This window comes from Medicago truncatula, chromosome 3, assembly GCF_003473485.1.
Source record: "Medicago truncatula cultivar Jemalong A17 chromosome 3, MtrunA17r5.0-ANR, whole genome shotgun sequence".
Lineage (NCBI taxonomy): Eukaryota > Viridiplantae > Streptophyta > Magnoliopsida > Fabales > Fabaceae > Medicago > Medicago truncatula.
The window spans coordinates 15,694,875-15,755,822 of record NC_053044.1 but is presented as its reverse complement, the minus strand read 5'-3'; the positions used below and the strand labels follow the sequence as shown (position 1 = coordinate 15,755,822).

The following is a 60,948-nucleotide window of genomic DNA, read 5'->3' as shown; positions in this document are numbered from 1 at the left end:
ATCATATCCAAAGCATCGCAAAGAATCTCGAAACCACGAATGAACGCCCAGCTGTTAGGATGAATCTGAGTAGGGGCGACATTAAGCAAGCGTAGAACGTCCATCTCGAACAGGGTAAAAGGGATTTTTACCCCGAATTCCTCCAATGCGGCACCGTACATGTGAAAAACTTCCTTTACTCCCTTGGGGCGCATAGTACACACTTTCTCGCCGGCAGGGCATGGCGCCAAGACGATATCTTTTTCTCTTTTAGTGGACGAAACCAAAAGCTTACTCCTAAAGAAGTTTACCTTTGCCTGATCGTTATACGTAGACTCATACCGTTGCACGTCATCTGAAAAACATTCGGTGTCGGATTCCTGACAGGCACGCTGGACGCTCTTTCCACAAACCATATTCGAAGAGGAGATATCAACGATTTCTTTTCCAAAACTATCTCCTGGGGTTGAATATATTAAAACACAATCAATATCATCAGATTCGCTACAGTCACTCTCGCTAGATATATCGGAGAAATTCATATGACTAAAGTAAGTAGAATCATACACTTCCCAATCGATTAAACCATTTTTTCGAGCGGCATGCTTCAAACATTGTAATCTCAGTTTTTGCCTATCTAAAGGATCTGAAGGAGATAGTTCTCTTCCCTTCTCATCACACTCCCTAACTACTACCATGGGTATACAAAAAAAAATGGTAAAAGAAGAAAGGAACGAGCAAGTTACCTGAGTTTTGCAAGCGAACAGTCGAAAGGCGGAAAAAGAGTTTTTTCTTCGCGAGAAAACGGAAAAGAAGAAATGAAATGGGAAGGGAAGAGGTTTCTGTCTCTTTTACAGGAAAAAAAAAAACTCTGATTTCTCGGGAAAAGCGCAGGTACAATAGATCGTAGACACATGTGAGGCATCGAGCGAGATAATGACACGCCACCGGAACAACAAAGGTCGCGACATGTGAACCGTTAGATGAAAAAGGCATCATAAATAGAAAACGTCTCGTCCAAAGCCAAAGATTCACAAGGGCTCTTTAGCTTTAAAAGCACCACGCCTTGTACCAAGACTTGTGCTTGGGGGCTGTGGACCGTCACAATATTCCTAAAGACTTAAAGACCTTTAAAGGGGCTTCTTAGACCTCTCAAGAAGGCCTTAGCACCCTTGAAAAGAGCCATAAGGCCCAAAGGCGCGCTCTACCCACAGCACTGCCATAATAATCTCTAAAATCTTCTAGAAACCGCCATAAATACGTAAATACCCCTATTACTTGGAGAATAAGCAACCAAAACCCAAGTCCATAGAAGGCTATAAATACCACCCTCGAGAACACTCTCAAGGATCGAATGATCAGTCTAAACCCTAGTATATGATTCTTAGCCCTAAAATCTCTTATTGTATTTTTTGCAAGTACAGTTATGAATGTTTTCTTTTTAGTATACTTTTTGACTTTTGAGTTTAAACAGTTTTAACATGTTACAACTAAATGCAGCCGCAAATGAGTATGCAAGTGGTCATTAATATAATATTAGAATAAACTGTACTTTTGAAATCCCACATAAATAGGATCTTATCCCACCACTTTTTTTCAACAAACATCATTACTTCTAAGGGTACAACTTTGAAATTTAGCTTTGTTAGAATGAGTTGCAATTGGAAATGAACCCGTGTAAATGCAGATGTGGACATCAAAATGCAGATGAACACTGGGGTTATTAAGCTTTCTCTTGTAACTACTAACGTAAAAAGTGCCTGATATTCATTACATGATTAGAGACCCTTCTTCAAATTTGATCTATAATTCTACAATAATTAATTTCTCCTTTTTATTTAGTTAGTACCAAATCTTATATGGTGCTTGTCTCAATTCATTTTTAATTTTGAATATTGAATTACATGTTTATGTTTGTTTGTTAGCAATGGATCTGGTTATGATTTTGGGGAGCTAGAAGAAGCAATAGGCAAGGAGATAAGTGTAGAAATGATGAGAAAAAAAGCATGTAAGTTTTCCTTTCCTATCTAATACCTTTTATCTGTTGTAAGATAATAACATAACCAATTCTTGTCATAAACTATTTATCCTTAAGATAATAGCATAACCAAGTACCTTTTTATCAATCAAACATATCCTTGAACTATCTACCATAAAAGTGGATGAGATTCTGAGTAGTTGATAGAGACTCTGAATTAATAACATAACCAATTCTTGTCATAAAAAATTTATAACCATTGTTGAATTAATATTTTTTTCAATTGGAGACTCTGAAATTCTGATCATACACAATTGAAGGAATTAAGTGATGATATAAAATATTTATATATGATGATTTACTGATCATACACAATTGATTTTATTGTAAAATTAATATATGATATGTGCTTGATCTTCTTAGTGTTAATATTGGCTTTCTTGTTGTTGTAGCTTTGACAGAAATCTTGCCCAACCTAAATCTCCTTAAGCTTCTTTTTACACCACTTCTTCCTTTCATACATGATTAGAGCAATTGATTTCATGCATGGATGATAACAAATCATGTTTAATATTTCTATTTTCATTGGTCTTCAATATCTAGGTACATATTTTGAACCAAATAAAAACTTACAAATCTAAGGTTTAAGGTTTACTGAAATACTTCAAATTGAATTATTGTTGTTTTAATAAATTGTGTTCAACTTTGAGGACAATGAACTATGACAACTAATGATTTATTTTCTTTGATTCAAGGTACCAAGCCATGCAATCAGACCAAACTACAAATAGAAATTGTGCAATGCAGTTTCCAGAAAAGCATAATCATCAAGAAGAGATAGCTGACAGATTGAATGTAAGGACTTATTAACCTATATTTGTTGCCTCATGGCAATTTCCACACAGTTTGGCATCGTTACTTACAGTGCAATGAGAAGTCAAATGTAAAAAAGAACATTAAAATTGACTGCTAGATACATGTAAGTTTTCATTTTCTATCTAATAGTACAATGAGAAGTATTATACCTGTGTAGTGAAAAATAAAATGTAAAAAGAACATTAGAAATCATTGCTAGTTCATTTAAATGAAATTGAAAATAACTTGTCTATCTTGCTTGTACAATAAAAAGGGGAAAACATAAATATAAAGATAAATTATATGTTGTATGTCACTATTTTTTATTTTCATTCTTTTGCTAAATCTCAGCATGGATCAATTGTAGGTGAAATAAAGAAGCTTGTTGATGAACCAATTTTATTCTCTGAAAATGGTGGGGATTGAGAAGGAAGTGAAGAAAGAAAGAAAGAAATGGGAGCTGTGGATTTGGCAGTGATCAAAGCAAAACTACTTTTATTTATAGAAAATGTTGAAGTGAAGAAAAGAAGCTTGGAAAAGGGGATTGTGTCTCGCACAATCTATTTAATTTTTTATTTTAAAATTGAAAAGTGGTTTTCTAAGTAGTTGCCTTTTTGACTTTTAGCCCTCTTGTGTTGTTTATAAAATGATGAAATCCTTTAGTTTTAGGCTTTTTCTGATTGCAATCCCATGTTTCTAAAATGATAAAAGAACCAAATACTACTTGATTATGCACATAAAACAAAAATAAATGACTCTTGTACTTCTCAATCACACAAAAAGTGGATCATGTCGTGCCATTTTTTCCACAAAATGTTGGAATTTTAACCTTATCCACCGTAGTATAACTGAAAGAGTGCCCAGTGCCCATATCACAACCCTTCAAAGAATTTTGGACCCAAAAAAATTAAGAAAATTCCTTGCAATCCCAGGTTTTTGGCTCCACATATTTTGGCTTTTACCATGTGAGGGAGCTGCAAACTTTGACAAAGAGGTGACACTTTAAAAAAAAAAATCAAAACTCTAAGAAAATTGCATTTCAAAATCCTGCAATGTGAGAGGCCACGTTGATGGCCTAAAACCGCTGCATAGTAGAATATTGAAGCCTTCGCTTGAGAAGATTATAGATAAAGTGTTTCTAGAAGGATGACACGATCTGGACTTGGGAAAATCTTGTTGAGATACCTCTTGTGAGAAAACACCAACCTCTAACCTCTCATCCCATCCGACCTTCTGCGGAAGGATGGTTCCATCGGCATTATGAACTTTTTTGAAAAAGATATTTAGGTGATCTCCATTTTTTAACTTTTGTTGTAAAAAAAACCGGCCTTGTCGATATCTTCTTATGAACATTAATAAAATTTCCTTTTACTATCCACGTTTTCGTTGTGACTTTCCCTTCTTTTTGAACTAACCACGAAACAACTAGAAGACTCGTTTAAGGGTGCATATGGTTTCGGTGAAATTGTTAAACTACTCGACCCAACCAACCCAATCCATAAATAGCGGGTTGGGTTGGATAGTCATATAAGCTTGGCATTTATTTTAGTTAACCTACATCCCTCGGGTTGGGTTGTAGTTTCAATAATTTGAAATTCCTTCAACCTAACCCAAACCATACAATAGAGATTTAATTAAAAATAAAATAAAAAGTTCTTTTTACGATAAGATATGCTTTAATTTTAATCTCTTTTCTCATTTCCCAAATTCTTATTTCCTGCTACAACCAACCTGTTCATAAACCTAATAAGGACTTGTGTAGATGTCTCTTGTTTCATCATGGACTTGGCTCATTTGGTTGAAGTCAAATCTTGTAATATACACCAAACATGAAATAAATTAACGTTTTTATCAATTATCGTATCACTAAAATTGCAACCACAAAAAATATTTCCACTGGAGTGCTCCATACGGTCGAAGAAAACATCCCCTAGCTAAAATTACGAGATTTCTTAATACTTAATTATTGTGTTACAATAATTCTCCTCCATTTAAAAAAAGTTTTTTTTTTTTGTAGACGTCTCATATATTATGCATTGTCATTTCCAAGTGAGTTAAGTTCACGGAGACAGACGTCTCTTATTTGATGTCACATATATATGTTCCAATGTCATTTTTCTTCATGGACTTGACTCATTTGGCTAAAGTCAAGTCTTGTAATATACACCAAATATTTCTATGGATGCTAATGAGTTAATGTTTTTTATCAATTATGCTAATGAATAATGTTATTTCCACTGGAGTGCTCCATACGGTTGAAGAAGGCATCCCTTAGCTACTACAAAACAAGAGCACGCCAAGACTCAATTCACGTTTACTTGGTTTTCTAGGCAAAATACCTTTCATTGGCTCAAATTATTTTCTTAATTTCTTTTAAATTAAAGGTAACTCTTCATTCAAAATAAGAAGAATTGCTTATATTTTTTATTTTTAAAAATAAGAAGAATGTGATATGTTTGATATTATCAACTGCAAATATATATGGTACGCGTATGATACTTGTCTGAGTTTGTCTCATTATTATTTGTGTATTTGAGTTTTTTTAGTAAGCAAAACACTTTTTGATTTTTTTTTAAACTTTTATTGTGCCTTTTTTGTTGTGATTTTAACTCGTATTGTTTATGCAATAAAACTCATATTTTTTTTACTAAAAAGTGAAAAATCTACTAATTTATTCTTTTATTTTTTTTAACAGAATACTATTTATTCCTTAAAAGTCTAAAATTTAAATCAAGTCATTGTTTTAAGAAAATAAATTGTATGTGTACTTTAATCTTATTAGAGACTAATTTGATTGACAATTAATATTTTTTTTAAGGACTTTGACAATTAATATTATTAAAGACCAAATTAATATGTTTCATATTTTAAGGGCAAAATAGCTCTAATATTTTTTTCTCGAAGACTCGGTTCAATATTTACTCCAAATTGTAAAATGTCTAATTTTCAAAAATTTAACTCAGCTGGTAGGGACATTGCATATTATATACAGGGGTCGGAGTTCAAACATCGGACACGGCATTTGTTGATGTTAATTAGAAAGTTGAATTTCTAGCCAATAAACTACTTGACAAAAAAAATTATCGCTATGTTATTACTTTCATGATTTAATCCGTCAATTTTTGTCTAAATTAATTATAACTAGACCATTGACCCGTGCGTAGTAATAATGGACAAAGAAATATGAAATAATATAACAATGCAATGACATAGTTCATTTTATAGTGAATTGTCTACTCTGCGAATATAACATAATATAATATTAAAATAGCATAAAAGGTTCGTGACTTTGCAAATATTTTCAAAATGACCATATGTCAAAAAAATGATATTACACAACGAAATAGTACACACATTATGGAAAACTTCTTTATAAACCACATTCGACGAAATAATTTTTTATCTATGTTCGTGACACTCTAACTTTTACTCCCAACTTGTGATTGAGAAATCCCAAAGTAATAACCATGTTGAGAAATTTAAGAGTATGAACATCACCTGCTTAAGAAATTCGGGAGTATGAACCTCATCCACATTTTATAACTTATATAGTATTTTAATATTACTTAACGTTAGTATGATTTGAATTAAAAAAACCTTTAAAAAAAATAAAAGAGTCCTTAATTTGCAAGATAGCTTGGAGCATTATAATGAAATTAAAATAAACTTTTGATCAGTCGCACGGATTTATTAGAACACAAAAGAACTTAATAGAGATGCACTGTTAATATTAAAATCATCCTAATATGTCTTTCAAGACATTTACAAAAATAAAATGATATTTTTATATGATTACCGTTTCTAGAATAAAATAAATTTCTGAAATTGAAATAGTATATGATAAGTTTACTCATTCAAACTTATATTCAAAAGTAATGTTGAAGCTAAAAGTTTAAATTAAATAAGGTTAATTAAATAGGGTTAATATAGTAAAATTAAACAAAAAAGTTAGGTTAAATCTAGAATAAAATTTTGCGTTCGGGTTAACTTTAAGAAAATAAGAGATTAATGTCGTAAATAGTGCTACATATGATTTAAAATTCTCGGTCATCTCTTGTAAAAGATGATGCTTAACTCAAAGGTTATCCAAACATGTAACCCTAAATATGCACGTTGAGGTTTCTACAAATATTAAATATTGATAGGAAAAAATTAATTTTCAACTTTTAAAATAATAAATTGACATAACTTTCAATACATCATTTTTATTTTTGGTATATTAACATGTTAAGGTTTCAATATGTTAACAAATGATTGTTCAAAAAAAAAAATATGTTAGCAAATGCGTGTTTTCATTTTCTTCGATCCCTATTCATCTTTTTTGTTTGGGTTACGATGATACTGATATGAAGTTTTAACTACTGTTTAATAGTGACTAATCTTTGTCGGAGAACCTGTAAGGTATATAAGGCGGGCCAAAAAATTTCGATACATATGAGACAAAAATCGAATCTCTAACCACGAGGTTAATGTCCTTTACCACTTAGATGAATCAATGATTGGTTGACCCTACCTATCCTAATTATGCACCACTTAATTATACACCAAATGTTTGTATGGATACTAATGAATTAATGTTATCGTCAATTAGTATAATGGACTCAAAATACTCCATTACTAAACCACAAAAAATCAATCTTCTAACTGGAGTGCCTCATTCGGTTGAAGATAAGCACCGGCACTTACTACTAAACAAGTCCATCTTATATCAATGCTATAGTTTGGGGGTTATGTTTTCAATATAAATAACTAAATAGAGGGAAATCAATTGGTACATCCAAATTCATAAAGGAAAAAGGAAAGAATACTGAGAAGAGAGTATTAAGTGTAAGTTTCTCTAAATGGGATCCTTTTTTATTCTATTGCCTTATTTTACCTTTCACTTTTTCTTATTGTTGCTTACTCATTTTACTTCCTATACTTTCTCATTGTGCAACCAACATGACACCTCTGCCTTGTTACAATTCAAAAACTCTTTTTCTGTCAACACTTCTTCGAAACCAAATAATCCGGAGTATAGCTGGGAGCCTAGTATGTACTTTGGGTGTTTCTCTTTTTCTTTCAAGACAGAATCTTGGAAAAAGAGTACAGATTGTTGCGAGTGGGATGGTGTCACGTGCGACACCATATCAGGTCACGTGATTGAACTAGACCTTAGTTGCAACAATTTGAATGGTGAATTACATCCTAATAGCACTATCTTCCAGCTTAGACACCTTCAACAACTCAACCTAGCTTTTAATGATATTTTTGGGTCTTCAATGCCTCTTGGTATTGGCGATTTAGTGAAACTCATGCATCTAAATATATCCAATTGTTACCTTAGTGGTAATATTCCTTCCACAATCTCTCATTTGTCAAAATTAGTATCACTTGATCTTAGCATTAACTGGTTCTTGGAAATTAATCCATTTACATGGAATAAACTCATTCATAATGCTACTAATTTAAGGGATCTTTATCTGAATGGAGTGAACATGTCTTCCATCAGAGAGAGCTCTTTGTCAATGCTAAAGAATTTGTCATCCTCTTTGGTTTCTCTTAGTCTAGCAAACACCGGGTTGCAAGGAAATTTGTCAAGTGACATACTCTCTTTGCCAAATCTTCAAAAACTAGATTTGGTAGGTAATGATGGTCTTAGTGGTCAACTTCCAAAATCCAACTGGAGTACTCCTCTAAGGTACTTGTACCTCCATTACTCTGCTTTCTCAGGTGAAATTCCTTATTCCATAGGTCAATTGAAGTCTCTTACTCATTTAGTCCTTTCAGATTGCAATTTAGATGGGATGGTTCCTCTATCTTTGTGGAACCTCACTCAACTAACACATTTGGACCTTTCACAAAATAACTTAAGCTGGAGCATCCCAGATGTTTGTGGAAATTTAATCAAATTGGAATATTTATACCTTTTCTCTAACAACCTAGCAGGCCAAGTTCCATCATCACTTTTTAATCTACCTCAGCTTTCTTTTTTATGTTTATCATCTAACAAACTAGTTGGGCCGATTGCAATTGAAATCACAAAACGTTCAAAATTGAGCTATGTGGATTTAAGTTATAACATGTTAAATGGAACAATTCCACATTGGTGTTATTCTTTGCCTTCGTTGTTAGAGTTATCCCTCAGCGACAACCACCTCACAGGGTTCATTGGTGAGTTTTCAACTTATTCTTTGCAATCTTTGGATCTCTCAAATAACAACCTACAAGGTCATTTTCCAAATTCAATATTTGAACTCCAAAATCTTACCGACTTATATTTGTCATCCACAAACTTGAGTGGTGTTGTGGATTTTCACCAATTTTCAAAATTAAAAAAACTAAATTCCCTCGATCTTTCACACAATAGTTTTATTTCTATCAACATTGATAGCAGTGCTAACTCCATCTTACCCAACCTTGTTAACTTAGATTTATCTTCTGCAATGCAAGTTCCCTTTATATGCTCAATTTGGCTCACAACAATTTGACAGGTATGATTCCACAATGCCTGGGGACATTTCCTCTTCTCTCTATTTTGGATATGCAAATGAACAACCTCTATGGAATCATTCCTAGAACCTTTTCAAAAGGAAATGCATTTGAGACTATAAAGTTGAATGGAAACCAATTGAAAGGACCACTACCACAGTCATTGGCTCACTGTTCAAATCTTGAAGTATTAGACCTTGGTGACAACAGCATAGAGGATACATTTCCCAATTGGCTAGAAACTCTACAAGAGTTACAAGTGCTAAGTTTACGATCAAATCATCTTCACGGAGCAATCACCTGTTCTAGCATCAAGCATTCATTTCCTAAGTTGAGAATTTTTGATGTCTCTAACAACAATTTTAGTGGCACCTTGCCAACATCATGCATCAAGAACTTTCAAGGAATGATGAACGTGAATGACAGCCAAATTGGTTTGCAATACATGGGTAAAGCCAGCTACTATAATTACTATAATGATTCTGTGGTGGTCGTAATGAAAGGTCTTTCTATGGATCTTACAAGGATATTGTGCTATATATTGGAAGTTGTTGATAAAATAAGAAATTTATAGTGATCAATTGCTTTTTTGTTACTATCAAGACTTTGTTGTTGAATAAATGATCTAGTGTATGTGGCATACTGCAAAATCAAAGACCACCCCCAAAAACTACATAACATACATTATTTGCACAAAAAATAACACACCCATCAGACTTCACGGTAGAGCACCATTTGACATGAAACCAAGCACCAAGACGCAACCATAAAATAGCAACTCTGCTATAGAGAAAGCAATTCAGCAATGTCATGCTCAAAACAGCAGCCACAAAACCAAGAGTTTGAACCAAGCTATCAAAGAATCAGACCTAGCAGCCATTGAAAAAAAAAAGTATTAGCATTCAAAATGTCCCTGCAAAATATCAATACCCCATAAACCAAAAAGACAGAACCACATTTATACAGCAAAGATCAGCCTCCCCTCCATGCATGCTTCTGCTTTGGCTAACGAATCTGCTATTTAGTTTCCTTTTCTGTGTGTATGTACAAATGACATCTTTTTTAGCACCATCTTTAGGTTACTTACCTTAGTAGAATAAAAGTGGAGATTCCACGGACAATCTTATTTGTTCTGAATCCACACAAGTCTATTTTTGGTGTCCGATTCTGCTATAATCTCATCATCTTTTAACCAGATTTTCTTAAATGATGCGTGGACACAATTGCTAAAAACTCCTCCTCATTGGAATCCCGAACACCTTGTCTTAAATATAAGAAAAAATCAAAATACATTTTTGTCTTAATTTGGACCGTTTTTTTAATGGTGAAATTTATTCCTTGTCTTAATTTGTTATGTCTAAAGTATGCTGCAGTTGTGTAGAATTGTACTCGCTATAAATATACTTATGTGTATATTTATTCTTGTTTACCAGCTTGTTGCAGATACTTGTGTACCTCTCATAAATTGAGTCATAATATGTCAAACCTTTTTAAGAAGGACGGTTGCATATGATCGATAAAGAATATCACATATTTATGAATATGACAATGAACAGATTGGTTGGTGGGGAGTTTGATAATTCCAACATTAAGTTTAGGAGATCAAATTGCAAGTGCACATGCAGTAAAAAGAAGGATTACTTGAAGAGTAAAAGGCCGATGGACCATGGCAATGAAGGAATACTTGCACAGGAAATAAACAAAATGTAGAGAGATTTTAAGAGACATTCTGAGGCAAGCTCAAGCAATTGAAATAATGTGGTTGTGTCATTGTCGATAACCAAGTCCTAGGACTCTGAGAGCTCAAGAAACATGCTTTTTAGGTGATGAAGACCTATAGAAGGAGGAAAAGAATAGAGCTCCTAACGTTCAAATCCTTGTGTCCAAACACGGATTGTGGTCGACACAATGGTGGTGTGCCAAATGCCTTCCTTCTACTTTTTGTGCGCGTGCGAATTTGTCTTTGAGAATTGATGTTGGGGAGCCCCAATTGCCACCATTATTGATTGATGATTGAGGCACTACAGACCTTAAACTTAAGGGAATTATGAAACCCTTCAAAAGTTGGATTGTCAAAGTTGAACAAGCATGGAACTAAGAAGAATCAGGGCGAAATTGCAAATAACAAGTTGTTTATCGTTGCTGTATCATTGCCGTTTGATTGAAATACATCACATATGATGGTTGAAAACTACTTTTGCACCAACCACCACATACTAGGCTAAACCATCTATATTACACAATTGTAAGATAAGCAAACTCTACGATAAAATGTCTTTAAACAACTCTCCACAAATGAAAAGAAAATGTAGCCGATCAATATGCATTATAATCCAATAATTTGGTGGCAAGAAGAATAATAAAAAAATCAAAACAAAACAAAAAAACTTCTTACCTACCTATACATCATGACTCTTTCAAGGTCAAGTCAACTAGCTTTTTGCTACTCCGGTATTTTGAACCAAATGAACAATGCATGAACAAAACAAAAATTCCTTTCAGAATGGGAAAAACCCTTTCCCTCACTCATTTGAGATAAGAAAACCTTAACAGCCTATACAAATTCTGACAGATATTTAGTGACTGAAGTTGGAAGATGAGATCCCCATATGCTTTTTTGGAGGGGAGAGGGTAACAAAGCCATGTCAATGAACATCACTACTTCTTCAAGTATGTGAGATATGGATCTTGAGCAATGGTCAATACATCTGGTCTCTCAGCCTGGTTATATGTTAGACACCGCCGTATAAACTCCTGACAAATTTGTACATGCAGTAGAGATAATTGTCAGGTTTCAGTGCTATTTGTAGGCAGTAAGTACAGGTATTTTGGATTTGGTTCCTCTAAACTGTGAGGAGTATTCAGAGAAAACAGTGCGGAATTATAATTATTGATTGGAAATCAACAGTGAAACTTTAACTACTTCATAGTTCGTTTCCTTCTTTAACAGTTGAGATTATGACTACTTTATAGTTTGTTACTTAGAGAATAATACAATGCCTAAGAAATATTATTATGGTTCTGCTGAATGCTTGATGATAATTAGAAGGATAAATTTTTAAATGAAAATATCTTGCAATACCAATACTTTCTCATTGCTGCAAATTACTTTCAACTATCAAACCATTAACATTTTAATGGCATTGTGATACCGAGGAGAGAATTTGCACATTCAGATAAATTGTCGAGGCTAATTGCGACTGCACATAGAATAAAGTCGAATTTTCATGCAATAAGATAACCTAAAACAGGCAAAGATTGTGTACACTGAATAATAGAATAATATAAATAAATGAAAGATGGACAAAGAACAATTAGCTATGGGCAGTACTTATCATAAAAGGTCTCAACCTACCTTTGCCTCATTAGAAACAGTAGGTCTTGCGGGAAATTCAACCTTGCGTGCCTTAATAATTGTGTCTTCACGAAGTATTCTCTCTTGTGTTTGGTCATGTCCGAAAGGACGTCTGCCGAAGAGCATTTGATAAAACAAAATACCATAGCAGACCAGACATCAACCTGTTTTCCACAAGTCAGAAATGTAATGTGAATATCATGTAAGATAATTATCCAACACTTGTTGTTTGCACAATACCGACATCACGAAACTTATGTTAAAACGAAATATCCATTGACCAAAATGACTGACAAATTGAGATTCATAACACAAAAAAATGATCCATGCATTCACGACTTAAAAAAAAGTAATGACCTTGGATGATATAAGAGGCGTCTTGCTGAGCTCAAAGCATTCAGGAGGCAAATACCTGCAAATCAAAAATGAAAGAAAGGCAAAAAGAGGTTTATTAAAGCAAATGTTGAAAGAAGTTTAAAACCAACAAGTTTGGAACACTTCAAAATTTGAAATCCTACAACAATGATCTTCATCACTTACCAATACGTTCCAGCCCCCTGCGATGTAAGTTCCATACCCTGGGATCCCACATCATTCTCCACTATCTTGCTAAGACCAAAATCAGTCACTTTGGCAATACCAAGCTCATCAAACAAAACATTTCCAGGCTTTAAATCATAATGGATAATCTTCAGTGCTCTTTTATTCATGTAAATAAGGCCTTGGAAAATCTGAACTAAAATTACTCGAGCCTCCTTCTCAGGCAATATAGGCGTTGCTTTAAGAACAGCATCAAGATCTTTCCCTGGTAGAACAGAGGAGGATCAAATGAAGGAGCAGTAGACAAAACAAGAAATCAAATATACAATATTTATAAGCCTGTTTGGATAAACAACTTCATCAAGCACTTATAGATGTGTTTATCATTTAAGTGCTAATGTAAAAGTTATTTCTATAATAAAATCAAATCAAAAAGTTTTCATATAAGCTATAAGTTGTTTTCATAAGTTATTCTGGAGAGCTTATGGAAATAAGCTGAAAACAGCCTATTAAAATGTCATACGTTGTTTTCATAAGCTCTCTCAAACAGTCTCACAAGTGCAAGTTCAAATAACTCAATCCAAACAGACCCATACTGTATCACAAAAGTCAACAAAATAATTATCTTCATAAAACAGATGAGGTGTATATACCGCTGCAGTACTCTAGAACAGTGCAGAATGTATTTGGATCAATCTCAAAGATGTCCCATAAACGAACAATATGACGATGGATCAAGGTCTTGTGAATATTATACTCCCGAATTGCATGCCTTATGTAACTTTGCTTCTTCTCTTCACTCCATTGAGCATTTAAACCATGAAGCTTGCATGCAACATATCTATGCTCCACCAAGTCAAAAGCCTGCTGGAAATTTTTTACTTCAAATCGCTGCAAAAAGGTATTTATTTACATTTGCCAATAAAAGGCAAAGGAACTCTCTAGGATTCTGGTTTTAGTAATTCAACCTTGTATAATAATATTCGCTAAATTAATATAAATACAATAAAATGATTAATATTGTACAGTAAAGTTTAGACCTTATACACCTCGCTGAATCCTCCCTTTCCAAGAAGGTTTGGAAGGGCGTAACGATGGTTTAGAATCTAAAAATTGTTAAACCGTGAACCATCTTCATCCCGAATGCGTTTCATTTCACGAATTAGTCTTCCCTTCTCTAGTTCGTAGCGGTCCCTCTCTCGCAAAACAATTTCTTCTTCCTGAAAATTGTTCAGTCGTTAGAAGTATAAAGAGGAAATAGAATAATCGGAGAAGTAGCAACTTACCCATTTAATGCTGGCTAGTCGAGACTTATAGATTTCCTCGTGAATGAGAATATCTTCCAGCAATCAAGCCTATGCATCTATTCCATCACCCTTATCTTCAGGCATGGAAAAGAGCCAAGAAAAACAAATTCAAACCATTAGAAAGTGAGCAGAATAATGTGATACGAGATATTTATTGTATCGATTAGCCATCTTAAGGAGCGTATTCATGATTTATAATAATATCATATAAATAAGTAAATAACGAAGGCTATTAAAAGTCGATGCAAACAAATTACATAGTGTTCTGGTTTATTATGATCCAAGGTATATGTTAGTTATAATGACAATTGGTACAAACTATGAATGAAGGAAAAGGACAGTCACTCATTCAGTCCACTTAACCCCTCTTCCCCAAGTTCAACAAGACAAGTGTTAACAGAAAAAAGGAAACTGAGTGGTACCAGATTGTTTTTTCTTGAATAACTTGCGCTGGCGCTCAATTGCCTCCTTTGTTTCTAGTAGTCGTTTCTGTAAAAATCAAGAGATAAAGTAATTCATGTTATTACTAATGCAAACTACTGATATATGCAATGGTTCCAATTGCAAATAAAAAAAAACACCACACAAAAGTTATAGAAACATTCACAGAATATACCACAAGCTAATGCCCAATAGAACTGAAAAGGAAAACGGGTGGAAGTTCGAAGACACCATCCTTAAAATTGTATTTAGTCATCAATCCAAAAACTTGCAATAAGTGAATAAGAATCCATTTATTTAATATGTTTCTTCTATCTTCTATCTTTGCATGTCAACAGATGGAAAAACTTGCAAATTCAAATAAGAAATACACATTATTGATCAAAATAAAAGCAATCAATTCAAAATCGACTATAGTAGTAAATACCACAGTTAAAATATAAAAATTTCAGGATTATTACCTTTTGGACCAAGACATAATTATCTCATCATTTATGCCCACATTTTTACCCAAATTTAATCAGAGAAATCACAGTCGTTGAGAATTATCATAAAAATGATAAAAACATAGAACATCGGAGAAGAAGAAGAAATATAAGACATCATTGACGATTCCCACTCTTTCACAATTGTGATGATACTCCATGAATTGAGTTTTGGTTTGACACTCATAGATCTACTAGAGAAAAATTACACAAAATCAATAAGTGAAATTAAACTCAAAAATAAAAAATAACAGGGACAGAAAAATATTAATAACATTGTATTTTTTGTATATATAGGAGAAAACAACATGAGCTTTGCAAATTCACAATTTCTATATCCCTGGATCTCTAGAATATCATCATATTCAATTCAATAGCTTCATAATATATGTTGAATATATTACAGAAAAGCTTCCACCACATTTGCATCTACTTCTGCACCAAATGCCTCCTTTTTATGTTTCACCATCTTCTCACCAATGTTAAGCATAATCAATTTCTAGGTTGTTTTCATGGGTAAGTTCTTCTTCTTAATTTTCATTTAAAAAAGAATACAATGAGTGTTTCTCATTATTTCAACTCGACAAGTAACTATTTTCATTTTAATTCAACGTCTTTCCTTATTCTTTAAGCCTATCTCCAAATTTTCATGTTCATAAGAATTTTTTTATTCAACTATTACTCCATTTTTGTCCAAATTTCTACAAGGACATAAATAATCATCAATGGATCAAATAAAAATTAAGCCAAATAAGGAAGTTACAACGGCTAAAAACCATAAAAAAAATCTTAAATATGGAAATGGTCCCTGCAAATATCTGACATTTTGGTTTCAGTCACTGTAAAAATATTTTTTGAGTTTTAGTCCCTGCAAATATAGAATATTTGGTTTTGGTCCTTTGTATTTTGTTTTAATCCTTGTAAAATCATTTCATATTGAAATTGGTCCCTATAATATTCATTTTAGTTCTCATTTTGAGGGACTAAAATCAAATACTCTACATATTACAAAGATCAAATCCAATATGAATCAATTTTACAAGGACTAAAACAAAATACCAAGGACCAAAACCAAATTTTTTTATATTTGCAGGGACTAAAATCAAAAAAATACTTTTACATGGACTAAAACCAAAATGTCAGATATTTGCAAGGACTATTTTCACATTTAAGCCTAAAAAAAATATTGCAACAGAAATAAGGAAAACTACATATAGCACAATCCACACAAACTAGCTACAACAAGTTTTTTACACTCCATAGAAACACACTTTGATAAAAAATAAATTAAGAAGAAGAACTTACCCATGAAAACAATCTAGAAATTGATTATGCTTAACATTGGTGAGAAGATGGTGAAACATAAAAATTGCGGGATGAGATGCAGTTGGAAAAATTTTGGTTGGAAAATAACTTTTGAGTTTTTTTTGTCTTTAACCTTTTATTGAATTTTTTTTCTCTCTCTCTCTCTCCCTATTATATTTATTTACTTTATGTGTATCGGATGTCAAGTTTTGATTGGTCGTGACCAACTCAATTTCTTGGTCATGTGACCATCTAAGATTTGCTCTGTATACACTCATGCTTCCTCTAAGATATGCAATTACATTTGCAAACTCTCACTCTTCATTTCGTTCAATCCGTAATTGTTGCATATTAATTGAAACCACTCGCACTCTTCCTCTCATTATCTACAATTACATACGCAAACCGGTATAGTTTGTGGTTATGGTGTCGTCGAGGTCCTAACCGTCATGAGAGCGAAGGATTAAACGAAATTGACACGTCATCAATAATGATTTTAGGTATGTTTTTGAGTCATTTGATAAGTATTTGAAGACAATTTTGTGGATTTTTAGACAAGTTGCTCATAATTTTGGGGCCATTTTATAGTGTTTTGATTTGAGTTGTTGTAATTTTATTTCGTCCCTAACCAGACAACTTCATAGGTGTATCGAGACACCTCATGGAAGTTATGAAATCAGTTTTGCCACTGCGCAACATGCCATTGTGTGTAACACCCGGTTACCCAAAATCAATTTAATAATAAATAAACATGCATCAGAGTAATTCCCAAACGGGCATGTCACACTACATAAATCAATTTTCTTAAATAGAATATAAAAACTATTTAATAAACATCAACCAAAACAGTTTCATCAAACTTTGCAGCGGAATATTCATCATCAATAACAACAGCATAAATGTGTGATTCTCCAATAACAGTCTTGGAATAAAAGCCTCACCAAAGTAAAACCATAATCCGATAATTCAAACAAACATAGGGCTACAACATCAAGTTCCAAAATATGACACATAAGGAATGAAAATAAAATAAGGTAAACCCATCCCGAATGTATCAGAGCCCTAAACACGACACTTGGGCCACCGCCAACCTACTCAGGATCACCTGCAAGTTACCCATACGAAGGGCAACATTTCCAAACAGAAGGGGTGAGATTCACAACAATAATATAGATAAAGAATGCATCAATTGAATCTAACACCCTATCATAATAATTCATCAATAATATATAAACATCATCATTTTCAATGTCAACAATTATGGTAATTAACAACCTACTCAACGACTCATGCCACTCAACACCACCTCACTAAGACTCCTCTAACAACACCCAATGCATGTGGTACCATAATCAGGACCGTAGCCCTCACCGTTGTCGAATGGTTAAAGCATTCTTTTTCAGGACATAAGTCCTCACCACTAAACACCGCTTTGAGCAACTAGTGTTCCACCACTTTGAACGACAAGGCGTTCTAGAGCCGAAGCTCTCCCACTTTTATGCTTATGCAACTGACCCGCTTGTGTATATCTACATACAACCCAACCTATGCATATATATGTAAATGACTCACCACTCCAATCACAACATTCATGTATGACTTAATTAAATAAAAACATACTTTCCAATCAGCATCAAATCATTATAATCACTTTAGAACATCCAGAAAAGTACACCATATAATTAGTCATGCTTATTCATCAAGTTAAATCAACTATCAACAACAGAAATCAATCCAACAAAATACTGGGCAATTTCGCCAGGCGGAAGGCGTGGCTCGCCAGGCGAAATCTAAAGAAAACTGGCTCCTCGCCAGGCGAACACTATACTCGCCAGGGCGGACCAAAACTGGGTGCTCTCGGGAATTTCTACAGGACAGCTCGCCAGGGCGAGCAGATGGCGACATTTCGTCAGGCGAAAATACTCCGCCAGGCGAGTCGCGTCAGTACAGACTCGTGAATTCTGCGATTTTCACCCAAAAATCCCATTTTCCTCCAATTCACTCCCCAAATTCGTATACAGTTATGAAATGAAAAGTCGTACACTCTCAGAACCTATTCATAACATCAAAACTTCTATGATCACACTCAATTCTCCCAAAATCCCAAATTTTCCACATAAACCCAAATTCCCAATTCCTACCCAAAAACCTGTTAAATCCAAATCAGAATTCAGAATCTATATGATTGCAATAAACCTCACCCTTACCTTAGTTTTGCAGAAGAAATGCATAGCAAAAATCGGTCCTAGGCTCTTCCCTCTTGTTCTTCCTCTTGACTTCTCTTGGTTTCTCCAAAAACTCAATTGTACGTAAAACTGTTTTCTCAACTTCTCCCTTCCTCTTAACTCCCCACTTATTTCAATTAACTCCTCTTAATTCTCTTAATTCCTAATTAATTCCCCAACCTCCAAAATAATATTAATTCTCACTTATTCTAATTATTATTAAAATAAACTATATAATAAAATCTAACACATCATAAAATCCACAAATATTATTTTAAAATCATAAAACGACTCCACATAAATCCAAAATAATTAAAATAACGACTAGGGTGTTACAACTCTCCCCAAATTACAGAATTTCGTCCTCGAAATCTTACCTCAAGCGAACAACTCTGGATAAGAATCCCGCATCTTACTCTCCAGCTCCCAAGTCAAACTTTCACCCGTTACACCTTTCCAAACAACTCTCACAAGGGGTATTTCCTTGCCCCTCAAAGCCTTCACTTTCCGATCGTCAATCCTCACCGGCGTGGTCTCTACCGTAAGGTTGTCTCTAACTTGCACATCATCTCTCGGAATAACATGCGAAGGATCCGCTACATACTTCCGAAGCTGCGACACATGAAACACGTCATGCAAATTCGAAAGATGAGGTGGCAAACCCACTCTATATGCCACTGTTCCAACCCTTTTAGATATCTGATACAGACCAATGAACTTTGGAGTCAACTTCTTCGACTTCAATGCACGTCCTACACCCATCATAGGAGTAACCCTCAGAAATACATGATCGCCCTCCTGAAACTCAAGGGCCTTTCTCCGCTTGTCATGGTAACTCTTCTGTCGACTCTGCGATGCTTTCATCTTTTCTCTGATCATCTTGACTTTCTCTGTAGTCTCATGAACCAAATCTGATCCCAACACCACCCTCTCTCCTGACTCAAACCAGCATAAAGGAGTCCTGCACCTCCGACCATACAAAGCTTCGAACGGTGCCATACCTATACTCGAATGGTAACTGTTGTTGTATGTGAACTCTATCAAAGGTAGGTGACTATCCCAAGCTCCACCTTGCTCAAGCACACACACTCTCAATAATCCTCCAATGATTGGATCGTCCTCTCCGACTGACCATCTGTCTAAGGATGATAAGCCGAACTCAACCTCAACTTCGAACCCAAAGCGTCCTGTAAACTCTTCCAGAATCTAGAAGTGAACCTCGGATCCCTATCCGACACAATACTCGAAGGAACTCCATGTAGCTTCACAATATTCTGAATATATATCTCAGCCAACTGAGCTACCGGATAACTGATGTTAATAGGAATGAAGTGTGCCGACTTTGTCAACCTATCGACCACAACCCATATAGAATCATGCCCTCTCGGAGTGTTTGGTAAACTCGTCACAAAATCCATAGAAATGCTATCCCATTTCCACTCCGGTACATCCAACGGTGTCAACAACCCTGCAGGCTTCTGATGTTCAACCTTAGACTTCTGACAAGTCAAACACGCATATACAAAACGAGCGACGTCACGTTTCAACCCAGACCACCAAAACAGCTTCTTTAAATCATGATACATTTTCGTAGCTCGCGGATGAATACTCAAGCTACTCTTGTGACTTTCTTCTAAAATCAACTTTTTCAATTCGTCATTGTCAGGAATACAAATTCTATCTCTGAACCTCAACACACCCTGATCATCAACCTTGAAGTCACTATCCTCGGTGCCATTACCAGCAACCATCAAATCAACAAACTTCACATCCACTTGTTGTGCTTCACGGATATTATTCAGGAAATCACTATTAATTCTCAACATCCCCAACTGTATACTCTGAGGTGACAATTCACAAACAAGGCTCAAGTCTCTAAACTGTTCTAGCAAATCAAATTCTCTCACCATCAACGCAGACATATGTAAGGTCTTCCTGATCAACGCATCCGCAGCCACATTGCCTTTACTAGGATGGTAATTCAAACCAAAATCATAATCTTTTAACAACTCAAGCCATCTCCTCTGCCTCATATTCAATTCCTTCTGGTCAAATAAATACTTTAGACTCTTGTGATCGCTGAACACCTCAAATCTGGAACCGTACAAATAATGCCTCCAAATTTTCAAAACAAACACCACCGCAGCCAACTCCAAATCATGTGTAGGATAATTCTTTTCATGTACCCTCAACTGCCTAGAAGCATAAGCTACTACTTTGCCATCCTGCATCAAAACACCACCCAATCCGAACTTGGAAGCATCACAATAAACAACAAAAGGTTCTTCCGGCTTCGGTAAAATCAAAATAGGAGCAGTTGTCAATCTTCACTTCAACTCATTGAAACTACTCTCACACTGAGCATCCCACACAAAAGACTTACCCTTGCAGGTCAACTGAGTCAACGGAAGTGCTAACTTCGAAAACCCCTCAATAAACCTGCGGTAATAACCAGCCAAACCCAAGAAGCTTCTGATTTCAGTTACCGACTTCGGAGCCTCCCATTGTGATACCGCATCAACTTTTGACGGATCAACTGCTATACCATTACCAAAAATAATATGGCCAAGAAAGCTAACTTCACTTAACTAGAACTCGCACTTCGACAACTTAGCATACAACTTTTTCTCTTTCAACACTTGCAACACAATCTTCAGATGTTCCGCATGCTCTTCTTCCGTCTTAGAATAAATTAAAATATCATCAATGAATACAACCACGAATTTATCCAAAAAAGCATGAAAAATTCGGTTCATATACTCCATGAACACACCGGGCGTGTTAGTAACACCGAAAGGCATCACTTTGTATTCGTAATGTCCATATCGTGTCCTAAAGGCCGTCTTCTGCATATCTTCATCCTTCACCTTAATTTGATGGTAACCTGACCTCAAGTCGATCTTACTAAAAACTTTTGCACTCACCAACTGGTCCATCAAGTCATCAATCCTCGGTAGTGGATACCTGTTCTTTATTGTAACTTTATTCAACTAACGATAGTCGATGCACAATCTCATGCTACCATCCTTCTTCTTAACCAACAACACAGGCGCTCCCCATGGTGAAACACTTGGTCTTACGAACTTCTTATCAAGCAAGTCTTCCAACTGTTTCTTCAACTCTGCTAACTCAGACGCCGACATACGATAAGGTGACATCGACACCAGCTTCGTTCCTGGAACAAGGTCAATTGAAAATTCAACTTCCTTTTCTGGTGGTACATCAGGAATCTCATCCAGAAAGACTTCAGGAAATTCATTCACCACTGGTAACCTGTCTATCACAGCTTGATTCTCTAACGACAAACATGCCATCAAAGAATACATCAAAATTCCATCACGTTCTAGCTACTTCATCTGTTTCGTAGACAAGAACTCAACTTCACCTTCTTCTTCAGCAGAAGCAAAATGCACCGTCTTACTAAAGCAATTGATATGAACTCGGTTATACTCTAACCAATTCATTCCAAAAATAGCATCCATACCCGTCAATGGTAGACACACTAAGTCGACCTCAAAATCTCTACCAAACATAGACAACGGACACCTTAAACAAACAAGAGAAGTAGTTACTGAACCCTTGGCTGGAGTTTCAACAGCCATTTCTCCTTTCATATCAGATACAATCAAATTCAACTTATACGCACATTCTAAAGCAATGAAACAATGAGTAGCTCCAGTGTCTATAATAGCAATTAAAGGAGTACTATTAAAGAAACAAGTACCTCTGATAAGACGGTCCTCATTAGTAGTCTGCGTACCAGCCAAAGCAAACACTTTCCTACCAGTTCTAACCTTCTTCGGTTGTGTGCACTGTGAACTAATATGGCCCTCTTCATCACAATTATAGCAAACTACATCACCACGCTTGCAATTAGCTAGTGTGTGTCCTTTCTGACCACACCTGAAACATTTCTTCTCATCCTTGGTACAAACATTACTCTTGTGGCCCTTCTCGCCACACTTGTAACAAACTATCTCAGCAGGAGCATCCCTCCTATTCGGCCTCCTTTCATCATTCAGTCTCTGCTTTCCCTTGTCAGCCGGGGCACTATACGGTTTAGGACGACTCTGCTGTCCCTTACCTCTTCGCTCACTCATCACCTTATAATGAGCTTTTGAGTCCTCCTCATATATCCTGCAACGACTTACCAAATCAGAGAAAATTCTAATCTGCTGATACCCTATGGCTCTCTTGATGTCAGCTCTCAAGCCATTCTCAAACTTTATACACTTGGAGAATTCAGCTGTCTCCGCGGTATAGTGAGGGTAGAACTTTGCAAGTTCCACAAACTTCACAGCATACTCAACAACAGACATGCCACCCTGCTTCAGTTCTAGAAATTCGATCTCTTTCCTACCTCGGACATCTTCTGGAAAATACCTGTTCAGAAATTCTCTCTTGAACACCGCCCAGGTCACTGCAGCTCCATCCTGTTCCAACACAGGTAGCAAACTTACCCACCAGTCATCTGCCTCCTCAGCTAACATGTGCGTCCCGAACCGCACCTTTTGCACTTCAGAGCACTACATGACCCTGAAAATCCTCTCCACTTCCTTAAGCCACTGCTGAGCACCATCAGGATCATACCTTCCCTTGAATGCTGGGGGATGATTCCTCAAAAAGGTCTCCAACATCCTCACCTCTCCATTACCAGCTCCAGCTTGCGGTTGCTGTTGAACAGCTTGAGCTACAGCCTCAAGTGCAGCAGCAATAGTAGCATCGTTTCTACCAGCCATCTTAAGATTCTACATAAGAAACAACATCTCAAAACAACAACAAAACAACATTAGAGTTGACACTCTATCCTAGGTGGCTCAACACGACTCTGCTACTTGGCTGGACGGACCAACCTGCTCTGATACCAATTGTAACACCCCGTTACCCAAAATCAATTTAATAATAAATAAACATGCATCAGAGTAATTCCCAAACGGGCATGTCACAGTACATAAATCAATTTTCTTAAATAGAATATAAAAACTATTTAATAAACATCAACCAAAACAGTTTCATCAAACTTTGCAGCGGAATATTCATCATCAATAACAACAGCATAAATGTGTGATTCTCCAATAACAGTCTTGGCATAAAAGCCTCACCAAAGTAAAACCATAATCCGATAATTCAAACAAACATAGGGCTACAACATCAAGTTCCAAAATATGATACATAAGGAATGAAAATAAAATAAGGTAAACCCATCCCGAATGTATCAGAGCCCTAAACACGACACTTGAGCCACCGCCAACCTACTCAGGATCACCTGCAAGTTACCCATACAAAGGGTAACATTTCCAAGCAGAAGGGGTGAGATTCACAACAATAATATAGATAAAGAATGCATCAATTGAATCTAACACCCTATCATAATAATTCATCAATAATATGTAAACATCATCATTTTCAATGTCAACAAATATGGTAATTAACAACCAACTCAACGACTCATGCCACTCAACACCACCTCACTAAGACTCCTCTAACAACACCCAATGCATGTGGTACCATAATCAGGACCGTAGCCCTCACCGTTGTCGAATGGTTAAAGCATTCTTTTTCAGGACATAAGTCCTCACCACTAAACACCGCTTTGAGCAACTAGTGCTCCACCACTTTGAACGACAAGGCGTTCTAGAGCCGAAACTCTCCCACTTTTATGCTTATGCAACTGACCCGCTTGTGTATATCTACATACAACCCAACCTATGCATATATATGTAAATGACTCACCACTCCAATCACAACATTCATGTATGACTTAATTAAATAAAAACATACTTTCCAATCAGCATCAATTCATTATAATCACTTTAGAACATCCAGAAAAATACACCATATAATTAGTCATGCTTATTCATCAAGTTAAATCAACTATCAACAACAGAAATCAATCCAACAAAATACTGGGCAATTTCGCCAGGCGGAAGGCGTGGCTCGCCAGGCGAAATCTAAAGAAAACTGGCTCCTCGCCAGGCGAACACTATACTCGCCAGGGCGGACCAAAACTGGGTGCTCTCAGGAATTTCTACAGGACAGCTCGCTAGGGCGAGCAGATGGCGACATTTCGTCAGGCGAAAATACTCCGCTAGGCGAGTCGCGTCAGTACAGACTCGTGAATTCTGCGATTTTCACCCAAAAATTCCATTTTCCTCCAATTCACTCACCAAACTAGTATACAGTTATGAAATGAAAAGCCGTACACTCTCAGAACCTATTCCTAACATCAAAACTTCTATGATCACACTCAATTCTCCCAAAATCCCAATTTTTCCACATAAACCCAAAAACCTTTTAAATCCAAATCAGAATTCAGAATCTATATGATTGCAATAAACCTCACCCTTACCTTAGTTTTGCAGAAGAAATGCACAGCAAAAATCGGTCCTAGGCTCTTCCCTCTTGTTCTTCCTCTTGACTTCTCTTGGTTTCTCCAAAAACTCAATTGTACGTAAAACTGTTTTCTCAACTTCTCCCTTCCTCTTAACTCCGCACTTATTTCAATTAACTCCTCTTAATTCTCTTAATTCCTAATTAATTCCCCAACCTCCAAAATAATATTAATTCTCATTTATTCTAATTATTATTAAAATAAACTATATAATAAAATCTAACACATCATAAAATCCACAAATATTATTTTAAAATCATAAAACGACTCCACATAAATCCAAAATAATTAAAATAACGACTAGGGGTGCATGTCTCGCGTGCAGGGACGGACCCATAAATATTTAGTAGTATAGGCCAATTTAGAGGCAACAACGAAGTTTTTTTTTGTCTCGTAGCATAGTGGTTGGAGCATGCTCTGTCCCTTGATGATAATCTACCATTTTTGACCCTGAAATTGATGGCTCCCACTAATCAAGTCATTTTCAAGAAACTTTGCATTTCTTGATTCCACAATCCTAGTGCTATGAGATGGGCAATAGAACCTATACCCTTTAGAATTTTCGGCATATCCAATGAAATACCCACTTATAGTTCTAGGGTCTAGTTTCTTTTCTTGTGGATTGTAAACTCTTACTTCAAACAGATATCCCCAAACGCGTATATGACGCAAACTCGGTTTCCAACCTTTAAATAACTCAAACGGTGTCTTTGGGACAACCTTGGTTGGAACACGGTTCAATATATACACTGCCGTTTTAAGAGCTTCAGTCCACAAGGACTTTGGAAGTCTGGAGTTGCTACGCATACTCCTAACCATGTCCATTAAAGTTCGGTTTCTTCTTTCTGACACCCCATTCTGGTCCGGAGAACCAGGCATGGTGTATTGGGCAACTATCCCATTATCTTGAAGAAACTTCGCAAATGGACCCATGGCTTGTCCATCCTCAGTATATCTACCATAATATTCTCCACCTCTATCAGTTCTCACGATCTTAATTTGTTTTTCGCATTGCTTTTCTACTTCAGCCTTAAAAACTTTAAAGGCATCCAATGCTTCATACTTATTATGAAGCAAGTAGACATGCATATATCGTGAGTAATCATCAATGAAAGAAATAAAGTATTTCGGACCTGGTATGTCCATATCTGGACGACATATATATTTTGTATCAGTATATGTTTTTCGGTATATGCATTGTAATGTTACAGTGTCGCATGCTTATATTTCATGAGTAGACATGCATATATCGTGAGTAATCATCAATGAAAGAGATAAAGTATTTCGGACCTGGTATGTCCATATCTGGACGACATATATATTTTGTATCAGTATATGTTTTTCGGTATATGCATTGTAATGTTACAGTGTCGCATGCTTATATTTCATGTGCATTGAGGAATCCACACTTGATTGTTTGTATGATATTATGACTTTAATCATGCATCAAATATAGATTAATCAATTAAATTAATTGCCTACTATTTTGCAATTAATCATTTAAAGTAGATGTCAATATGATCTATATGATTTTAATTAATTAGGGACTAGCCACAACATCTTTAATTATGCAAAATTGTATATTAAGTTTTAAGATCATGGTTGTGACATTGATGGTAATTAATTATATTGAACATAGTAAATCTTATCCCACAGGAATTTTTGTTATGTTTTGTATAATTAATTAGGATAAAATATCAATTTATATTTTCTAACTTACCCTCAGGAATTAGAAAAAAGAACATAAATTGATAGTTTTGTCATTGAGTTATATGAATTTAATTAAATAAAATTTTAGCCTACAGGTAAATTTTATGTCACTAGGTTCATAGTTTGAAACATGTTTTTGGGGTTAAAATTGCTAAAAATTGCATTTTTCCGTATGGGTTTTTCAACCGGGTCATTTTGACCCATTCGGAGGTTGAAGACACAGTCCAGTTTATTTTTAAATTTATGATAAATAATATGAAACTGGATATCGTACTGCATAGTTAAAAGCGTGTCTTACTCTAGCTGCAAAAATTAAACATACATGTTTGTCATACCCCAATTTTTTATTTAAGGTCCACATTCATACGCCCTTTGACCTTGATTAGTCTCTGACTTTTCAATGAAAATTCGACAGAGAGGTATTTTAAAATACCTCATTTTTTGTTCCGAGTCGACCTCTTCTCTCTTTATTTTATTTTTATCTATTTCCATCTTTTATTTATTTTAATTTCAATTAATTTCAATTTTACCTTTTTTATCATTTTAATTAGTCTTTATTTATTTATTTATTTTTTTTCTTTTTAATCACTTCTTTTTAGTCTTTATCTCTTTTCTTTTATTATTATCCTTTTATCCATAATTCCAAAAAACGGTCCAAGTTCGCGCGCATCAATCACACACAGCCTTCTTTCATTCATCCTCATCCTCATCCAATCCACGCAGCCTGTCACACGCTTCAGAGGCGGTTCCAATCCAGTTCACGCGCATCAATCACAAGTTCAGGAACAGAAATACATTTTTCTTCTCCTCAAGCCACATCTTTTATGCTCTTATCAACAAACCCTAGCCTCAGCCCAGAAGGGACACGCAGAGAAGAAGCGAGGGAGGAGAAGTATAGAGAAAGCCAGAGACACACATAAGCAGCCGGGAATCAAATCAACCACAAGGCCAGACTCGACTCACAACAGCCAAACCCTCAAGCCAGAATCACGCCGAGTGCCAACAACACAGCCGTCACAACGGATCGCGAGTTCAGAGCCGAATCCGAGTCTGTACCGGACAAAGTGAACGCAACGAGGTTTCAATCCGTCTCTACAACACAGGAATCGCACCATCAATCAAATACATAAGGTAGTATTTTTGTTCCCCTTTAGATCTAGGTCTGCGTGTGCGTGTTATTGAATTTAGGGTTAGAATCAAGTAGAGAAGAAGAGAACAAGTAGAAAGAACTAAAAAAAATCAAAAAATAAATTGATAGGGTTCCGACGCGGTGGTGCCGCCGCACCGGCCGGCCAACCGCCGCCGGAACCCCTTTATATCTCACTGGAGAAGATGAAGATGTATGGGAGAGAGAAGAGAGAGACCGGTGAGATTAGAGAAGGAAGAGAGAGAAAGAGGAATGAAAAATGGAAAAAAACCAGTCCACAGCCTATATATACTGTTAGGCCGAACCAGTTCAGCCCTTGAATCGAACCGGACCTAAAACTGGTTCCCTTTAAGCCCAACGCCCCATCTGTTTTCCAAAAGCCCAATTCCCTTTCATTTTTCTCTGCTTGCTGTTTAATACCCCTGAATACTGTTGCACCCCCACCTTGTGATTGAACCCAATTTTTATTTCTTTCAAGTCTTGCATACATTTTATTCTTATCTTTTAGCATTTTAATTATTATCTTACATCCCCTCATGCATATTTTATTTATTTATGTAATTTATTTCACAGCAAAGATATTAGAATGTAAACTAGGTTTGATGTAAATAATTCATTTATTCTCTTATCATTTACTTTCGGCAGACTTTCGGCAGACCTTAGAATGTATAATAGGTTTTATGTAATAGCTTTAGGTGCATGTGTGCGTGTATGTTTACCTTTTATGCTTAGTAGTTTAGGTCAAAGGTCCTTGTGGTGGTCCAACACCACCATAAGGTACCTACGTTTTACTTTCGTGCTCCGTTAGTTTAATTTTAGTCCAATTATTCAAAAACAACAAAAACATGCAAATAACAAAAAAATCAAAAATATTTTCATAAACAAACCTTGATTTAAGATCAAGTGATCGTCTTTTTTTATTTTTTATTTCCTAAATCAAATTGTAATCAACTTTAATCATACTTTAAGTTATTTTCTCTTAATATAAAAAACACAAACAAATACTCATTTGCCACTTGACTTTTCATTTTAAAACCTTTTTCAAAACTAATAAAAAACACACAACCAATCAAACGTCAATTTTTACCTCGAACTACGAGGTTTTGATCCCTCACGGGTACGTAGGCAGAGGACCATGTCCTTCCAAACAATAAAAAATGTAGATATTCAGGTCTTTATTTTTTCCACTTTAGTTCTTCTTTTCAAAATAAGCAAGCAAGTTATAGCACATTAAATTAAATAAAATCAAGAGGTTCCCGTAGAGTACTACGGACATAAAGGGTGCTAATACCTTCCCTTTATGTAACTAACCCCCGAACCCTAAATCTTTTCAAAATGGGGTAGTTTGAACTTTTTTCCCCTTTTCTTAAAAATTAAATGTTCAGTCGTGAAATAAATTAGTGAGTCAAAAGCTAATCAAATAGCCTTGATCTCCAAAAAATGGCGCGACAATGCTTATAATTAAAATTGAGACTACTAAACAAATATCATGTTTTACCAAATAACTACTATAAACAGTGGAAACTTAAATTAGGATCAAGGCATATCTCCAGCCATTGCTCCTGCTTGAAGTAGTTGAGGCTCTTCTAAACCTTCCACAATCTCACTTTGATGGTGTAAGTCTTCTGAATAGAGATGTTAGGCTTAGGGAACCAAAACAAATGAAGTGCACTCCTTTATATAACTTATGCCATCAAGAAGTTACTGAAAGTGCAAAATAAAACTGCTCCTCCACTAACTCATAACGGGCAGTTACTAAATTTAAGGGAAAGAATAAAGACAATTTTCTGATTAATGGATAATTACCACTATGTGCTCTTAGTGGGTAATTACCACTTATTTATTTAAATAAATAAATAACTTAATTAGGGAAAAATCCAACATAGAACTCTTAAAATAAACTCAGTACCTATGCCTTTATGTATTTGAAGCTTTGTGTAATGTGTTGTGCCCCTTCTCTCACACAGTATGAATGGGTTTCTCGTGTTTTAGTTAGGGGATTTGGTAGAATATTGTCTTATTAATTGGGTTTATTTAGTGGGAGTTTCTACGGTACACCTCATAAATTGAGGTGTATCGATACTCCACTTCATAAATTTATAAATTAATGATCATTTTTTGAAATAAGTTGTTATTTATCATTATTTATATTTTAGAAAACACCATCTCATGAGAAAAAAAAACATCATTTCATTATTTATATGAATTATATTAAATTTTTAACATTTTCTCATAAAAAATAATCAATATTTTTCATTATGAGCAATAAAAATTCAAAAAAAATAAATTTTATTTCATTGACGCTTTTGGTAAATAAGATTTAATTATTATAATTATCAATGATAGAAAATAATTATTTTTTCTTCAAAAAAACAATCAATTTAATTATTAATTTAATGTTTGGTGTACCGGTACACTCAAAATGTTGAGTGTACCATAGAATTTATCTTATTTAATTTATAATTTGGTGTAGGCAATTATTGACTTAATCAAAGTTCACCACTTCCTTCTTTTCATTCGTATGTGTATGGGTGGTATTTTACAAAAATAAAAAAATATAGTGAGGGCCGAGGCCCTCAGAGTAGTGTGCATAGGTCCGTCCCTGCTCGCGTGCCCATATACATGACTAGGGAAGAAGGCAGTTTTCACCACTGCCTCGCGCGCCCAGGCGCATACCCCACTCTTGTTGGTTGAGAAAAAACAACTTTTTGTTGTTTTTTTATTGCGGGTTGGAGGAAAAAGTCATGCAAATTAATGGATAGCATCGCTCCAGAAGGTAGTAGCAGCTGGTTTCAAGAAGAAAGAAACCAGGAACACCCAGGGAAAAGAGAGGATCAAGTTGAGTTGATAAGGAATCATAAAGAGGAAAAAATTTCAACACAAAGGTGGAAGCTAAAATGGCATCGAAAAGTGAACCTAGCATTCAGAACCTCCAAGAAAAGATGGAGAAATTCCTTCGGGGATTGAAAGTGAGCATAAATGAGATACAATTCGAACAACAGCACTGTCAAACAATCTTCAAAGACTCCTAGCAAAAATTAGAAGCTAGGATCCAGGAGATTAAAGATCAATGGATGCAAGAATCCTAAAAGAAGAATGAGCAGTTGATTGCATGCAATGCTAAGAGGGAAGCATGTCGATCAATGGAATTGCGCAATAAAAAAAATATTTCTCCATTAAATCCAAGGAAAGAAACAGGGAAGGTAGAGAGGAAAGGCAATGAAGAAAAGGGTGTCTTAAGCAAGAAATAGGGAGCGTAGGAAAATAGAGAAGTAATGCGGGAATAGTTGAGAAATACAAAAAGCCAGCGTCTCAGAGATGGTGATAAGCCGCAAGCAATACCATCTTATGTGAAGCATACTTACCCAATCTTAAGCAAGAAGAAAGAAGAAGGGCGCAGTTTCGAAATTTTTTATGGAAATAATCGCCAAGTTGCAAGTCAACATGTCATTTGTTGAAGCTATTGATCAAATATCAGTATATGCAAAATTCATGATAGAGTTAATGAAGACGAAGCAAATTCTACGTGATGATGAAAATGATGAGTTAACTGATGAAAATGTTTACCTGCGCACTTGAGTTAACACGTATCCTTGGATGGGCTTCGGCCCATACCGGCACAGCTGATTTTAGCATCGGAAATAAGCTTATTGGACACAATCGTCCGTTACTAGAGTTATAAGTTCAGAGAAGACCTCGTCGGTGTGAGGATCTGCTGCTAGTTAGTAGATCAATGACAGAGTGAAAGGATATTAACGATCAATATGGGGGAGTGAGTGTTGAGGATTCCAAGTTCCAACAACCTCAAGGATTTCAAATTAGTAAAATCACTATGACTCACCATTGGAGAAGTGTGGGAATGGAGATGGAATGGACAAAAAAGTTCTGAAAGATCAACTATGATGTTGTGCTGCTTTTGTTGTTTTTGGAAGTCGCCACCGGAGAAGTTCTTTGTTTTCTATGCTGTATTTTGATTCTCATTGTCATACTTTTTACTTTGAGTTTATGTTTATCAGAATCAAAATACTAGGCTACTTCATTAAATATGAATCAGAACATTACATGCTTCAATAATATGTTTTAGTGGTGTATTTTGATTTTGATTGTCTTTGATACCAGGCTACTTTTGAATAATTGTCTCCTGTTAGTCCCTTGTGCACCGTACCTCAAATGAGTTGGTACTCGTTAAACATTCAGGGATGAAAATGACTATTTGTCCATGTTTTTAGGAGTAGATAGGAAATATCTGGTCTGCTGGTGAATGATGTTCTACATTTTGTTTTCTCCCTAGATTTCATCACTGCTTGTTGATGAATCTTCATACTAATAGATTAACTTTTTGGTTACTATTTTGTGCCTCTTGTGTGTGTGTTTGATGTTTCATAGAGGGCACAAACATTAAGGGTGTGTTTGGATTGAGGGTTTAGAAGGGAAAGGGAGGGGAGGGTTTACTTTTCTTTTTTAAATTACGGACTATGTAACATGTTTTTCTAAAATAAATTAAGTGTGATTGAAGAAGTATTATATGATCATTTATCATGTTAATATGTTAACTTTTTAAAAAACATTTCATAGTGTCCGTAATTTAAAAATGAAAAGTAAACCCTCCCCCTCATTTCCCCTCCTAAACCCTCCATCCAAACACACCCTAAAATTCCCTTTCAAAGTAAAGACACAAACTACTAGAGTCATTGAGATGTTTAAAATTTATACAAGAAAAGAATGCATAAAAATATGATCTTTTACCAAACATATTTTGACTGACCATTACAAATGTAACCAGGTGAAATTAAGGTTCTAAGATACTAGCTGAAAATTAAAAATGAAAATTACATTTACAGAGACTTACAAAGTTTTATTATGTATCCAATAAAATATGTTCAATGTAAAACATTCAGAAACTCTATTCACATCATTTAAATTACAGCCATTGTTTGACAGCACAAGTTTTATACTTGTCCAGGAGAAGAAATTAATCTTTTAATAATAAGAGGTCCATCCACTGTATTCTTGCCAGGAAGAGTCTCAGGCTCAGATCAATGATTAGTATTTGAATTGGAAGAACGAAATGGCCACAAAAAGGAAAATGGATTTCTCCTTCCTCGGCCATTATTGTTTTGACCAGTACTATTGTCATTCCTTCCTCCCCAGTTTCGACTACCACGTCCATGAGGCGGCAGCTCAACACGGCATACAGGACATGAATTATGCTGAATTAACCAAGGAACAATGCAGTCCGAGTGGTAAATATGCTTACATGCCATCTCCCTTGCCTTAGAACCGAGTTCAAACCTTTCTATACAAATTGGACAATGTGAATCGGAGTGAAGATGTGCTTGTGTGATCTTAATGGTAGGCATTGCTTCAATTGAAGATCGTGAGGCCGGGGCTGGACCACAACCGTTTGTATTGAGTTGTTCGATAAGTTCATCTAGTCCGTGATCCATAAAGTAGCCACCAAAATCAGAGCGTCTAGGATCACCTCTAGAAGTAGGTGTTTGACCTTGAAATATTAAATAACGACCAGAAGAACTAAAAACACCCCAAGTTTGTTCAGGAACAGAACCAGAAACAGATCTCCTTCTGACATCAAAGTTTGTGGTTCTTCCATCCATTCTCTGCCTCATGTAACTATCAATAGCATCTCTAAACCCAATTCTTGGTACAGAACCTCTTTGACTTACAACAGCATGTATAGCATCGAAAATATCAGGATCATCTTGAAACTCTTCCAACTGTGATGACGATGCAAGTCCTCGATTCTCATGCATTTCTTGCACAAATCCTCCATCGCAGTAAGGGCAAACTGCATCCCTCCCTGCAAGCAAGATTGGCTCCCTGCATGTATGACACCAGAATGTTGCCCTCCTTGACATCATTTCTCCTTCACTAGAACTTCAAATCCAGAAAATACACGAAAAAGACCGGTTTCTTTCTACATTAAAAATAGAGTTGGAAATAGAAGTCATCAATGGAGTAAAAAATGGTTATACGGTATACATCATTAGGTCCTTAAGATTTTCTACATCAAGTAGGATATGCTTTTTATCAATGGCAGATTATCAAGGTCAGCCAAAATCTGCAATATTAAGTATTAACATAGCGTTGCCGCCTATGGCAGAAACACAGCGGATATATTAGGTGTTTCTGCTTATGGAGGCTCGCACAGAATCCTCCCTGCTATAACGCCATGGTGGACATTTAACAACACTGAAGCAACCAACCCTACAAATTTGACTTGTAAGGTGAGAGATGTTTCTCATTTATGAACACTTTTTCATACCATATCACATCCAATGTGAAACTCTCAGCAGGTGTAAACTAGTAAACCTAGGAATAGTGTGACCTTAAATTCTTTACAACCAGCAAAAGGACCAAAATAAAATCAAAACTTTGTTTTAAAAGGTTTTTGCCCTAAAATAAAAGGTTTTCCGTTGAGGGATGAAATATAAGTTAACTCAGAAAGAAAACAGTAGGAACAAGAAATGAAAATAAAAAGCTTAGTCAAAATCATAAAGATTTTATGCAAATGACTCCATAAAATTGAGGCAAGCAAAGCCTTCATTTGGATTTCATGCAAATGGCTCCATAAAAATGAAATTACAAGTCTAACAAGACTATGAACACAGAAGTCGCGAACTTCTAGCATAGATAACTATCTCTTTGTCTCTCTTCTTATTAGTCAAAAACAATAAAAAGAGAAAAAATGAAGGGAAATAGTATGAACATAACGTAAGTATGAAAGAGATGTACAAAAGCTGTTACAAAATAGTTGTACAAATATGTAGCCATATGTGTCGGTGTTGGAATCCGCTAACACATGTTGGACACCGACATCGAAGACACCTTTAATATGTAGTGCTAAGGTTACATAGGTTACCATCTTTTTTTTTTTTGTTAGATAGGCCTAATAATAATAACCACTTAAAAACTCACACACAGAAGTGACGAAACCTAGGTTTGAACCCGGGTCACCGTGTCCAGCTAAACAATTTCGGCACAACAAATAACAGAAAGGAAAAACAAAACTCTAAACTCCAAGACACAGACAAATTGAATATAATCAATTTTTCTCCATCACGGAAAAAGGTCAATTACTAGAACTAAATTTCAACAACAGAAGAAAGAAAAAGCACATGAAAACTACCTCAGAGAAAAGATTCACCAAAATGACATTTAAGCACATAACTTTCAAATGGGGTTTCAATTTTATTCAAACAAAATTGAATTATTCAGAGTCTAAGTTCATACCTGTATATAATCCGCAGAATATAAATGATAAAAACAGCAGCCAAAGTAATTAATAAGAGAAAAATTTAAGAAAAGGGAAAAATATTAATGAAAGTGAAGTTACCTAGAAAAGGGAGAGAATACCAAAGAGAGAGGAAAAAAAAAGTCCACGGGATGAGAAATTTCAAAGCAAGGTAGCGTGTAATTTTGAGTTTATTGGAGAAACAAAATTCATTTATGTTTAAAAAAAATATATTCATTTATGTTGTTTAGTTTTTTCTGTGGCCGAAGTTCGAACCCCGGACCTTGCATATTCTATGCATTTGTCTCTATCAATTGAGCTAAACTCACGAGGACTATGTTGTATAGGTCTATATAAACATCCATTTCACTAAAAATTTATTTTTAAATATAAGTCACTTTTTAAATTATTAGATACATTTATTATTTTTTCCTAAATATAATCCATAATTATTAAAAAAATTACGGCGAATAACCCCTAATTAATATTTAACTTATTTTGAAATATGAAAAATCAAATTTAATAATTTCACGGTCCCAAAATGTAAACAAAAATGAGTCAATATAAATTGATGTATTTGATACAAATTTTGTACCAAATACATTAACGGTTGTTGATCAATTTTTATTTATATTTTAAGACGGATGAAGTACATACACAAATAAATGATAATTTGATAATATTAAGATATAAAATTGACATATTAATTTACAAAGGAAATTCGATCGTGTTTGGCATTTATTGATTCAATGTGCGTCAACAGAAATCATGCTTACTCCTTATTTATCAAAGAGTTAGACAAACAAAATTACAAAGGCATATCAAACCGGGTGTCGTCTAAGGATGTTGGTTTTGTGGGTCGTTGATGTTCTTTACGCTTTTTCTTAGGAGTTGTGTTATTTGAATATCCATATATGTGACAATCAAAATTTTACAAAGAAAATGAGGTAGTGACACAAAAACCAAAGCAATAGAGAGAGAGAAAGTAAAAAGATAATATGAGTATGAGAGAGAGTTATCACAAAAGTTGTAAAAAATGGTTGTTCAAATATCATTTCTTTTTTCTTAGGGTTTTTCCCTAATTCCCCTCCTATATATATATATTTTTTTATTTTTTTAATAATATATATTGAATAGGCGGTAGAGAATGAGAGTTTCAGTTTCTCTCTCCCCCTGATGCCTAACCTATCTCAAAGCTTATGTAAAAAAAAACACTAACAATTTTTCTTACAAAATATGAAAGAAAAAAAAAAAGCAAAGAAGGCTTATATATAAGAACGGATGAAATAATTTTGTTTAATTTGATGTATACCAAATAATAGTCTTTGACTCATTAGTTACAAGGACATTGATGAATGATGAGAGGTAGAATCCACTTCATTACAAATCATCTTCATTTTTTGGGTTAGAATATCCTCATTTGTTATTCTCTCCATATTTGCTCTATAGTTTTGGAAATATAATGTGAAGTTTGAAAACATTGTAAAATAATTAATGGTAGGACTCATCATCTATATTTTATGTTTTTATAAGAAATCTTCAATTTATGTTGATAAATGAAGAAGATTCTAACCCGACATTGATATGTATGAGTTGAGGTTTTAATATGAGATTCCTCATATATATTTTTTTTTGGTCTTAGATGAAGTGGTAATCCACTGAAATTAAAACTCACATACAACTGCGAGGTCCTGGATTCGAACCCATGTCACGACGTCCGGCCTTGCAATTTCGGCATTTGCCAGTTGAGCTAGGACTTCTGGACTCCTCATTTTTTCGTATACACTTACAAGAAACTATTTGATAAAAACAAAATAGACTTTGTTATTTTGTGAATATTAATGACCCATCATGTATATTTTGTGTTTTTATGTGAATTTTTTTGAATTATTTTCATAAATGAAGAGGATCCTAACCGAACATTGATATGTATGAGTTGAGGTTCGGATATGAGATTCTTCACTTCTTCGTAAACATTTACAAGAAACTATTTGATAAAAAGAAAATAGACTTTGTTATTTTGTGAATATTAATGACTCATCATCTATATTTTGTGTCTTTAAATGAAATCCTCCATTTATTTTGATAAATGAAGAGGATCCTAATCTGACATTGATATGTATGAGTTGATGTTTGAATATGAAATTCCTCACTTTTCGTAAACACTTATGGTTAACAAGAAACTATTCGATAAAAAAGAAAATAGACATTGTTATTTTTTTAAAGAGCTATTTTTGGTCTGTTTGGTAAAACTATGTTATAAGCTAAAAAGTTAGCTGATTTAAATTAAAGTGTTTGATAAAATTAGATTTTGAACTCACTGATAAATATAAAATGACAAAAACATATTTTTGGCTAATTTAGCATATTTGGGCATCTTGTAGAAAATTAGCCAATAATATATTCATTTTTCAAGAATATAATTAATATATTCAATATATAATAACATACAAGAAAGTGCTTTTGTTATTTTCGTGTTTAAAAAAATTAGAAACTACTACCGAAAAAATTATCGGGTTGAGTCACGACCAGGTCGCTCTCTTTAAGACGTTTCGCGGCACTACCAAAGTTTGTACAAGGTAGAATAACAACCGCTCCTCCTTCAGGATAAAACAACCTAGATCACTTTTCAATTACGTACTGCACAATATGTAATTGTTCGAGAATATACACCTAAAAAATATGGCTTAATCGTTCGATTAAAACCACTCAATATGGTACGTGACCACTCTTATCGAAACCGAAGGGACAAAAAGGAGCAGAAGCAGAAGAAGGAATCGTCAACACAAGTCGAAGGAGGGAGAAGAGACGAAAAGCACATGAATCATCAAATGTGAATTTCAGTGTTAAGAATGAGTGGGGTGAGCTCTCCTTTTATAGGCATAGTTCGTAACAAAAATCGAGTGACTTAAGGATTAAGTCAACTTAATCCTTAAGCTAAACACGTTTTGTTTTCTGTTGGATTTATCTGGATACACGTTTTGGATTAGATCGTAACGAATTTATTTGACCCAAGCCCAAGCCGGCCCGACCCGACCAAGTCGGCCGTTCGGATGGCGGCGTCGTCGAGCGCATGATATATATATTTTTCTAAGCGCTCACCCGTTCACAAAAGTGGGTATCCCAATGGCACACCCTTGGAGCTCACCCCACTCTTATATAAACACTTGCTAGTTGGTGTGGCTCATCAATGTGGGACATTTTTAAGTCACACACACTAGTTCTTACATTGTGTTTTTCTATCCAATTTTTCACTAGAATTAACTAGTATTCCAACAATCCGCCACTTGACTTTATAATGGTTTCGAGAAATAACGAAAAACGTTTCCATAAGATTTGCTGGTAAACAAGGTGCGCCTACAACTCGAACCTTTGCATAGATGGTATTCCGATTTAGCAAGAGTTTCTTACAACATTGAACTCTATCTCAGACATAGAATCCACACACAAATCTTTTCTTAGGTGTATTCTAAAAGTACGTGCATTTATGGCCCTGCACGTCTATTTCGGTTTTAACGAACGCTCTAGGAATTCTTCCTCGAGATTCCATAGGACCGACCTCAGTTCCACATTCGTATAGGAGAGTCTATCAAGAGTACTCCTGTAGTTATGCAATCCACTCAACATAGAGTATAAATCTCATTAAGAGTTGCTATTCTCTCATCCTTCTTTCGCTGCAGGATCATGCTTTCTATATCCTTTTTTCTCATAGCATGTTCTATCACTTCATGACTAGTTATTATCCATTGAACCTAAGTCTTGGGATCTCCAGTCAAGTAGGTTGGGTTACCATCACTCAGTGAGCTATAGGCATTAGTCCCATCCTACTGGATGTTTCTCGGACTTTCTCTCTGTTCAGTCCTTTCGTCAAAGGATCAGCCAAGTTTTCATTAGTACGTACAAAATCAACTCTAACCGCTCCATTAGAGATACATTCTCTAATTGTGTCGTGTTTTCGCCTTATCAGTCATCTCTTTCCATTGTAATAACGATTCTTAATCTTTTCAATAGCCGCGGTACTATCACAATGAATTTACACAGTCGGTAACGGTTTCTCCCATAAAAGGATCTCAGCTAGCAAGGATCTTAGCCAACTTGCTTCTTCACTAGAAGTAGCTAGTGCTATCATCTCAGATTCCATTAAGGACCTAGCCAGAATGGTCTGCTTCTTAAATTTCCAAGAAACAGCCCATCCAGCTATGCTAAATATATATATTCGTTGGTCGCTTTGGAATCATCCGACAAGGTGTTCCAATCTGCATCATTGTACCTTTCAAGTACAATAGGATATTTTTGATAATGCAGACCCAAATTCATAGTCCCTTTCAGGTATCTCACGACTCTCTCAATTGCATGCCAATGCTCCTTGCTTGGCCTACTTGTAAATTTGCATAAGAGTCCCACGATCTTAAGGTGTTCTTAAAAAGTTTTACACTTGGATCATAAGGTGTGCTTGCAGGTTTACAATCAAAATAATTATATTTCCTTAAGATCTTCTCAACGTAGTGAGACTGATCCAAGGATATTCCTTTATTTGATCTTGTAATCTTGATGCCAAGAATTACATCAGCGTCTCCTAGGTCTATTATATCAAAGTTGTTACTCAACAGTGATTTCACAGAGTTTATGGCAGGAATGTTTGACCCAAATATCAGCAAGTCGTCTACATAGAGACATATGATTGTGCAAATGTTTTTATCATACTTGTAATAAATACATTTGTCACTTTCATTCACTTTGAACTCATTCGAAATCATTAAGTTGTCAAACTTTTGATGCCACTGCTTAGGGGCTTATTTTAGACCATACAAAGATTTTTCTAACTTACAGACCTTGATTTCCTGTCCATGGACTACAAAACCTTTAGGTTGTTCCATATAAATTTCTTCTTCCAGCTCACCATTCAAAAAGGCAGTTTTCACATCCATTTGGTTTACAATTAAGTTAAAACCAACAACTAAGGAAATTAGTACCCTTATGGATGTGATTCGAGTAACTGGTCAGTAGGTATCATAAAAATCTATATTTTGTCTTTATCTGAAACCTTTGGCTACAAGGCTAGCCTTGTATTTATCGATAGTTCCATCAGGTTTAAGTTTCTTTCTCAAAACCCATTTACATCCTATTGGTTTGCAGCCTGGAGGCAGTTCAACCAAGTGCCAGGTTTCGTTAGACTGTAGAGAATTCATTTCATCATTTATGGCTTCTTGCCATAAGTCAGCATCCAAGGAAGACAACGCCTCCTTGAGGTTTGATGGATATTCTTCTAATGTATTGACCACATATTCGGGTCCATAATTTTTAGCAGTTCTTGCTATCTTACTTCTTTGAAGTTCTATAACATCTTGTTGGATGTTTTCATCACTATCTCTGATCACTAGAGTGTGATCAGGTGTAGTGTTCATATTTGCGCCCCTACTATTACCCCCACTTTCTCTTGATAGAAAAGGAAATTTGGTTTCATAGAAATCAACGTCATTTGATCTATGATCACTTTAGCTTTTATGTCATAAAACCTATATGCTTTACTATTTAAGGCATACCCAATGAATACACATTCATAGGCTCAACTAGCTAGTTTGACTTTTTTGGGGTTAGGAATCAGGCTAAATAATGTGACATACCCGTTTGGGATATACTCTGATGTGAATTTGTTATTCAATTGTTTTTGGGATAACGGGGTGTTACAATTGGTATCAGAGCAGGTTGGTCCGTCCGGCCAAGTAGTAGAGTCGTGTTGAGCCACCTAGGATAGAGTGTCAACTATAATGTTTTCTTTGTTGTTGTTCTGAATTGTTGTTTCTTATGTAGAACTTTGAGATGGCTGGTAGAAATGACGCTGCTATAGCTGCTGCACTGGAGGTTGTTGCTCAAGCTGTAGGACAGCAACCGAATGCTGGTGCTGGTAACGATGGTGTTAGGATGTTGGAGACTTTCTTGAGAAATCATCCACCAACTTTCAAAGGAAGGTATGACCATGACGGAGCTCAGAAGTGGCTCAAGGAGGTTGAAAGAATTTTCAGAGTTATGCAGTGTTCGGAGGTGCAGATGGTGCGGTTCGGTACGCACATGTTAGCTGAGGAAGCTGATGACTGGTGGGTAAGTCTGTTACCTGTGCTTGAGCAGGATGGTGCTGTGGTGACTTGGGCTGTGTTCAGGAGAAAATTCCTGAATAGGTACTTTCCGGAGGATGTCCGAGGTAAGAAGGAGATTGAATTTCTGGAGCTAAAACAGGGGGATATGTCTGTTACAGAGTATGCTGCGAAGTTTGTGGAACTTGCTAAGTTCTACCCTCATTATACTGCGGAGACAGCTGAGTTATCCAAATGTATAAAGTTTGAGAATGGTTTGAGAGCTGATATCAAGAGAGCCATTGGTTATCAGAAAATAAGAAACTTCTCTGATTTGGTAAGCAGCTGTAGGATTTATGAGGAGGACACGAAAGCTCATTACAAGGTGATGAGTGAGCGTAGAGGCAAGGGACAGCAGAGTCGTCCGAAGCCGTATAGTGCTCCTGCTGACAAGGGTAAGCAGAGTTTAAATGATGAGAGGAGGCCCAAGAGGAGAGATGTTCCTACTGACATAGTTTGCTTCAAGTGTGGTGAGAAAGGCCACAAGAGTAACGTTTGTGATAGAGATGAGAAGAAGTGCTTCAGGTGTGGTCAAAAGGGACACACTCTAGCTGATTGTAAGTGTGGGGACATCGTTTGTTATATTTGCAATGAGGAAGGTCATATCAGTTCGCAGTGTACGCAACCGAAGAAGGTTAGGACAGGTGGTAAGGTGTTTGCTTTGACTGGTACGCAGACAGTTAATGAGGACCGACTTATCAGAGGTACTTGTTTCTTTAATAGTACTCCTTTAATTGCTATTATAGATACTGGTGCTACTCAATGTTTGATTGCTGTTGATTGTGCATATAAGTTGGGTCTAGTTGTATCTGATATGAAAGGAGAAATGGTTGTTGAAACTCCAGCTAAGGGTTCAGTAACTACTTCTCTTGTTTGTCTAAGGTGTCCATTGTCTATGTTTGGTAGAGACTTTGAAGTCGACCTAGCTTGTTTACCGTTGACGGGTATGGAGGTGATTTTTGGGATGAACTGGTTAGAGTATAACCGAGTTCATATCAATTGCTTTAACAAGACGATGCATTTTTCTTCTGCTGAAGAAGAGAGTGGAGCTGAGTTCCTATCTACTAAACAGTTGAAGCAGTTGGAGCGTGATGGAATTCTGATGTTTTCTTTGATGGCATACTTGTCATTGGAAAATCAAGCTGTGATTGACAAGTTGCCAGTTGTGAATGAATTTCCAGAAGTTTTTCCTGATGAGATTCCAGATGTGCCACCAGAAAGAGAGGTTGAATTTTCAATTGACCTTGTTCTAGGAACGAAGCCAGTGTCGATGGCACCTTATCGTATGTCGGCGTCCGAGTTAGCTGAATTGAAGAAACAGTTGGAGGACTTGCTTGATAAGAAATTTGTAAGACCAAGTGTTTCACCGTGGGGAGCGCCGGTGTTGTTGGTTAAGAAGAAGGATGGCAACATGACGTTATGCATTGATTATCGGCAGTTGAACAAGGTTACGATAAAGAATAGGTATCCACTTCCGAGGATTGATGACTTAATGGATCAGTTAGTGGGTGCTCGTGTATTCAACAAAATTGATTTGAGGTCAGGTTACCATCAGATTAAGGTGAAGGATGAGGATATGCAGAAGACGGCCTTTAGGACACGATATGGTCATTACGAATATAAGGTGATGCCTTTCGGTGTTACTAATGCGCCTGGTGTGCTTATGGAGTATATGAACCGAATTTTCCATGCTTACCTGGATAAATTTGTGGTTGTGTTTATTGATGACATCTTGATTTATTCTAAGACTGAAGAAGAGCATGCAGAACATCTGAAGATCGTCTTGAAAGTGTTGAAAGAAAAGAAGTTGTCTGCGAAGTTGTCAAAATGTGAGTTCTGGTTAGATGAAGTAAGTTTTGTTGGCCACATTATTTATGGTAGTGGTATTGTAGTTGATCCATCGAAAGTTGATGCAGTATCACAATGGAAGACTCCGAAGTCAGTGACTGATTAGAAGTTTCTAGGGTTCGGCCGGTTATTACCGCAGGTTCATTGAGGGATTTTCGAAGTTAGCACTTCCGTTGACTCAGTTGACCTGCAAGGGTAAGTCTTTTGTGTGGGATGCTCAGTGTGAGAGTAGTTTCAATGAATTGAAGCGAAGGTTGACAACTGCTCCTATTTTGATTTTACCGAAGCCGGAAGAATCTTTTGTTGTTTATTGTGATGCGTCCAAGTTGGGCTTAGGTGGTATTTTAATGCAAGATGGTAAAGTGGTAGCTTATGCTTCTAGGCAGTTGAGGATTCATGAAAAGAATTATCCTACACATGATTTGGAGTTAGCTGCGGTGGTTTTTGTTTTGAAAATTTGGAGGCATTATTTGTACGGTTCCAGATTTGAAGTATTTAGTGATCACAAAAGTCTGAAATATTTATTTGATCAGAAGGAATTGAATATGAGGCAGAGAAGATGGCTAGAGCTGTTGAAGGATTATGATTTTGGTTTGAATTACCATCCAGGTAAAGCTAATGTGGTTGTAGATGCTCTGAGCAGAAGACGTTGGATATGTCTGCTATGATGGTAAAAGAATTTGAGTTGCTAGAGCAGTTTAAAGACTTGAGTCTTGTTTGCGAGTTGTCACCTTAGAGTGTACAGTTGGGTATGTTGAAGATTAACAATGATTTCTTGAATAGTATCCGAGAAGCACAGCAAGTGGATGTCAAGTTTGTTGATTTGATGGTTGCTGGTAATGACACTGAAGATAATGACTTCAAGGTTGATGATCAGGGTGTTCTGAGTGATAAATAATTGGCAAGTGTACCAATAACTATCGAAGTAGTAATAAATATCGTTCCACAAGGACTGTATTAATTCCAATTATAGCAAGTACGTTATTATTTTAGGATATGTAAAAGTCATATTGATTGCCCTAGGCAGATGATTTGTGTATAACAACAGTAAATAAAGGTTGTTTGCGAAGATGATTAAAGAAGAATGATTAAGCTGATGAATCCCCTATTGTTCTATATGAGTAATTACCTCCCTTATTTACTTATTACTATTCATTCTTTACGACGAATTAACAAAGTGGTTTTGATCAATCTCTTGAATCAAAACCTTTTCCTAGGTTATAACCTTTTAATCTCTTAAACCGATTGAATAACTGCGGAAGCGATAAAAGAACGTTAATTCCTATGTCATGATTTTCAATTTCCTATCTCTAGGTTCCTATGTTGAATCAAACAGAATTACTAATTCAGGATTAAAAGCTAGGGTTAATAGTCATTCAATTCCTAATATCAATTCATATAATTCAAGAAGCTAGGGTTAATAGTCATACTAGCAATTATCTGAAAAGCAATGAACACAAATAATTCTGAATAAAGACTGAATAATATTATTAAATAAGAGAGTATCAACTACTAATTCATATATTACAACGGTTCATTATGGCTCAATCATACCGAGAGTTTAGCTACTCATGGTTTTACGATTATAAACATAATAGACAGTGAACATACATAATCCGGACCAACGATGAGTTGGTATGAGATTCAGGGCTTGTTCTTCAGTCTGCTGATGTCTTATATGCTCAAATTCGTACTTCCAAAATCCAACCCTATCCTTGGCCGCATCTCACCTTATATAGAAAGATTTTTCAAGTTCCAGAAAGCCCATCATCGTGCCACGATACGGTCCAATCGTGGCACGATAGCATCATTAAACCTACGTGGCAGCAGACAAAACCTAGCATCGTGGCACGTTGCAATTTGCTTCGTGCCACGAAATTTCCAGTGCTGAACCTTTGTCCCACGTTCACTTATCGTGCCACGAACCAGATCCATCGTGGCACGATTCTTAACTCTTAGGAATTTTTCATCTTTTTCTGAGTTTCGTCTTTTGAGCTCTTGTTCCTGTTTCGGTCTGATTTCACCATGATTTACAAATAGTTGACTCTCTTAATGTCCTAAAAATGACATAAACATAACTAAAAGCTAGTGTTAATGCAACATCATCACTGAGGTTTAGAGGAAGAATTTGTATTCCTGATAACGATGATTTGAAAAAGTTGATTTTAGAGGAAAGTCACAAGAGTAGCTTAAGTATTCATCCGGGAGCTACAAAAATGTATCATGATTTGAAGAAGCTGTTTTGGTGGTCTGGGTTGAAACGTGATGTTGCTCAGTTTGTCTATGCATGTTTGACTTGTCAGAAGTCTAAGGTTGAGCATCAGAAGCCTGCAGGGTTGTTGACACCGTTGGATGTGCTGGAGTGGAAGTGGGACATCATTTCTATGGATTTTGTGACGAGTTTACCGAACACTCCGAGAGGGCATGATGCCATTTGGGTGGTTGTCGACAGGTTGACGAAGTCGGCACACTTTATTCTGATCAATATTAGTTATCTGGTAGCTCAGTTGGCGGATATTTATATTCATAATATTGTGAAGCTACATGGTGTACCATCGAGTATTGTGTCGGATAGAGATCCGAGGTTCACTTCTAGATTTTGGAAGAGTTCGCAAGATGCCTTGGGTTCGAAGTTGAGGTTGAGTTCGGCTTATCATCCGCAGACAGATGGTCAGTTGAAAAGGACGATCCAATCATTAGAGGATTTGCTGAGAGTGTGTGTACTTGAGCAAGGTGGAGCTTGGGATAGTCACCTACCGTTGATAGAGTTCACGTACAACAACAGTTACCATTCGATGGCACCGTACCGTATGTCAGCTTCTGAGTTAGCTGAATTGAAGAAACAGTTGGAAGATTTGCTTGATAAGAAGTTTGTTAGACCCAGTGTTTCACCGTGGGGAGCGCCTGTGTTGTTGGTGAAGAAAAAGGATGGTAGTATGAGGTTGTGCATTGACTATCGTCAATTGAACAAAGTTACAATTAAGAATAGATATCCGCTTCCGAGGATTGATGACTTAATGGACCAGCTAGTGGGTGCAAAGGTGTTCAGTAAGATTGACTTGAGGTCAGGTTACCATCAAATTAAGGTGAAAGATGAGGATATGCAGAAGACGGCCTTTAGGACACGATACGGTCATTACGAATACAAAGTGATGCCTTTCGGTGTTACTAACGCGCCCGGTGTGTTCATGGAGTATATGAATCGAATTTTTCATGCCTTTCTGGATAAATTCGTGGTGGTATTTATTGATGATATTCTGATTTATTCAAAGAATGAAGAAGAGCATGCAGAACACCTGAGAATTGTGTTGCAAGTGTTGAAAGAAAAGAAGTTGTATGCCAAATTGTCGAAATGTGAGTTTTGGCTAAGTGAAGTGAGTTTCCTTGGTCATATTATTTCTGGTGATGGTATAGCGGTTGATCCATCAAAAGTTGATGCAGTATCACAATGGGAAACTCCGAAGTCGGTGACTGAAATCAGAAGCTTCTTGGGTTTGGCTGGTTATTACCGCAGATTTATAGAAGGATTTTCAAAGTTAGCATTGTCGTTGACTCAGTTAACCTGTAAGGGTAAGTCCTTTGTGTGGGATGCTCAGTGTGAGAGTATTTTCAAGGAATTAAAGAAAAGATTGACAACTGCTCCTATTTTGATCTTACCTAAGCCGGAAGAGCCATTCGTTGTTTACTGTGATGCGTCTAAGCTGGGTTTAGGAGGTGTTTTAATGCAAGATGGCAAGGTGGTAGCGTATGCTTCTAGGCAACTAAGGGTACATGAAAAGAATTATCCCACTCACGATTTGGAGTTAGCTGCGGTGGTTTTTGTTTTGAAAATTTGGAGGCACTACTTGTATGGTTCCAGATTTGAAGTGTTCAGTGACCACAAGAGCTTGAAATATTTGTTTGATCAGAAGGAATTGAATATGAGGCAGAGGAGATGGCTTGAGCTGTTAAAAGATTATGATTTTGGGTTGAATTACCATCTGGGAAAAGCTAATGTAGTCGCTGATGCATTGAGCAGGAAGACACTGCATATGTCTGCTATGATGATAAAAGAATTCGATTTGCTGGAACAGTTTAGGGACATGAGTTTGGTATGTGAGTTGTCGCCTCAAAGCGTACAGTTGGGGATGCTAAAGATTAACAATGATTTTATGAGTAGTATCCGAGAAGCACAGCAGGTGGATGTCAAGTTGGTTGATCTGATGGTTGCTGGTAATGGCATTGAAGATAGTGACTTCAAGGTTGATGATCAGGGTGTGTTGAGATTCAGAGGTAGAATTTGTATTCCTGATAATGAAGAAATGAAAAAGTTAATCCTAGAGGAAAGTCACAAGAGTAGCTTGAGCATTCATCCGGGAGCTACGAAGATGTATCATGATTTGAAAAAGCTGTTTTGGTGGTCTGGGTTGAAGCGAGATGTCGCTCATTTTGTGTATGCATGTTTAACTTGCCAGAAGTCTAAGGTTGAGCATCAGAAACCTGCAGGATTGTTGACACCATTGGATGTACCAGAGTGGAAATGGGATAGCATTTCTATGGATTTTGTGACAAGTTTACCAAACACTCCGAGGGGACATGATTCGATTTGGGTTGTGGTTGATAGGTTGACGAAGTCGGCACATTTTATTCCTATCAACATCAGTTATCCAGTAGCTCAGTTGGCTGAGATTTATATACATAGTGTTGTGAAGCTGCATGGAGTTCCTTCGAGTATTGTGTCGGATAGAGATCCGAGGTTCACTTCTAGGTTCTGGAAGAGTTTACAGGACGCTCTGGGTTCGAAATTGAGACTGAGTTCGGCTTATCATCCTCAGACAGATGGTCAGTCGGAGAGGACGATCCAATCATTGGAAGATTTGTTGAGAGTGTGTGTGCTTGAACAGGGTGGAGCTTGGGATAGTCATCTACCATTGATAGAGTTCACCTACAACAACAGTTACCATTCGAGTATAGGAATGGCACCATTCGAAGCTTTGTATGGTCGAAGGTGCAGGACTCCGTTGTGTTGGTTTGAGTCAGGAGAGAGTGTTGTGTTGGGACCGGATTTGGTTCAGGAGACTACAGAAAAAGTCAAGATGATCAGAGAGAAGATGAAAGCGTCGCAGAGTCGACAGAAGAGCTACCATGACAAGTGGAGAAAGGCCCTTGAGTTTCAAGAGGGTGATCATGTATTTCTAAGAGTTACTCCGATGACGGGTGTAGGACGTGCTTTGAAATCGAGGAAGTTGACTCCGAAGTTCATTGGTCCGTATCAGATTTCAGAGAGGATCGGGACGGTGGCATATAGAGTTGGCTTGCCACCACATCTATCGAACTTGCATGATGTATTTCACGTGTCACAACTCCGGAAGTATGTAGCAGATCCTTCGCATGTTATTCCGAGAGATGATGTACAGGTTAGGGACAATCTCACGGTTGAGACCTTGCCGGTGAGGATCGATGATCGGAAAGTGAAGGCATTGAGGGGCAAGAAAATACCCTTGGTGAGAGTCGTTTGGGGCGGAGCGACTGGTGAAAGTTTGACTTGGGAGCTGGAAAGTAAGATGAGGGATTCATATCCTGAGTTGTTTGTTTGAGGTAAGATTTCGAGGACGAAATTCAGTAATTTGGGGAGAGTTGTAACGCTCTAACCATTATTTAATTATTTTTGATTATGTGGTGTCATTTATATGGTTTTTTGGTGATTTATGTGGTGTATATATATATTTATTATATGATTTATTTTATTAAATAATTAGAATAAGTGGAGAATATAATTAATTAGAGTTTGGGGGTTATGTTATAATTAATATAGTTAGTGGGGAGTTATTTGCTAATTAAGGGAGTTACAAGTTGGGAGTTAAGAAAGGAAAAACCAGAGAAACGTTTTACGTGAAAACAGACAAGTTTGGGAGAAAGCCAAGAGCAAGGGAGAGGAACTTGGGAACCGATTTCTGCAATTCTAAGGTAAGGGTGAGGTTTACCGCAATCTTATAGGTTCTGAATTCTGATTTTGTTCTAACAGGTTTATGTGAGAATTGGGAGAAGTTAGGTTTTTGTTGATTAATGGGTTCTGAGTGTAGGAATCGTTGAATTGGGGTTAGAAATGGGTTCTGAGTGCATAAAACCTTTCATTGCATATCTGTAAACTAATTTGGGGAGTGAATTGAGGAAAAATGGGATTTTTGGGAAAAACCTGCATTCTGCCCGTACAGAAGTTCATCGCTCGCCTCGCGAGTAGCCTATGCTCGCCTTAGCGAGTGAACAACTTCATCGCTCGCCTCGCGAGTGATACAACTTGCCGTGGCGAGTAGCCTTGTGAAAATCTGGATTTTTAAAATGTTGTTATAAGCCGTAATTTGGGTAGTACTATGTACCTAGATGATTATAAGGATGACTGGAGCAAGTTTTAGGTTAAAAAGTTAACTAGGGAGCTTAGAATGGTTGATTTAGTGAGAAAAATATCATTTTTCCCGAGAGCACCATATTTCTGTTCGCCTCGAACTCGCCATAGCGAGCAGATGTGCTCGCGAGGCGAGCTGCCCAGTATTTTGTTGGTTTGATTTCTGTTGTTGTTTGGATGGTTTATATTGTTGAATTAAGCATGGCTTTTATGTTGATATATATTTCCCTGGATGTCCTGGTTGGTTGTGATGAATAGATGCTGACTGAATGTATGTTGTATTTAATTAAAATTCACTTAAATGTTGTAAATTGGATGGTGAATCATATATATGTATATGTTAGATTGGTTGGTATGTAGATATACTCAAGGGGATTAGTTGCATAAACATAACAGTGGGAGAGCTTCGGCTCTGGAACGCTCGGTCGTTCAAAGTGGTGGAGTACTAGTTACTCAAAGTGGTGTTAGTGGTGAGGACTTATGTCCTGATGAGAATGCTTTAACCATTCGACAGCGGTGTGGGTCACGGCCCTGATTTTTGGTACCACACGCATGGGTGTTTAGAGGAGTCTTAGTGGAGTGGTGATGGGTTGCATATGTTGTTGAGAGGGTTATAAATTAATATTGTTGATGATACGTGAAAATGATGATATTTATATAATATTGCTGATGAATTATCTGATAGGGTGTTAGATTCAATTGATGCATTCTTTACCTATATTTTGTTGTGAATCTCACCCCTTCTGCTTGAAAATGTTGCCCTTCCTATGGGTAACTTGCAGGTGATCCTGAGTAGTTGGTGGTGGCTCAAAGTGTCTAGGACTCTGATACGTGGGATGGGATTTATAGTTTAATTTCTACCTATGTATCAATTTTTTGGAACAAGTTAATGTAGCCTTTGTTTATTGTTGAACTATTATGTTGAGGCCTAGTGCCAAGATTTATTGTTGGATAATGGAGTTTAATTTTGAAGAATATTCCGCTGCAAATTAATAAAGTTTTATGAAAGATGTTGTTAAATAGTTTTATTCTATTTAAGAAATTTTGTATAGTGGTGTGACATGCCGTTTGGTGTTAAACTCTGATTTTATAATTATAATTAAATTGATTTTGGGAAACGGGGTGTTACAATTGGTTTAGAGCCTAGTTGGTCCGTCCGGCCAAGTAGTAGAGTCGTGTTGAGCCACCTAGGATAGAGTGTCAACTCTAATATTGTTGTGTTGTTGTTGTTGTTGTTCTAAATTGTTGTTCATTATGTAGAATCTTAAGATGGCTGGTAGGAACGATGCTGCTATTGCTGCTGCACTTGAGGCTGTAGCTCAAGCTGTTCAACAGCAACCGCAAGCTGGTAACGGAGAAGTGAGGATGCTGGAGACCTTTTTGAGGAATCATCCCCCAGCATTCAAAGGAAGGTATGATCCAGATGGCGCCCAGTCATGGTTGAAGGAAGTGGAGAGGATTTTCAGAGTCATGCAGTGCTCTGAAGTGCAAAAGGTGCGGTTCGGGACGCACATGTTGGCTGAGGAGGCAGATGACTGGTGGGTAAGTTTGCTACCAGTGTTGGAACAGAATGGAGCTGTAGTGACCTGGGCAGTGTTCAGGAGGGAATTTCTGAACAGGTACTTTCCGGAAGATGTCCGAGGTAGGAAGGAGATCGAATTTCTGGAGTTGAAGCAGGGTGATATGTCTGTTGTTGAGTATGCTGCAAAATTTGTGGAGCTTGCAAAGTTCTACCCCCATTATGCTCCGGAGACAGCTGAATTCTCCAAATGCATAAAGTTTGAAAATGGTTTGAGAGCTGACATCAAGAGGGCTATAGGATACCAACAGATTATAATTTTCTCTGATTTGGTAAGTCGCTGTAGGATCTACGAGGAGGACACCAAAGCTCATTATAAGGTGATGAGTGAGCGAAGAGGTAAAGGGCATCAGAGTCGTCCTAAATCGTATAGTTCCCCTGCTGACAAAGGTAAGCAGAGACTTAATGATGAGAGGAGGCCGAGTAAGAGGGATGCTCCTGCTGAGATAGTGTGTTTTAAGTGTGGCGAGAAAGGTCACAAGAGTAACGTTTGTACCAAGGATGAGAAGAAGTGCTTCAGGTGTGGACAGAAGGGTCACATGTTAGCCGATTGCAAGCGCGGTGATGTTGTATGCTATAATTGTAATGAAGAGGGTCACATCATTACTCAGTGCACACAGCCGAAGAAGGTTAGAGTTGGTGGAAAAGTTTTTGCTTTGACTGGTACCCAGACTGCTAATGAGGACCGTCTCATTAGAGGTACTTGTTTCTTTAATAGTACTCCTTTAATTGCTATTATAGACACTGGTGCTACTCATTGTTTCATTGCTTTAGAAAGTGCATATAGGTTGGGTTTGTTTGTGTCTGACATGAAAGGAGAAATGGTTGTTGAAACTCCAGCTAAGGGTTCAGTGACTACTTCTCTCGTTTGCTTGAGGTGTCCAATTTCTATGTTTGGTAGAGATTTTGAAGTAGACTTAGTTTGTTTGCCGTTGACGGGAATGGATATTATTTTTGGGATGAATTGGTTAGAGTATAACCGAGTTCATATCAACTGTTTTAGTAAGACGGTACATTTTTCTTCCGCCGAAGAAGAGAGTGAAGTTGAGTTTTTGAATACGAAGCAAATGAAGCAGTTGGAACGTGATGGAATTCTGATGTATTCTCTAATGACATATCTGTCGTTAGAAAACCAAGCTGTGATTGACAAACTAGCAGTGGTGAATGAGTTTCCGGAGGTGTTCCCTGATGAGATTCCCGATGTGCCACCAGAGAGGGAGGTGGAGTTTTCAATTGACCTTGTTCCCGGAACAAAGCCGGTGTCGATGGCACCGTACCGTATGTCAGCTTCTGAGTTAGCTGAATTGAAGAAACAGTTGGAAGATTTGCTTGATAAGAAGTTTGTTAGACCCAGTGTTTCACCGTGGGGAGCGCCTGTGTTGTTGGTGAAGAAAAAGGATGGTAGTATGAGGTTGTGCATTGACTATCGTCAATTGAACAAAGTTACAATTAAGAATAGATATCCGCTTCCGAGGATTGATGACTTGATGGACCAGCTAGTGGGTGCAAAGGTGATCAGTAAGATTGACTTGAGGTCAGGTTACCATCAAATTAAGGTGAAAGATGAGGATATGCAGAAGACGGCCTTTAGGACACGATACGGTCATTACGAATACAAAGTGATGCCTTTCGGTGTTACTAACGCGCCCGGTGTGTTCATGGAGTATATGAATCGAATTTTTCATGCCTTTCTGGATAAATTCGTGGTGGTATTTATTGATGATATTCTGATTTATTCAAAGACTGAAGAAGAGCATGCAGAACACCTGAGAATTGTGTTGCAAGTGTTGAAAGAAAAGAAGCTGTATGCCAAATTGTCGAAATGTGAGTTTTGGCTAAGTGAAGTGAGTTTCCTTGGTCATATTATTTCTGGTGATGGTATAGCGGTTGATCCATCAAAAGTTGATGCAGTATCACAATGGGAAACTCCGAAGTCGGTGACTGAAATTAGAAGCTTCTTGGGTTTGGCTGGTTATTACCGCAGATTTATAGAAGGATTTTCAAAGTTAGCATTGCCGTTGACTCAGTTAACCTGTAAGGGTAAGTCCTTTGTGTGGGATGCTCAGTGTGAGAGTAGTTTCAAGGAATTAAAGAAAAGATTGACAACTGCTCCTATTTTGATCTTACCTAAGCCGGAAGAGCCATTCGTTGTTTACTGTGATGCGTCTAAGCTGGGTTTAGGAGGTGTTTTAATGCAAGATGGCAAGGTGGTAGCGTATGCTTCTAGGTAACTGAGGGTACATGAAAAGAATTATCCCACTCACGATTTGGAGTTAGCTGCGGTGGATTTTGTTTTGAAAATTTGGAGGCACTACTTGTATGGTTCCAGATTTGAAGTGTTCAGTGACCACAAGAGCTTGAAATATTTGTTTGATCAGAAGGAATTGAATATGAGGCAGAGGAGATGGCTTAAGCTGTTAAAAGATTATGATTTTGGGTTGAATTACCATCCGGGAAAAGCTAATGTAGTCGGTGATGCATTGAGCAGGAAGACACTGCATATGTCTGCTATGATGATAAAAGAATTCGATTTGCTGGAACAGTTTAGACACATGAGTTTGGTATGTGAGTTGTCGCCTCAAAGCGTACAGTTGGGGATGCTAAAGATTAACAGTGATTTTATGAGTAGTATCCGAGAAGCACAGCAGGTGGATGTCAAATTGGTTGATCTGATGGTTGCTGGTAATGGCATTGAAGATAGTGACTTCATGGTTGATGATCAGGGTGTGTTGAGATTCAGAGGTAGAATTTGTATTCCTGATAATGAAGAAATGAAAAAGTTAATCCTAGAGGAAAGTCACAAGAGTAGCTTGAGCATTCATCCGGGAGCTACGAAGATGTATCATGATTTGAAAAAGCTGTTTTGGTGGTCTGGGTTGAAGCGAGATGTCGCTCATTTTGTGTATGCATGTTTAACTTGCCAGAAGTCTAAGGTTGAGCATCAGAAACCTGCAGGATTGTTGACACCATTGGATGTACCAGAGTGGAAATGGGATAGCATTTCTATGGATTTTGTGACAAGTTTACCAAACACTCCGAGGGGACATGATTCGATTTGGGTTGTGGTTGATAGGTTGACGAAGTCGGCACATTTTATTCCTATCAACATCAGTTATCCAGTAGCTCAGTTGGCTGAGATTTATATACATAGTGTTGTGAAGCTGCATGGAGTTCCTTCGAGTATTGTGTCGGATAGAGATCCGAGGTTCACTTCTAGGTTCTGGAAGAGTTTACAGGACGCTCTGGGTTCGAAATTGAGACTGAGTTCGGCTTATCATCCTCAGACAGATGGTCAGTCGGAGAGGACGATCCAATCATTGGAAGATTTGTTGAGAGTGTGTGTGCTTGAACAGGGTGGAGCTTGGGATAGTCATCTACCATTGATAGAGTTCACCTACAACAACAGTTACCATTCGAGTATAGGAATGGCACCATTCGAAGCTTTGTATGGTCGAAGGTGCAGGACTCCGTTGTGTTGGTTTGAGTCAAGAGAGAGTGTTGTGTTGGGACCGGATTTGGTTCAGGAGACTACAGAAAAAGTCAAGATGATCAGAGAGAAGATGAAAGCGTCGCAGAGTCGACAGAAGAGCTACCATGACAAGCGGAGAAAGGCCCTTGAGTTTCAAGAGGGTGATCATGTATTTCTAAGAGTTACTCCGATGACGGGTGTAGGACGTGCTTTGAAATCGAGGAAGTTGACTCCGAAGTTCATTGGTCCGTATCAGATTTCAGAGAGGATCGGGACGGTGGCATATAGAGTTGGCTTGCCACCACATCTATCGAACTTGCATGATGTATTTCACGTGTCACAACTCCGGAAGTATGTAGCAGATCCTTCGCATGTTATTCCGAGAGATGATGTACAGGTTAGGGACAATCTCACGGTTGAGACCTTGCCGGTGAGGATCGATGATCGGAAAGTGAAGGCATTGAGGGGCAAGAAAATACCCTTGGTGAGAGTCGTTTGGGGCGGAGCGACTGGTGAAAGTTTGACTTGGGAGCTGGAAAGTAAGATGAGGGATTCATATCCTGAGTTGTTTGTTTGAGGTAAGATTTCGAGGACGAAATTCAGTAATTTGGGGAGAGTTGTAACGCTCTAACCATTATTTAATTATTTTTTATTATGTGGTGTCATTTATATGGTTTTTTGGTGATTTATGTGGTGTATATATATATTTATTATATGATTTATTTTATTAAATAATTAGAATAAGTGGAGAATATAATTAATTAGAGTTTGGGGGGTTATGTTATAATTAATATAGTTAGTGGGGAGTTATTTGCTAATTAAGGGAGTTACAAGTTGGGAGTTAAGAAAGGAAAAACCAGAGAAACGTTTTACGTGAAAACAGACAAGTTTGGGAGAAAGCCAAGAGCAAGGGAGAGGAACTTGGGAACCGATTTCTGCTGTGTTATTTCTGCAATTCTAAGGTAAGGGTGAGGTTTACCGCAATCTTATAGGTTCTGAATTCTGATTTTGTTCTAACAGGTTTATGTGAGAATTGGGAGAAGTTAGGTTTTTGTTGATTAATGGGTTCTGAGTGTAGGAATCATTGAATTGGGGTTAGAAATGGGTTCTGAGTGCATAAAACCTTTCATTGCATATCTGTAAACTAATTTGGGGAGTGAATTGAGGAAAAATGGGATTTTTGGGAAAAACCTGCATTCTGCCCGTACAGAAGTTCATCGCTCGCCTCGCGAGTAGCCTATGCTCGCCTTAGCGAGTGAACAACTTCATCGCTCGCCTCGCGAGGGATACAACTCGCCGTGGCGAGTAGCCTTGTGAAAATCTGGATTTTTAAAATGTTGTTATAAGCCGTAATTTGGGTAGTACTATGTACCTAGATGATTATAAGGATGACTGGAGCAAGTTTTAGGTTAAAAAGTTAACTAGGGAGCTTAGAATGGTTGATTTAGTGAGAAAAATATCATTTTTCCCGAGAGCACCATATTTCTGTTCGCCTCGAACTCGCCATGGCGAGTACCTGATTTCCTGAGCTCGCCATAGCGAGCAAATGTGCTCGCGAGGCGAGCTGCCCAGTATTTTGTTGGTTTGATTTCTGTTGTTGTTTGGATGGTTTATATTGTTGAATTAAGCATGACTTGTATGTTGATATATATTTCCCTGGATGTCCTGGTTGGTTGTGATGAATAGATGGTGACTGAATGTATGTTGTATTTAATTAAAATTCACTTAAATGTTGTAAATTGGATGGTGAATCATATATATGTATATGTTAGATTGGTTGGTATGTAGATATACTCAAGGGGATTAGTTGCATAAACATAACAGTGGGAGAGCTTCGGCTCTGGAACGCTCGGTCGTTCAAAGTGGTGGAGTACTAGTTACTCAAAGTGGTGTTAGTGGTGAGGACTTATGTCCTGATGAGAATGCTTTAACCATTCGACAGCGGTGTGGGTCACGGCCCTGATTTTTGGTACCACATGCATGGGTGTTTAGAGGAGTCTTAGTGGAGTGGTGATGGGTTGCATATGTTGTTGAGAGGGTTATAAATTAATATTGTTGATGATACGTGAAAATGATGATATTTATATAATATTGCTGATGAATTATCTGATAGGGTGTTAGATTCAATTGATGCATTCTTTACCTATATTTTGTTGTGAATCTCACCCCTTCTGCTTGAAAATGTTGCCCTTCCTATGGGTAACTTGCAGGTGATCCTGAGTAGTTGGTGGTGGCTCAAAGTGTCTAGGACTCTGATACGTGGGATGGGATTTATAGTTTAATTTCTACCTATGTATCAATTTTTTGGAACAAGTTAATGTAGCCTTTGTTTATTGTTGAACTATTATGTTGAGGCCTAGTGCCAAGATTTATTGTTGGATAATGGAGTTTAATTTTGAAGAATATTCCGCTGCAAATTAATGAAGTTTTATGAAAGATGTTGTTAAATAGTTTTATTCTATTTAAGAAATTTTGTATAGTGGTGTGACATGTCGTTTGGTGTTGAACTCTGATTTTATAATTATAATTAAATTGATTTTGGGAAACGGGGTGTTACAACCATGACAAGCGTAGGAAGGCCGTTGAGTTTCAAGAGGGAGATCATGTGTTTCTGAGAGTTACTCCTATGACGGGTGTAGGACGTGCATTGAAGTCTAAGAAGTTGAATCCAAAGTTCATTGGTCTGTATCAGATATCTGAGAGGGTTGGAACAGTGGCATACATAGTGGGTTTGTTGTAACACCCCGTTTTCCCAATATGAAAATTTCTAAACATTTATCAGAGTAAACAACATAAACAACGGGACATCACATTTAACATAATCCAAATCAGTTAAATAACAATTTAACTTTCAACAATTTATTTATCAATGCAGCGGAAAATTGTTTCATAACCATAAATCGTTTTGGCACGTAGGCCCCATCAAAGTATTTCAAAAGTTAATCAACATTATCCAAATAACATAAATGTTTCACGTAATAGAATGAAGCATGCATATCATACACCCCATCCCGTTACGTATCAGAGCGACCTAGAAGACACAGTGAGGCAAGGCCACTCACAAACAGCAACTGCACACTAAGCACGATCACCTGCAAGTTACTCATACGAAGAGCAACATTTTCAAGCAGAAGGGGTGAGATTTCATAATACAATAATATCAATCATTATAATTCAAAAATCATAACTAACATCATAATCAGTCTTAATCAACATTGCATCTTTGATAAACAATTATCACTTAATCACAACTTCAATCATCATCAATGACATAAACATCTTTAAAACTCGACAATGCGACAATGCAACTTAGACACTTATATGCATGTGGTACCAAACGTCATCATAAGTATTAATATACTTTAACCGTGCGGAGGACAAAGCTCCTAAAACGTGTGGAGGACAAAGCTCCTATCATGGTGAGGACAAAGCTCAATGAATGCTAATGCATGGACTCTAACAACAAAACATCTTAATCGACTTATCACTTATACTTCCAATAATTTGGAGTTCATCATCAACTTATTCATACTCATGCAACTTAGTTTAATAACAATTGCAGCATAATCAAATCACATCAGGTTAAACAACAAATCATTCTCAATAATTTCTTAATCATTCAACAATAATTCAATCCATAATTCACTTCATAATCACTTAACAATTCATAAAGCTTCACAGTTCTCAGTCAATATCTTTAATAGGTCTCATTAGTACCTAAGGTTCCTCTCCTAACCATTCCAAATCACTCAGGTCTCACAATCCTCAAAAGCATTCAGTTCTGGAAGTGCTCGCGAGGCGAGAGCATCAGCTCGCCATGGTGAGTACAAGCCAGAATTTCAACCAAGGTTGTTCTAAGTTCAATCTCGTTCTAAAACATTCTCTAATCAATAGTAGGCACCTAAAGGTACTCAAAAGCATCTAAGGTTTAACTCAAAAGTCAAAAACTCAGAAAACAACTTGCTCTCTGGTCAAGCTCGCTATGGCGAGTAAGGTTGCTCGCCGTGGCGAGTCACGACTTGTAACTCGCAAGGCGAAGAGAAAGGGCTCGCGTGGCGAGCGATGAACATCAAAACTCGCGAGGCAAGGATCATAGCTCGCTATGGCGAGCGATGAATTTTGGCTCGGACAGAATGCACTTTCTACACGAAAATCATCATCTAACATAGTTCTAAGCCTAATTTCAATCCCAGAATTCATCCTAAACATATTCTAAGGTTATAGGACAGTTTCTACATCAATCTAACTCAGTTGTACCATTGATCATCAATTTATAGGGTTTTGACCTAATTCCAAAACTTTTCTAAATCAATCCTAACTTTGTCAATTAATCATCAGAACTATAACAATTAACATTACTGAATTATTAGTCTCACCCTTACCTTGTATGAAGAAATCGCAGCCCTTCTCTTGGTTCTCTCTTCTCTTGGCTTTTTCTCTTTTCCCCAAAAACGTACGTACAACAATGTTTTTCTAAAACTAGGTCTATCTCTTATATACTTCTTCCTAATATCTTATCTTATCTCACTTTCTCCCCCAAAACTATCTAAAATCTCAAAACAGCCCTCAACTAAATATTTTTATTTTCTTATCAAATCTTATTTTATTTAACAATAAAATAAGTCTCATAATCTTATCAAATCACCAAAACACATCAAATCATCCAAATCAACTTAAATCATCCTAATTCAACAAAACTCACACATATATTATAAAAATATAATATAATCGCTTAAACTCGATTAAATAAATAATTAAACGAAAGTGGGCATTATATTTGCCACCACATCTTTCGAATTTGCATGATGTATTTCATGTGTCGCAACTTCGGAAGTATGTAGCGGATCCTTTGCATGTTATTCCGAGAGATGATGTGCAGGTTAGAGACAACCTTACAGTTGAGACCTTACCGTTGAGAATCGAAGATCGTGAGGTGAAGAAGTTGAGAGGCAAGGATATACCTCTAGTGAATGTTTTTGGGGTGGAGTAACTGGTGAAAGTTTGACTTGGGAGCTGGAGAGTAAGATGTAGGAGTCTTATCCTAAGTTGTTTGCTTGAGGTAATATTTCGAGGACGAAATTTTCTAAGTTGGGGAGAGTTGTAACGCCCTAGTCGTTATTTTATTTATTTTGATTTATTTAGAGTCTTTTATATGATTTTAAATGATTATTATTGATTATGTGGTGTGTATTATTTTATTATATAGTTTATTTTAATATAATTAGAATTATGTGTGAATTAATATTATTTTGGAGGTTGGGGAGTTAATTTGGAATTAATAGAATTAAGGTGGAGTAAAAGAAATAAAGGGGAGTTATATTTTGGGGAGTTAGGAAAAGAGAAGTCAGAAGCAGTTTTACGTGAAAACAGAGTTTTGGGAGAAAAGGGAGAAGAACCAAGTGAACCTGAATTGCTGTGCATTTGTCCTTCTGAATTAAGGTAAGGGTGAGGTTTGCTTCAGTAGTATAGTTATTGAATTCTGATTTTTGATTTAACAGGTTATTGGTAGAAATTGGGGATTTTGGGTTTATGTTGGATTATTGGGTTTTTGAGTGATTTGAGTGTAGAGATTGCTGTTTTGATGTTAGAAATAGGTTCTGGTTGCATACAACATTTAGTTTCATATCTATAAACTGATTTGGGGAGTGAAATTGAGAAAATTGGGATTTTGGGGAAAAACCTGCATTCTGCCCGTACTAATGTTCATCGCTCGCCCCGGCGAGTAGCTTGTCTCGCCTCGCGAGTGAGCAACTTCATGGCTTGCCTCGCGAGCAGAACGACTCGCCATGGCGAGCAAGTGCCTGTGAGATCATGATTTTTGAATTGTTGTTATAAGCTGCATTTTGGTTAGTTTTGAGTGCCTAAATGATTTTAGAGAGGACTGAGACAGTTTTTAAATTAAAAAGATGAATAGGGAGCTTAAAAATGAAGATTTAGTGAGAAAAATATCAAAACTCCCGAGAGCACCTTTTTCTCATTCGCCTTGAGTTCGCCACGGCGAGCAATCCATTCCTTGAGCTCGCCATAGCGAGTAGATGTACTCGCGAGGCGAGTTGCCGAGTATCTGAGCTGTTTGTTCTTTAATTGAATAATGTTGA

General features: G+C 36.7%; 2 protein-coding genes and 1 long non-coding RNA gene across 5 annotated transcripts; 2 read left to right on the top strand and 1 right to left on the bottom strand.

The window, feature by feature from the left end:
- Positions 1-1,627: 1,627 nt before the first annotated feature.
- Positions 1,628-3,514, top strand: LOC25488878 (uncharacterized). Its single transcript, XR_003010339.2, has 3 exons — positions 1,628-1,987; positions 2,713-2,812; positions 3,180-3,514. It is a non-coding gene; the product is annotated as an uncharacterized lncRNA (long non-coding RNA).
- A 4,331-nt stretch (positions 3,515-7,845) lies between these two features.
- Positions 7,846-9,857, top strand: LOC25488877 (receptor-like protein 9DC3). The gene is made up of 2 exons (XM_013604032.2): positions 7,846-8,965; positions 9,286-9,857. Exons 1-2 carry the CDS (start codon positions 7,846-7,848, stop codon positions 9,855-9,857), a joined length of 1,692 nt encoding a protein of 563 aa, XP_013459486.2.
- Positions 9,858-32,978: 23,121 nt separating this feature from the next.
- On the bottom strand, positions 32,979-35,623 carry LOC25480121 (probable E3 ubiquitin-protein ligase RHC1A). 3 transcript variants are annotated; one of them, XM_024774604.2, is made up of 2 exons: positions 35,544-35,623; positions 32,979-34,124 (listed from the first exon to the last, which is right to left on the bottom strand). In XM_024774604.2, exon 2 carries the CDS (start codon positions 34,066-34,068, stop codon positions 33,226-33,228), a length of 843 nt encoding a protein of 280 aa, XP_024630372.1. In that variant the 5' UTR covers positions 34,069-34,124; positions 35,544-35,623; the 3' UTR covers positions 32,979-33,225. The 3 variants fall into 3 exon arrangements, with proteins under 3 accessions (XP_024630372.1, XP_024630373.1, XP_024630374.1); XM_024774605.2 differs by having other exon boundaries at positions 35,441-35,590; XM_024774606.2 differs by lacking the exon at positions 35,544-35,623 and adding an exon at positions 35,337-35,430.
- Positions 35,624-60,948: the final 25,325 nt, after the last annotated feature.

Excerpts from the sequence above, each read along its gene's own strand:
- LOC25480121 (XM_024774604.2), bottom strand. The coding sequence starts at position 34,068 with ATGATGTCAAGGAGGGCAACATTCTGGTGTCATACATGCAGGGAGCCA.
- LOC25488877 (XM_013604032.2), top strand. The coding sequence starts at position 7,846 with ATGTACTTTGGGTGTTTCTCTTTTTCTTTCAAGACAGAATCTTGGAAA. Across the intron at positions 8,966-9,285 it reads CCACCTCACAGGGTTCATTG|GTATGATTCCACAATGCCTG; the intron begins GTGAGTTTTCAA and ends ACAATTTGACAG.